The sequence below is a fragment of the Salvelinus alpinus genome, chromosome 5, assembly GCF_045679555.1.
Source record: "Salvelinus alpinus chromosome 5, SLU_Salpinus.1, whole genome shotgun sequence".
In the NCBI taxonomy this organism is placed as follows: domain Eukaryota; kingdom Metazoa; phylum Chordata; class Actinopteri; order Salmoniformes; family Salmonidae; genus Salvelinus; species Salvelinus alpinus.
The window spans coordinates 31,575,359-31,647,041 of record NC_092090.1 but is presented as its reverse complement, the minus strand read 5'-3'; the positions used below and the strand labels follow the sequence as shown (position 1 = coordinate 31,647,041).

At 42.5% G+C, this 71,683-nt stretch overlaps 2 protein-coding genes across 3 annotated transcripts; one reads left to right on the top strand and one right to left on the bottom strand.

Annotated features, from left to right (window-relative positions):
• The first annotated feature begins 23,601 nt into the window (after positions 1–23,601).
• LOC139575928 (toll-interacting protein-like) lies at positions 23,602–33,878 on the top strand. Of its 2 annotated transcripts, XM_071401400.1 has the most exons (7): positions 23,630–23,824; positions 29,733–29,784; positions 29,884–30,033; positions 30,160–30,342; positions 30,526–30,678; positions 30,797–30,884; positions 31,739–33,878. In XM_071401400.1, exons 2-7 carry the CDS (start codon positions 29,773–29,775, stop codon positions 31,957–31,959), a joined length of 807 nt encoding a protein of 268 aa, XP_071257501.1. In that variant the 5' UTR covers positions 23,630–23,824; positions 29,733–29,772; the 3' UTR covers positions 31,960–33,878. The 2 variants fall into 2 exon arrangements, with proteins under 2 accessions (XP_071257500.1, XP_071257501.1); XM_071401399.1 differs by lacking the exon at positions 29,733–29,784 and having other exon boundaries at positions 23,602–23,824.
• A 1,514-nt stretch (positions 33,879–35,392) lies between these two features.
• Positions 35,393–67,866, bottom strand: LOC139575284 (mucin-5B-like). The gene is made up of 52 exons (XM_071400242.1): positions 67,776–67,866; positions 66,284–66,346; positions 65,930–66,191; positions 65,677–65,791; positions 65,083–65,173; positions 64,883–64,989; positions 64,539–64,752; positions 64,312–64,437; positions 63,960–64,077; positions 63,659–63,797; positions 63,353–63,463; positions 62,981–63,050; positions 62,720–62,857; positions 62,456–62,620; positions 62,255–62,349; positions 62,030–62,156; positions 61,576–61,828; positions 60,955–61,007; positions 60,591–60,697; positions 60,240–60,391; positions 59,985–60,123; positions 59,789–59,899; positions 59,469–59,648; positions 59,110–59,349; positions 58,829–58,985; positions 58,519–58,647; positions 58,167–58,314; positions 57,767–57,810; positions 57,449–57,672; positions 55,018–56,110; positions 51,700–53,451; positions 49,330–51,081; positions 47,717–49,005; positions 41,119–46,498; positions 40,797–41,002; positions 40,494–40,665; positions 40,126–40,373; positions 39,739–39,922; positions 39,385–39,586; positions 38,998–39,170; positions 38,799–38,868; positions 38,576–38,697; positions 38,349–38,380; positions 37,847–38,015; positions 37,578–37,682; positions 37,392–37,432; positions 37,061–37,183; positions 36,822–36,920; positions 36,614–36,742; positions 36,364–36,403; positions 36,040–36,163; positions 35,393–35,872 (listed from the first exon to the last, which is right to left on the bottom strand). The coding sequence occupies exons 1-52, from the start codon at positions 67,846–67,848 to the stop codon at positions 35,659–35,661; spliced, it is 17,670 nt and encodes a 5,889-aa protein (XP_071256343.1). The 5' UTR covers positions 67,849–67,866; the 3' UTR covers positions 35,393–35,658.
• Between the last annotated feature and the right edge of the window lie 3,817 nt (positions 67,867–71,683).

The following is a 71,683-nucleotide window of genomic DNA, read 5'->3' as shown; positions in this document are numbered from 1 at the left end:
GTGCTAGATTAATTTAACTCAGTTAATTGACTCTATGTAGAAAGTGAATTCCTCTGTCGTCTGGTAGGTAAGTACAGTCATTTTAGAGAAAAAAATATATATACTTCAAGATTTCTAATTCAGAAGCAGCCATCACAGTGGGGCTCTGGAAGCCTGGGAAGTCATCTGAAGTTTAAGGTGCTCCGGACACTACTGTACTGTGAAGAGGAAGTGCGGCCGCCCAGCCAGCTTTGAACTTTCCATGACTTTGACACCAGTCAGGGATTAATGCCACCCCACTGAGTTGAGTAACTGCCCCATTACAAGAGAGGGGAAAGGGGATAGTGGGAGGCAGAGACAGAGTACACCTGAATAGTGTTTGTGCTGTTGTGTTGGAGAATGAAAAAGCCCTTGAGCGGAACAGGAATGAAGAGAAAGAGGGAGTGAAAAGGAAATCACAGAGTAGTACCTTTACCTGTGAAAGAGTGTTTCTTCCACACACAGAGTACGAAGGGGTGTTGTGTCTCGGTGTGTATGCGTTGATTTACGGTGTTGTGGGAAAGATCCATTAGCAGCGAAACAACACAGCTCGCAACAAGGAAGTTATTTATGTATTCAATAAGAGTCTCTGGCTTTCACTCCCTCCTTCCCCTCCGTATCACTTCCTTACGAAAAGCAGCGCGTGGAAAGTAGACTGCCACGCAAGGTGTCCCAGGTAGGTGAGAGTTCATTGTCCAACCGTACTGTAGTCGGGTGGTGCACTGTACTGTGCCACTGGACCTCATACACTAACTGCTATTCTAGGCAAACTACCTGACAGTGTGCTGGAGTATGTGAGTCAGAAAACTGGAGGAGGGTGATGGTGCAAAGCGGCAGATTTTAATTGACAAGTGAAAACTTGCAGAACAATGAGCTGTTTTATCTTCAAGCGGCATATCAACACAGTGATGAAGTGTGTTTTGATCTAGTAAGACAGCTTTGAGCCTTTTCAAAGTGCTCACTTCCAATTTAATGGCATATGGTTCTAAATATGAACCATTTATTAGGAGGAGGAGGGGAAGTGGGAAGTGTGGAGCGGGCCTAAGGAAACTTTTTAATGAGAACATGTAGGAAACAAACTGAAAGTTTCCTTGAGACAATCATGAAGTAAATTATTGACACCACCATTGTTTTCTGTGGAGTGTAAAGGCAGGGTATCTTTTTCCATTCATAAGGTGGTGGGGGACCAAATGCTCAAGAAAACTTCTAAACAGGGACTGACAGAACAGTGCAATCTATCAGTGGGGGAAAATAAGGAGTGAAAAGAAAGAGGAGGAGAGGAAAGTATGAGAAGAGAAGGAGGGAGAGAGGAAAGAGAAGTCATGGAAGCTGGGGATCGAGAGTGTCACGTTCTGACCTTAGTTCCTTTGTTTTTTACTTTTGTTTTAGTATGGTCAGGGCGTGAGTTGGGTGGGTTGTCTATGTTAGTTTTTCTATGATTTTCTATTTCTGTGTTTGGCCTGATATGGTTCTCAATCAGAGGCAGATGACAATCGTTGTCCCTGATTGGGAACCACATTCAGGTAGCCTGTTTTCTGTTGGGTTTTGTGGGTGGTTGTTTTCAGTCTTTGTGTGTCTGCACCAGACAGAACTGTTTTCGGTTTTCCTTTTTGTTTCACTTTGTTAGTTTGTATTTTGTTGTATTCATTCCTATTAAAAGTCATTATGGATACGTACCACGCTGCGCATTGGTCTTCCGATCCTTCCTACTACTCCTCATCAGAGGAGGAAGAAGAAAGCCGTTACAGAGAGAGGCAGGCCAGATCCTGCTGACTGTTCCACTTTCTAACAGCTGGTTGGGGAACCTCACAGTGGCCATTTAAACAGCACAGACACAATGAGCAATAAATCCAGAGAACGAGAGAGAAAGGGAGTGAGAGAATGAGTGGGAGAGAGTGAAAGAGAGTGGGGGAAAGAGATGGAGAATAAGAGAGAGAGTGGGGGAAAGAGAGGGATAGAGAGTGAAGGAGAACAAGAAGATAGAACGCCAATCAGAGCGGGAGAGGGGAAAAAGCGGGGAGAACTTAAAACCCATTCATTTCCCAAAGCCAGGTCTGGAGGAAATTAATCCTGATAGGGGGGCTGATGAGCTTTGCCAGCTTTTCTCTCTGCTCTTGCCCTCTCTCTGTCTCTCCTTCTCTCTTCGCTACTCCAGCCAGTGGTTGATGCTCTACAGATCCAGCAGAGCAGAAGAGGCAAGACAGACTCAATAAGAGCCAGAGAGAGCAGAGGAAGGTCAGAGGGGAGGAACGATGGAGAGAGAGAGAGAGGAGAACACCAGATGCAGGAGCCAGGATGAGAGGGACTGATTGCTGCTGTGCTCTGACTTGACCATCCCCACAGATGGCTGATCCACTATGATAGAGGGCATTAGACAGACACAGTACACAGATCAGAGGTCTGGCTCAGGGAAGTATTACATTACATGAAGTTGTAGCAGTGGGTGTTCTGTGATATGTCTTAAGCCTCCAACATTGGAGCTGCCACAGACAGTATGGCCGATTGTCTAGTCTGTGTTTGGGGCCGTTGTATCAGGACGAAAACTGTTAGTCGACACACCTCATCACTCATCAGGTTTCTGAGGGACAGAACACACTTCCGTTTTGAAATGAGTTTATTTTAACAGAAATTTTGGTGATGGACTGTGTGTGTGTGTGTGTGTGCGTGCGTGCGTGCGCATGAGTATGTGATAGTGTTAGTGTGTGTCCCTACTGCAATAAGGGCTCTCAGTCCTTTTCTCAAATTACAGGGAACAGAAATGAATTTCCAGACAATCAGGAAGGCTTTTCTCTGATTGGGCGGAATGCTTCCTCAAGTGTTTGTCAGCCAATTTGGCCCATTACCCAGTAAAGTGAATAAGAACTCCTAGTCCATCAAAGACCTGTCCAGCTGCCAAGCAACAGCAGTGGGACAAAAAAAAAAATCTTAAAAATTATTTTGGTGCAAGAGAAATTTACCACCATAGCAATATTAGAGGTAAGAAGAGTGATGAGAAGTGATCTAGTGCAAATACATATACAGTATAAACTGTATCTACACTGAAAAAAAATATACTAACACATGTAAATTGTTGATCCCATGTTTTATGAGCTGAAATACAAAATCACAGAAATGTTCCATATGCACAAAAAGCTTATTTCCCTCAAACGTTGTGCACAAATTGTTTAATGAGCATTTCTCCTTTGGCAAGATAATTCATCCACCTGACATGTGTGGCATATCAAAAAACTGACTAAACAACATGATCATTGCACAGGTGCACCTTGTGCTGGGGACAATAAAAGGCCACTTTAAAATGTGCAGTTTTGTCACACAACACAATGTGACAAGTTTTGAGGGAATGTGCAATTGGCATGCTGACTGAAGGAATGTCCACCACAGCTGTTGCCAGAGATGTGAATGTTAATTTCTCTACCATAAGCCGCCTCCAACATCATTTTAGAGAATTTGGCATTACGTCCAACTGGCCTCACAACCGCACACCACGTGTAACCACATTAGCCCAGGATAGTTTGCGGCTGCTGAGAACTATTTCTGTCTGTATTAAAGCCTTTTTGTGGGGAAAAAATTATTCTGATTGGCTGGGCCTTACTGCCAAATGTGTGGGCCTATGCCTTCCAAGGCCTACCCATGGCTGCACCCCTGTCCAGTCATGTGAAATAAATAGATTAGGGCCTAATGATTTATTTAAATTGACTGATTTCCTTACCGTGCATTCGTAAAGTATTCAGACCACTTGACTTTTTCCACATTGTTACGTTACAGCCTTATTCTAAAATTTATAAAATTGTTTATTTCCCCTCATCAATCTACACACAATATACCATAATGACAAAGCAAAAATAGGTTTTTAGACATTTTTGCAAATTAATCACATTTACATACAGTACCAGTCAAACGTTTGGACACACATACTCATACCAAGGTATTTCTTTATTTTTACTATTTAGAACAATAGTGAAGACATCAAAACTATGAAATAACACATACGGAATCATGTAGTAACAAAAAAAGTGTGAAACAGATTCTTCAAAGTAGCCACCCTTTGCCTTGATGACAGCTTTGCACACTATTGGCATTCTCTCAACTAGCTTCATGAGGTGGTCACCTGGAATGCATTTCAATTAACAGGTGTGCCTTGTGAACCTATTATAGAGCAGACCCTTTTTTTCAATTTTCGCCTAAAATGACATACCCAAATCTCACTGGCTGTAGCTTAGAGCCTGAAGAAAGGATATGCATATTCCTGATACCATTTGAAAGGAAACACGTAGAAATCTGTGGAAATGTGAAATTACTCTAGGAAAACATAACACGATAGATCTGGTAAAAGATAATACAAACAAAAAAACATGTGTTCTCTATTTTTCTTTTTGTTCCATCATCTTTGAAATGCAAGAGAAAGGCCATCATATCATATTGCAGTTAGGTGCAATTCAGATTTGGGCCAATAGATGGCAGCAGTGTGTATGCAAAGTTTCAGATTGATCCAGTGAAGCATTGTGAAGCAATGAAGCAATACCGGAAAATTGAAGCAATACCGGAAATGATTTTGAATCAATTCTGCACAAATGTGCCGAATTGGTCAATTGATACATTTTAAAGTGCATAACTATAGAGAACATACAAAAATAAAATGGTAATACAACATTTAAGTTTACACACTCCCAGGAATGTCATACATGATGGATCATTAGCTTATACACTAACTTTCACATATCTAGATGGCTGGGCGGAGCCAGAAACAGCAGGGGTTCAAACTGTAGAACACAGTTCCTACATTTGAATATAAAAATGTATGTCATCAAATAAAACTATGCTACATTTTATCCCTGGGACCCTCAGGATGACAAATCAGAACAAGATTACTGAATGTAAGTACATTATTTACCTTCAGAGGTGAATGTATCAAACCAGTTGCCGTGATAAGTTTTTTGTTGTTGTGCACTCTCAAACAATAGCATGGTATTCTTTCACTGTAATAGCTACTGTAAATTGGACAGTGCAGTTAGACTAAGATGTTAAGCTTTCTGCCCAGCAGAAAGTTTGCTGTTACTTACAGCGTCATGCTAATCACATTAGCGCACGTTAGCTCAACCGTCCCGGTATAGGGACACCGATCCCGTATTAAAAGTTAATTTGTGGAATTTATTTCCTTCTTAATGCGTTTGAGCCAATCATTTGTGTAGTGGTAGGGGTGGTATACAGAAGGTAGCCCTATTTTGTAAAAGACCAATTCCATATTATGGCAAGAACAGCTCAAAAGAGCAAAGAGAAACAACAGTGCATCATTACTTTAAGACTTGAAGTTCAGTCAATATGGAAAATTTCAAGAACTTAGAAAGTTGCAGTCGCAAAAACCATCAAGTTACAGCCAAATAAATGCTTCACAGAGGTCAAGTAACAGACACATCTCAACATGAACTGTACAGAAGAGACTGTGTGAATCAGGCCTTCATGGTCGAATTTCTGCGAAGAAACCACTACTAAAGGACACCAATAATAAGAAGAGACTTGCTTGGGCCAAGAAACATGAGCAATGGACATTAGACCAGTGAAAATCTGTCCTTTGGTCTGCTGGGTCCAAATTTGAGATTTTTGGTTCCAACTGCCGTGTCTTTGTGAGACGCAGAGTATGATGATCTCTGCATGTGTGGTTCCCACTGTGAAGCATGGAGGAGGAGGTTGGATGGTGTGGGGGTGCTTTGCTGGTGACACTGTCGGTCATTTATTTAGAATTCAAGGCACACTTAACCAGACTGTTGGAAAAGTCTTCCAGATGAAGCTGGTTCAGAGAATGCCAAGAGTGTACAAAGCTGTCATCAAGGCAAAGGATGGCTACATTGAAGAATCTCAAATATAAAATATATTTTGATTTGTTTAACACTTTTTTGGTTACTACATGATTCCATATTTGTTATTTCATAGTTTTGATGTAGAAAATAGTAAAAATAAAGATACACCCTAAGTGTGTTCAAACTTTTGACTGGTACTGTTAGTATTCAAACCCTTTACTGAGTACTTTGTTGAAGCACCTTTGGTAGCAATTACAGCCTCGAGTCTTCTTGGGCATGACGCAACAAGCTTATTTGTGGAGTTTCTCCCATTCTTCCCTGCAGATCCTGTCAAGCTCTGTCAGGTTGGATGGGGAGCGTTGCTGCACAGATATTTTCAGCTCTCTCCAGAGATGTTCAATCGGGTTCAAGTCCGGGCTCTGGCTGGGACACGATGACATTCAGACACTTGTCCTGAAGACACTCCTGTGTTGTCTTGGCTGTGTGCTTAGGATTGTTGTCCTATTGGAAGGTGAAGCTTCGCCCCAGTCTAAGGTCCTGAATGCTCTAGAGCAGGTTTTCATCAAGGATCTCTCTGTACTTTGCTCCGTTCATCTTTCCCTCAATCCTGACGAGTCTCCCATGATGCTGCCTCCACCATGCTTTAGCGAAGGGATGGTGCCAGGTTTCCTGCCGACGTGATGCTTGGCATTCAGGCCAAATAGTTCAATCTTGGTTTCATCAGACAAGAGAATATTATTTCTCACGGTCTGAGAGTCCTTTAGGTGCCTTTTGGCAAAGTTCAAACGGGCTGTCATGTCCTTTTTACTGAGGAGGGGCTTCCGTCTAGCCATTCTACCATAAAGGCCTGGTTGGTGGAATGCTGCAGAGATTGTTGTCCTTCTAGAAGGTTCTCCAATCTCCACAGAAGAAATCTGGCGCTCTGTTAGAGTGTCTATCGGGTTCTTGGTCACCGCCCTTCTCCCCTGATTACTCAGTATGGCCGGGCGGCCAGCTCCAGGAAGAGTCATGGATGGAAGCCACTGTGTTCTTGGAGTCCTTCAATGCCCCAGATATGTGCCTCGACACAATCCTGTCTCGGAGCTCTACGGACAATTCCTTTGACATAATGGCTTGGTTTTTGCTTTAACATGCACTGTCAACTGTGGGACCGTATATAGATTTTAATCAAGTTGTAAAAACATCTCAAGGATGATCAATGGAAACAGGATGCACCTGATTTGAATACTTGTAAATAAGTATGTTTTTTATTTTTAATACATTTGCAAAAATGTAGATTGTTGAGGAAACACATTTATTTAATCCATTTTAGAATAAGGTTGTAATGTAACAACATCTGGAAAAAGTCAAGGGGTGTGAATACTTACCAAATGCACTGTATATGAACTGTAACTCAGTAAAATACTAGTTGCATGTTGTGTTTATATTTTCGTTCAGTATAGTATTAAAGAACTACTCTATAAAGTTGTTCATTTCATTGAATTGTTGCCATTCCATATACAGTATGTGCCTTGAATCACTTGAAAGGTCATCATGTTCCAGGTGGAAGGTCTCAGAAATGGTCTGATTGTATCCTCACCGCTCTACTGACAAACCTCAACTCACGTACTTTTCCTTGTTCTTATCAGGATGTACATTTGTTCAGTTCAAAACTATGGAACAGATGCCAAAGACAAGCTCAGACTCCAGGAGAAACACACACACACACACACTATCTACCCTACAGCTTTTAAACACATAGAACAATCAGAGACGTTGAAAGTTAAAGTCAAATAAAACGACACATAACCCATCCCTGACACACCACATTCATCTTGTGAAAGAAACATATGAGGCTACAGTAGGGCAGATGAGATGAATGGATAGATATTGATGGATAGACTGCATCTTGTTTTCACTTCAACGCACACACAAACAGCCATTAAAATTTGGCAAATGCGCCGACAGAACTCTCTTATTTCAAATCTATCTAAAATTATTTTGAGAGCCTAGCAGAGAAATAGGACATGTTCACTCCCAAGTACCCATGTAGAGGATGATAAATGTCTCTCCATCTTGCAATGTGGGATGAGGCTGAGTTATCCTCTTTCTTTAAGCCTCAATGCAATCTGTTACTGCTCAATGTACGACAGATACAAGAGCGCATCCTAAAATAACTCTGCAAGACAGATACCCACATACTGCTGGGTGGCAGCCTGGTGAAGCCTGGGCCTGGGTTCAAAAAGATTGGAACAGAGGAAGGAAGGAAGGAAGGAAGGAAGGAAGGAAGGAAGGAAGGAAGGAAGGAAGGAAGGAAGGAAGGAAGGAAGGAAGGAAGGAAGGAAGGAAGGAAGGAAGGGGAGAGGAGAGGAGAGGAGAGGAGAGGAGAGGAGAGGAGAGGAGAGGAGAGGAGAGGAGAGGAGAGGAGAGGAGAGGAGAGGAGAGGAGAGGAGAGGAGAGGAGAGAGAGAGAGAGGGAGGGGCAGAGAGAGTGAAGGGACAGAGAGAGAACAGTAAAATAAACTGAATGAGAAAATATGTCTTGGGAAGGGATGTTGAGAAGTATAAGGGAGGAAAAGAGAGTACATTAGATAGAGGAGAGAAGGTCATCTTTCTGGAGCCCTATCTTTCTGAGCGGTCTCAAACAACAGCCTCATTAAAACAGCAGTGAATCACAACTGTCCCTGCGTTTTCACAACCATTCAACTTTTTTATTTGGTTAGAATTTGTGGATTCCATCTTGAGTCTCAATTTCTCTGCCATATTTCACTTATTTATGGGCTTGCTGGTCTAAATCACTCATCTCTCTCTTCACTTCACTTTGCCTTTAGAATACACTGACAATCTTCAGCCCAATTTTCTAAAGATTTGATTCAGAAGGTAATATCCTCTTTTCTGAACTTAAAAATACATTAAAAAGGCAACCTTATTCTTTCTTTCTCTCCCGCTATGATTTTCCCCAGACTGATTCTAGATGACCTGGAATAAGAGTAGTGAAGGCAGGGCAACACTTGGCTGTGTGTGTGTGTGTGTGTGTGTGTGTGTGTGTGTGTGTGTGTGTGTGTGTGTGTGTGTGTGTGTGTGTGTGTGTGTGTGTGTGTGTGTGTGTGTGTGTGTGTGTGTGTGTGTGTGTGTGTGTGTGTGTGTGTGTGTGTGTGTGTGTGTGTGTGTGTGTGTGTGTGTGTGCATCCCGCTCTTCTCTGTGTTCCTCTTCTGAATCATCTGCGGTGACCCTTTTCCACCCTTCTCCAAGTGTTGAAGAAATGTACTTTCCTATAGTTTACCCTGGTAGACATCATTATGAGGACAATGGCTTGTGAGCAAAGGAATGATTTCTAGGTCTAGTAATTCTGTTTTCAATGACTCTCGAAGGGGTAGAGAGAGAGAAGGTGAGGTTGAGATTGGGATGCAGTGAGTGGGCTTTCCTCCATTGACCTTCTCCCTATGGTTTGATTACACTCACTCCATCTTCCATTCATCCATCCATCCATCCATTGCCTTTTACCCCTGTTGCTCTCTCTCTTCCCTCTCTCCATCTCCTCCCCCTGGATTTACCCAGACTGATGAGAGACACCTTGGAGGGGCCATCAGACCTCTTCAGCTGAGCACAGACAGTCAATTACCCCCTGGGTGAACGCTAGGGCAGCTAATGTGTGTGTGTGTGTGTGTGTGTTGGGCATGTCTGTGAAAGGTGAGGGGTGGCTCTGCAGATGTCAACATAATCATTCCCTCACAGTATAAAGGCATAGACACATGGCCTTGTGTCATTTCAATATAACAGATATACTACAACCTAATCACACACGCTTCCTGCCCAGTATTGATTTGTTTACCTGTTCTGTACTGAACACACACTTGAAGAGAATCCCTGCTGCACTGCATGTACACACTTGTAATAAAGCAGAATACACACACACACACACACACACTTTTGCTACACTGGTTCTACTCAACTCCCAGTGGAAAAGGCACGTATCACTTGAACAGATAAAAGTATGCAAACCTCTGGATTTCTAGTGACTCATAGCTCCACCTACTGGTTATAAAGTGGAAGTGTAGTTTCACATGTAGCTCAGAGTTCACCTTTAGTGGAATACCAATACCAGCACCAGTACCCACAGCGAGAAATCTAATTTTCATGCAGATTGGCGCTTTTAATATGCTTAACTATGATTAATTGAAGTGATTACACCAGCATAAGAAACTCTGTACGTTTCTATATCCATCCCTCTCTTGTGCCGGGTTACGACAAAGTCAACATCCACCCACAAACTGGCCATCAATTACAGAGGCAGGGTCCATTAACGGAATAAAGAATATTAAGTGGAGGAGGCGGTCTTATGGCACAGTGCACCACTTTCTCATTCATACTCTCTCTTACCATCTCTCTCTTTCTCTCCATGTGAGTGATAATAAGGCTAGTCTAGATGATCTCCAGGTTGCTCTTAACTGTTGATAGAAAGTGTATCCACAGAGAGACTATAACGTAGATGGAGAATATACACACAGAGTATTATGTGCTGTGCTATGACAATGAGGTAACGCGAAAGCTCAATTTAAATACAACCAACAACTATCAGTCAGTTCCAACAGCCTCAGAACCAACTCATTGGATTTCCCCCACCCCATGACCCAACTAGCAATTTAGACTAACCCGGTCTCCCCTAATCTGATGTGTTGCATTGTTACCCACAACATTTTACGGGGAGGAGAAATCAAATGAGGATATCGCCTGCATTTCATCAAATTCAACAGTGCACTTTCTCTCCATGTGGGCACCAACAAGTATGCTTTGGGAACACCCTGCGTTCTGTGGTGATTGGCAAGTGTCAAAGGAGGTCGAACCAATGAGACCATCAGATTATCCGGAAGAATTTCAGCCTCCAAACCACTCCCGACATGCTCCGAATTTGAATTCACTTATAAGAAACGGCAGGCTACTTAATTCTTCCGAGTTAGCTAGATCTAAATTCCCCTTAACTGTTTTTAGGGAGCATTACTGTTGCTATTTCTGTACCTGTTAAGTTTAGACCAATTTAACACTATAACAGACAATGCTATGTTGTTGAATTCACTCTGAGTGATGTGCAGTGGATAGTGCAACCAAAGCCTACACAAAACAAGTGCACAGCATTGTTTTGAAGATACAAAACGTTGTACTCAATGGGGTTGCATACATATGCACATTGACCTCAGAGAGATCATAGATCAGTAGAAAAGCCATTTGATCACTGTTTGGCTCTGTTCGGATTGCAGCATTGAGATCGCTGAATTTTGACACTGCAAAAATGTAATGTAGTACTAATGTTTAAAAAAATCAACTGTACTACTGCTGACACTGTCACACATCAAACAACAACTACTGTTCTCAGCTTGTTCTCAGGTTGTGACAGATGCTGTCGGTACAGGTACCATGGACAGTTCAATACTGCCATGACAATGACCACCACAGGAGAAAGGCAAAGAGAGACAACGAAAGGGAGAGTGACAATTATAGGCTTTCTGGGGGAAACGGGTAACATAGTGTACCAATTTAGAGAGAAACGAAGGCTATAAAGATGACAATATCCAAATATTGTTTGATTTGCTTGCCATCTACAGTGGTGATGACAGTAGTCCGACTGACAACTTTACCAGGACGAGGTCTTGCCGATGTCAAGTTCTTTCCAAAAGCCTAATCTCTGATGACGCAAGCTAAATGACACATTGGATCGGCTACCCTCAAACATCAATTGATGTTTACTTATCATAAAAAGCATGCAGTTACTTGCTGTACAATGCTGATCATAGAGCTAAATGTGGAATAATTGGAAATGTGTAGTTCTGACTATGCTCTTCAAGAGGTGATGATATTAAAACCAAATAGTTAAAACATTTATTTAACAATCCCTTGAAATCGGCATGTATTTGTCAATGGTTTTAGCGGAGCTGGTGGTCTCCTTGCCCCCCAGCTGCCAAATCTAAATTGTGTTGTGACGTTTTATTGATAACGACCTGTTGTAATTGTAAATCACCATATTGACATTGTTACATCTGGAAGGAGAGTTTTGGAATACCTGAATTAATGAGAAAATGACCTCTGTGTGCATGAATTAGCTATTATTAGCTGGTGTCAAACCATATATGAAAACATTAAACATATTTTGAAAGCTGAGAAACAGCTCTTTCAAATGATATGAGATACATTTGAAGTCTGAAGTTTACATACACCTCAGCCAAATACATTTAAACTCAGTTTTCACAATTCCTGACGTTTAATACTAGTAAAAATTCCCTGTCTTAGGTTAGTTAAGATCACCACTTTATATTAAGAATGTGAAATGTCAGAATAATAGTAGAGAGAATGATTTATTTCAGCTTTAATTTCTTTCATCACATTCCAAGTGGGTCAGAAGTTTACATACACTCAATTAGTATTTGGTAGCATTGCCTTTAAATTGTTTAACTTGGGTCAAACGTTTCGGGTAGCCTTCCACAAGCTTCCCACAATAAGTTGGGTGAATTTCGGCCCATTCCTCCATACAGAACTGGTGTAACCAAGTCAGGTTTGTAGGCCTCCTTGCTCACACACGCTTTTTCAGTTCTGCCCACAAATTTTCAATGGGATTGAGGTCAGGGCTTTGTGATGGCCACTCCAATACCTTGACTTTGTTGTCTTTAAGCCATTTTGCCACAGCATTGGAAGTATGCTTGGGATCATTGTCCATTTGGAAGACCCATTTGCGACCAAGCTTTAACTTCCTGACTGATGTCTTGAGATGTTGCTTCAATATATCCACATAATTCTCCTCCCTCATGATGCCATCTATTTTGTGAAGTGTACCAGTCCCTCCTGCAGCAAAGCACCCCCTTTTTCCTCCAAACATAACGATGGTCATTATGGCCAAACAGTTCTAATTTTGTTTCATCAGACCAGAGGACATTTCTCCAAAGAAGTACAATCTTTGTCCCCATGTGCAGTTGCAAACCACTGTTTTTTTATGGTGGTTTTGGAGCAGTGGCTTCTTCCTTGCTTAGCGGCTTTTCAGGATATGTCGATATAGGACTCATTTTACTGTGGATATAGATACTTTTGTACCTGTTTCCTCCAGCATCTTCACAAGGTCCTTTGCTGTTGTTCTGGGATTGATTTGCACTTTTCGCACCAAAGTACGTTCATCTCTAGGAGACTGAACGGGTCTCCTTCCTGAGCGGTATGACGGCTGCGTGCTCCCATGGTGTTTATACTTGCGTACTATTGTTTGTACAGATGAACGTGGTACCTTCAGGCATTTGGAAATTGCTCCAAAGGATGAACTAGACTTGTGGAGGTCTACAATTTATTTTCTGAGGTCTTGGCTGATTTCTTTTGATTTTCCCATGATGTCAAGCAAAGAGGCACTGAGTTTGAAGGTAGGCCTTGAAATACATCCACAGGTACATCTCCAATTGACTCAAATTATGTCAATTAGCCTATCTGAAGCTTCTAAAGCCATGACATCATTTTCTGGAATTTTCCAAGCCATTTAAAAGGCACAGTCAACTTAGTGTATGTAAACTTCTGACCCAATGGAATTGTGATACAGTGAATTATAAGTGAAATAATCTGTCTGTAAACAATTGTTGGAAAAATTATTTTGTGTCATGCACAAAGTAGACTTGCCAAAACCATAGTTTGTCAACAAGAAACTTGTGGAGTGGTTGAAAAACTAGTTTTAATGACTCCAACCTAAGTGTATGTAAACTTCCGACTTCAACTGTACATACGTAGCACCACATCAATCAAATGGTAATCAGTCAAGAAAAATCACGTGTGAAAAGGACAGATTTCCACTGGTCTAATTATCATTGCTCATGTTTCTTGGCTCAAGCAAGTCTCTTCTTATTATTGGTGTACTTTAGTAGTTGTTTCTTTGCAGCAATTCAACCATGAAGGCCTGATTCACACAATCTCCTCTGAACAGTTATGTTGAGATGTATCTGTTACTTGAACTCTGTGAAGCAATTAATGGGATGCAATTTCTGAGGCTGATAACTCTAATGAACTTATCCTCTGCAGCAGAGGAAACTCTGGGTCTTCTTTTCCTGTGGCGATCATCATAGCGCTTGATGGTTTTTGCAACTGCACTTGAAGAAACTTTCAAAGTTCTTTACGTTTTCCGAATTGACTGACCTTCATGTCTTAAAGTAATGGACTGTCGTTTCTCTTTGCTTATTTGAGCTGTTCTTGCCATAATATGGATTTGGTCTTTTACAAAATAGGGTTATCTTCTGTATACCACCCCTACCACTACACAAATGATTGGCTCAAACGAACCCACAAATGCTGATGCTCCAGATACTCAACTAGTCTAAAGAAGGCCAGTTTTATTGCTTCTTTAAATCAGAACAACAATTTTCAGCTGTGCTAATATAATTGCAAAAGGGTTTTCTAATTATAAATTAGCTTTTTAAAATGATAAACTTGGATTAGCTAACACAACGTGCCATTGGAACACAGGAGTGATGGTTGCTGATAATGGGCCTCTGTACGCCTATGTAGATATTCCATTAAAAATCAGCCGTTTCCATATACAATAGTCATTTACAACATTAACAATGTCTACACTGTATTTCTGATCAATTTGATGTTATTTTAATGGACCAAAAAATTTGCTTTTCTTTCAAAAACAAGGACATTGCTAAGTGAACTTTTGAACGGTAGTGTATATATAAAATAATACATAACAATAATACATCATTGACAGTTACCTTCTAGTCAAAAAGCTTGGCTGAGAGGCAGCAGAATCACATGGTGGCTTCTCAACTTCCTGAGAAAACACAATTGCATATCTGAAATAATATGTTAATGTATGCCTGTAAGTAAAAAAAGTCACAAAACCAGGATGATTTACCAAGCTGACTACCAGCCTGAGCTTTCAATTCATTATCGAGCTAAAAACGACAGGCACAAGTAAGAGTATGAAAGAGTCGCATGATTAAAATGAAAACAATCAATCCAGTGAGATTTAAGTGACAAGTTGATTTTGCACCCCTCAAACACAGGAAATACACAGCTGAAAAAGATAGATCCTCAGGAGGGTGGGGCATGTGTGTTGCTTTAGTAAAATATTTATCATAGTACAAAACGTGTACATGTATGCACAGCAGTGTTTTAGAATATTGGACCGTTGCCTTTCATACTTTTCAAATTCTCAGTGTAGCTCAAGCAATTTCTCCAACTGTCAACACATTCTAAAGAATAGAGGACACGTACCAGAGACATGTTGGTTGGGAACATCTCCTGCGGATGATTGTCTCAGAGCCAAGTAGCTATGTCACAATGGGATGCTGGACTATTGCGTCTCAGCATCCGTGGACTATGACTTGCGCTTAAAGAGTAAATCATAGTCCACGGACACTGAGACGTGATAGTCCAGCGTCCCATTGTGACATAGTAACTCGTCTCTGAGAACACCATCCACAGGGGACACACAGCTGGAACACCAACCTCCCCACAATCTGCAGGGGACACATAATTCCCAACCAATATGTCTCCAGTACTCGTCCTTTATTCATTTGAATGTGTTAACTGTTGGAGAAATTGTTTGAGCTGCTCTGAGAATTTGAAAAAAATGAAAGCCAACAGTCCAATATTGTAGATCACTGCTGTGCGTACAGATACATGTTTTGGAATATGATACACCCTTAAATCATAATCCACAGATGCTAGGACGTGGAAGTCCAGAGTCCCATTGAGACATACAGTGCATTCAGAAAGTATTCAAACCCCTTGACTTATGTGAGAGTTCAATGACCAGCCGGAGGAAGGCGATACGATAGCAGCCTCCTCAGGGGATAGGTACTCAGTGTAAAGCCAATTAGTACACAGCTGGGCCCACTAATTGCTTTGTGTCTTTCTCTATATAGGTGTGCCAGGAGAGGAGCTGGGGGAGAATTGTGAGTAGAGACGGGGACCTGTTAGGATGTCGGTTTTTCCTACCTCAGAGAAACTTCTGTGTCTGAGGCACCTTGTCTCTCTGTTAACCAAGGCAGGCTATAGGCAGAGAGAAGCGTTCCTCCTGTAATTATTATGTGTAGACGATAGTCTAAAGACAGGAGTAGACGTTTTGTTTTCCCTTTTTGGCCACAGCCTTTTGGTCAACGGCTTAGTTTATGTTTATTTATTTTGTTATGCTGGTGTTTCAGCGTTGGACGTTCCCTGAACTGGAGTCATTTTTGTCGAGCGAAAGAAGACCTGTTTAGTAAACGATAAAAAAAATTAAAGGAACCACAACCACTGCTTTTGGTCTGTTCATGTTATGCCTCACACCTGTGTTGCTTCGGACAAGCTATGTGCCTCGGACAAGCTGATCTGTTCACACTTAGTTCACATTTTGTTGTGTTACAGCCTGATTAAATAAACAAACTTCTAACCCATCTCCACACAATCCCCTATAATGAAAAAATGTAAACATGTTTTTAGAAAATGTAGCAAATTTATTGAAAATGAAATACAGAAATATCTAATTTACATAAGTATTCACACCCCTGAGTCAATACGTTAGAATCACCCTTGGCAGTGAATACAACTGTGAGTCTTTCTGGGTAAGTCTCTAAGAGCGTTGCACACATGGATTGTACAATATTTGCATTATTCTTTAAGAAATTCTTAATTCCTGTCAAGTTGGTTGTTGATCATTGCTAGACAGTCATTTTCAAGTCTTGCCATAGATTTTCAAGCAGATTTAAGTCAAAACTGTAACTAGGCAACTCAAGTGCATATTTGGCCTTGTGCTTTAGGTTATTGTCCTGCTGAAAGGTGAATTTGTCTTCCAGTGTCTGTTGGAAAGTAGACTTGAAGCAGGTTTTCCTCTAGGATTTTGCCTGTGTTTAGCTCTATTCTGTTTCTTTTTATCCTGAAACACTCCTTAGTCCTTGCCGACAACAAGCATACAGTACGCATAACATGATGCAGCCACCACCATGCTTGAAAATATGAAGAGTGGTACTCAGTGATGTGTTGCATTGGGTTTGCCCCAAACATAAGGCTTTGTATTCAGGACAAAATGTTAATTGCTTTGCCACGTTTTTGTAGTTTTACTTTAGTGTCTTTTGCAAACAATATGCATGTTTGGAATATATGTATTCTGTACAGGCTTCCTTTTTTTCACTCTGTCATTTAAATTAGTATTGTGGAATAACTACAATGTTGTTGATCCATCCTATCACAGCCATTAAACTCTGAAACTGTTTTAAAGTCACCATTGGCCTCATGGTGAAATCCCTGAGCGGTTCCTTACTCTCTGGCAACTGAGTTAAGAAGGACACCTGTATCTTTGTAGTGACTGGGTGTATTGATACACCATCCAATGTGGAATTCTTAACTTCACCATGTTTATTCCTACCAAAAGTTTATTCACTCACACAAGTGCACGCGTCTTTTTTCCTCATCCCGTCCTTGGACTGCCCACCTTCATCAGTGTAATGATGAGGCCTGTCGACTTCTCAGGACAGCTGTACCATAATTACTTTAACTAGGCCTTATTAAGAGATAATGTACCTTCAGAGGAACATCAGATCTCATTAAGTCTGCCAAATTAGGCCTGAACAACCTACCTCTGAGAAAGAACACGCTGAGAAACATGCCTTACACCTGTGTGAGATGAACATATCCCAAATTCAACCCTAGCCCAGAGTCCCTAGTCCAAACCCCCTAGCCCTGACCCTCTCACCTTGAACCCCTATCCCTGACCCCCTAGCTCAGTGTCCCTAGCCCTGACCCTCTTGCCTTGAACCCCTATCCCTGACCCCCTAGCTCAGTGTCCCTAGCCCTGACCCTCTCGCCTTGAACCCCTATCCCTGACCCCCTAGCTCAGTGTCCCTAGCCCTGACCCTCTTGCCTTGAACCCCTATCCCTGACCCCCTAGCTCAGTGTCCCTAGCCCTGACCCTCTTGTCTTGAACCCCTATCCCTGACCCCCTAGCTCAGCGTCCCTAGCCCTGACCCTCTAGACCAGTCTCTAGTCACTTGTATAAACCTGATAGGAGTGTATAGGTATAAGTGTAACCGGTGCTGTACTGCACCGCTGTAACTCTGCATTGTGTGTGGTTGATTGAGACTATAGAAGTGGACTTTGGAGATCAGGTTGTTTTAATTAAGCACAATTCACTCACTGTTTCCTGCATCAGCATCCAAAATAAAATAAAACATTTGTAGAGCACATACAGTGGGGCAAAAAAGTATTTAGTCAGCCACCAATTGTGCAAGTTCTCCCACTTAAAAAGATGAGGCCTGCAATTTTCATCATAGGTACACTTCAACTATGACAGACAAAATGAGAAAAAAAAATCCAGAAAATCACATTGTAGGATTTTTTATGAATTTATTTGCAAATTATGGTGGAAAATAAGTATTTGGTCACCTACAAACAAGCAAGATTTCTGGCTCTCACAGACCTGTAACTTCTTCTTTAAGAGGCTCCTCTGTCCTCCACTCGTTACCTGTATTAATGGCACCTGTTTGAACTTGTTATCAGTATAAAAGACACCTGTCCACAACCTCAAACAGTCACACTCCAAACTCCACTATGGCCAAGACCAAAGAGCTGTCAAAGGACACCAGAAACAAAATTGTAGACCTGCACCAGGCTGGGAAGACTGAATCTGCAATAGGTAAGCAGCTTGGTTTGAAGAAATCAACTGTGGGAGCAATTATTAGGAAATGGAAGACATACAAGACCACTGATAATCTTCCTCGATCTGGGGCTCCACGCAAGATCTCACCCCGTGGGGTCAAAATGATCACAAGAACGGTGAGCAAAAATCCCAGAACCACACGGGGGGACCTAGTGAATGACCTGCAGAGAGCTGGGACCAAAGTAACAAAGCCTACCATCAGTAACACACTACGCCGCCAGGGACTCAAATCCTGCAGTGCCAGACGTGTCCCCCTGCTTAAGCCAGTACATGTCCAGGCCCGTCTGAAGTTTGCTAGAGAGCATTTGGATGATCCAGAAGAAGATTGGGAGAATGTCATATGGTCAGATGAAACCAAAATATAACTTTTTGGTAAAAACTCAACTCGTCGTGTTTTGAGGACAAAGAATGCTGAGTTGCATCCAAAGAACACCATACCTACTGTGAAGCATGGGGGTGGAAACATCATGCTTTGGGGCTGTTTTTCTGCAAAGGGACCAGGACGACTGATCCGTGTAAAGGAAAGAATGAATGGGGCCATGTATCGTGAGATTTTGAGTGAAAACCTCCTTCCATCAGCAAAGGCATTGAAGATGAAACGTGGCTGGGTCTTTCAGCATGACAATGATCCCAAACACACCGCCCGGGCAACGAAGGAGTGGCTTCGTAAGAAGCATTTCAAGGTCCTGGAGTGGCCTAGCCAGTCTCCAGATCTCAACCCCATAGAAAATCTTTGGAGGGAGTTGAAAGTCCGTGTTGCCCAGCAACAGCCCCAAAACATCACTGCTCTAGAGGAGAACTGCATGGAGGAATGGGCCAAAATACCAGCAACAGTGTGTGAAAACCTTGTGAAGACTTACAGAAAACGTTTGACCTCTATCATTGCCAACAAATGGTATATAAAAGTATTGAGAAACTTTTGTTGTTGACCAAATACTTATTTTCCACCATAATTTGCAAATAAATTCATAAAAAATCCTACAATGTGATTTTCTGGATTTTTTCCCTCATTTTGTCTGTCATAGTTGAAGTGTACCTATGATGAAAATTACAGGCCTCTCTCATCTTTTTAAGTGGGAGAACTTGCACAATTGGTGGCTGACTAAATACTTTTTTGCCCCACTGTATGTTCTGCGAATCGTCGCCTCTTTCTCTCATAGTGCATCAAAATGATTTGAGCACGAGCACGCAGGGCAAAACGTAAGTACACACTCCCCTACTCCCAGGATGCAGGCATGCATAATAACAAATCAACATGCCATATTGATATATGAACCTGGTGAAATTCACACAGTACTTTAACAACTGTTACATTCACCCCTCCTGAATATCACCAACCGTGTAAAACTCAACAAAATAACCTACCAAGCTCAAGGCATAATTCTGAATTCAGCTCACAGCTACCCATAGGGTTCAGGGCAAGTGAAAGTTGGTCAGGCCTTCAACTGCCCCTAGATGCATAGTGCCTCTTACACTATACCTACCTTCTTAGCCTTAAAAAAAAAAGTCATTCTGTACTAAATTATATCTCTATACTATGTTAAACTTGCACCTTCTGGTGGATTGACTCAATTAGTCTCTTGACTGGTTTAACTACCTTCCCCGCCCCTTGTGCGACCTGCCACTGGGCTAGGGGCCATGGTGACTAACAGTGGCTCTGGCCTTAGATCATTGATCAGAGGAGGGTTTGAAGGAATCAGCTCCAGGATCTCAGAGGTACTTCCCAGGTCATTTTCCTCAAGCAAGCAAGGTTCTTCTGGTTCTGACTTTCCATCCGATGTCCAGAGCTCGGAGTAATTGCTTGAATCCTCCACCACCCAAGATGCACTTTCCTCCCCACAGTCCTCCATGTCTTCCCTGTCCAGTGCCAGAGTGGGTGACCTCTCCTGCATCTACATTGATTGAAGGTCCTGCAGCATCACTGTCATTGAAGTGCACTGAATCATCAATTTCAAATGGCAGGAAATTCACCTGCAGCAGTACATTCCTGTGAACCACTTTCTCTCTGCCTTAACGGTCTTGCATTATGTATGTGGGAGTTTGTGGATTGACTGAAATCACTGTGAAAATCTCGGGGTTCCACTTGTCAGCCAACTTGCGGTGGACCCTTTCACCCTTGTTGGCGATGAGGACATGATCCCCCATGGACAAACTGATGCCTTTAACCCGCTTGTCATACTCAGAGAGACCTTGTCGTCTCTGTTGCTTGTCAGTGTGCCTTTGGGCAACACTCATAGCTTCCTTCAGCCCAGTGATGAGTCTCAACATACTTGTTGCAATCCACAACACTGGAGTCGTCCAAAACATTGCAGAACATCACATCCACTGGTAGCCGAGGGACCCTACCAAACATGAGAAAGAATGGAGCATAGCCCATAGTCTTGTGAACAGTGGCATTGTAAGCAAATGTCAATGACTGGATTTGTTCAGGCCAGAGTGAGGTGTACTCTCATTTGTGTCTGGAAGTAGCTAGCAAGTTAGCCAGCCAACATTAGCCAGTTCGCTTGGGTGCTTGATTGCTGTTTTGAGGTCAAAACAGTCAGATCAACCCGCGAAACACTCTGAATTTACAAACGCCCACTCTGAGCGCACTCTGGCACTCCAGATTGAATTTACGAACACACCCATTGTGTCTTATTAATGTTTCGGCTGTAGTCAAATCAAATCAAATCAAATCAAATTTTATTAGTCACATACACATGGTTAGCAGATGTTAATGCGAGTGTAGCGAAATGCTTGTGCTTCTAGTTCCGACAATGCAGTAATAACCAACAAGTAATCTAACCTAACAATTCCACAACTACTACCTTATACACACACAAGTGTAAAGGGATAAAGAATATGTACATAAAGATATATGAATGAGTGGTGGTACAGAACGGCATAGGCAAGATGCAGTAGATGGTATAGAGTACGGTATATACATATGAGATGAGTACTGTAGGGTATGTAAACATAAAGTGGCATAGTTTAAAGTGGCTAGTGGTACATGTATTACATAAAGATGGCAAGATGCAGTAGATGATATAGAGTACAGTATATACATATGAGATGGGTAATGTAGGGTATGTAAACATTATATTAAGTGGCATTGTTTAAAGTGGCTAGTGGTACATTTTTACATAATTTCCATCAATTCCCATTTTTAAAGTGGCTGGAGTTGAGTCAGTATGTTGGCAGCGGCCGCTAAATGTTAGTGGTGGCTGTTTAACAGTCTGATGGCCTTGAGATAGAAGCTGTTTTTCAGTCTCTCGGTCCCTGCTTTGATGCACCTGTACTGACCTCGCCTTCTGGATGATAGCGGGGTGAACAGGCAGTGGCTTGGGTGGTTGTTGTCCTTGATGATCTTTATGGCCTTCCTGTGACATCGGGTGGTGTAGGTGTCCTGGAGGGCAGGTCGTTTGCCCCCGGTGATGCGTTCTGCAGACCTCACTACCCTCTGGAGAGCCTTACGGTTGTGGGCGGAGCAGTTGCCGTACCAGGCGGTGATACAGCCCGACAGGATGCTCTCGATTGTGCATCTGTAGAAGTTTGTGAGTGCTTTTGGTGACAAGCCGAATTTCTTCAGCCTCCTGAGGTTGAAGAGGCGCTGCTGCGCCTTCTTCACGACGCTGTCTGTGTGGGTGGACCAATTCAGTTTGTCCGTGATGTGTACACCGAGGAACTTAAAACTTTCCACCTTCTCCACTACTGACCCGTCGATGTGGATAGGGGGGTGCTCCCTCTGCTGTTTCCTGAAGTCCACAATCATCTCCTTTGTTTTGTTGACGTTGAGTGTGAGGTTATTTTCCTGACACCACACTCCGAGGGCCCTCACCTCCTCCCTGTAGGCCGTCTCGTCGTTGTTGGTAATCAAGCCTACCACTGTAGTGTCATCCGCAAACTTGATGATTGAGTTGGAGGCGTGCATGGCCACGCAGTCGTGGGTGAACAGGGAGTACAGGAGAGGGCTCAGAACGCACCCTTGTGGGGCCCCAGTGTTGAGGATCAGCGGGGTGGAGATGTTGTTACCTACCCTCACCACCTGGGGGCGGCCCGTCAGGAAGTCCAGGACCCAGTTGCACAGGGCGGGGTCGAGACCCAGGGTCCTATATATCACGGTGTCAAGGCATATGAACTAACATGTTATAGAGCAAACAACACAGTTATTACAAGACATGTAATATGGCTTTTTTAGGGGGGCTTGGCTTCCCCAGTGATTTTACCCATGCACCGCTACTGAGTCTGAACAGCCAAAAAGCACATGGAATCAGATATATCAAACCACATCAAGGTGGTTTGAAGTCAGATACAAATCTGGTTCCTGGCCATGTACCTTGTGTCTGAACAGTTAAATCTTATTTATTTTCCCTTAATTGGTTTTTAGACTGTTATTTGGCATATCTTGTTGCTTGCTAGCTGCTTTGTTGACAGTTTGCCAAGAACATGTGGTAGCTAACTAGCTTGTTAATTGTTTCCAAACAAATTAGTGAATGTGCTAGAAAGCTAAACGGCTAGCTAGCTAGTTGACTACTGTGGCCAAAAATGGTTTGTTTTGAATGTTGGATCATCTTATCATTCGAAGCTTTAAAAGTGTTCTTACACTATGATTTTGACCATTCAAAGCAACTGTGAAACGTACATGGCATGCATTGTTGTCACCTTAGCTTGCTACATAACTTCTGAGTGATAGGAAGAAGAGCACCACCACCAATCAGCCTACACCAATCGTTAATATGACAACTAGCTTGGCCATGTCAACTAATGACTGCTGTCTGAAATTCGATTTGGTCACTTGTAACTTGCTGGTTGGACAGTCAGTATTCCAAAATGGATTTGAAAAACGAAACTGACTTGAGCTTAAGGCCTGCAGTGTGAACAAGATTTGATACTCACAACTCACTTCAATCGAATAGGAGGAAAATAATGGATTATAATAATAATATAATAATAATGGAGTGAATAGCCTATGCCTTCCTGTCCTCATCTGCTTTAACCCCAATGCACATGTTGGGAAATAAATAAAACAGATTAAAGCTAATTCTGGCTGTCCTGTTGTTTTGTGAAAATTAAGGAGAAAAGTTATTGGCTATTATGGATAATTGAGTTGCACTATATTTTTCTCTCGCCCAAATCAGACTGAAATTGCGACTGCACGCTTACTGATGTCGTGAAACGCACCAATCAGAAGCAGAACGAAGTCAAGTCAGCTGATTAGTCAGGATTCTTGGCGTGACACGATTGGATAGCTGGCGAGCTTGAGTTGTTTACTTTTTTTGCTAGTCATATTTCCTCTCTTCTTTCTAACTGTACACGGTCACAGTAGGCTTTCGTTATTTGTGAAACTGACACACTTCAAAACGGAATGAGTACTACCATTAGCACCCAACGAGGACAGGTAAATATAACAACTAACGTCAGAATACAAGCTATAGTAGCTAGCTAGCGTTAAATTAGCTAACGAACACGGATAAACACCATTTTAGCTAACGTTAGCTTCAATAATCACTATCTGTAGCTAGCTGCAACGTTTTAATGCAAACAACACCGTAGCGTTAGTTAATTTAACAAAGTTACCTAGTTACAGTAGCTAATTAACTTCCAGGTAGATACATTAGCTTCAACAAGCTAGCTTACGGGGTGGGTCGTTTTTACGTCAGCCAGCTAATTTAGAAGCCTAAAGTTTGGCAAGTCTCTGGATATAGCCATATAGCTAACGGTAGCTAGCTTGCGCTCCTTAGCTAGAGCTTGCCAGGAGCAATAACCACAATGGCGTGGTTAACACTAGGCTAACTAGCTACGAAAATTAGCAAGCTACTGGTTAAATCTAAAGTCAACTAGCCAGTTATCTAGCTACCTAACGTTACTTCTTCTTCGATAGGGTTTAACGGCGGTTGGTATCCAATGTCAATGGTGCATTACCGCCACCAGCTGGACGGGGTATTGAATAAGAACTAAAAAGATCTTCTTCGATAGGTTTTAACGGCGGTTGGTATCCAATGTCAATGGTGCATTACCGCCACCAGTTGGACGGGGTATTGAATAAGAACTAAAAAGAAAACAAAAAAATAATCATAATTTCACAGTCCACATCAATCACAGTCCACTTAAAATACATCCCTACACAGCCTCAGGGGCCTGTGATGGGGCTACATTCACCGACAGCATTTCTTGCACTGCCTCGGCTGTGAAATCACGAAGACGCAAAACACGTTCAACGGCATTCACAATGATTCCAATTTTCTTAGACTTCTTCTCCGCTTGTGCTGTGCAGTTTATGACCATTGCAATAAATAATACAAAGTCCACCTTTTTAACATGTAGCATCTCACTGTCCCTCAGTTGATGAGAAACCTTCACTGGTTGTGGTAGCTCTACCATTGCTTCTTCCCTGCCACTTGTTCCTTCCAATTTTCTCACAGCCTCCAGATAGGAGACAGCTGGACACTCTTTACCCTTTCCACCTCTTTCTCATTTACAGAACACTCCAAAAATGCAGGGGCGTGTTCACCTCCACAGGTGCATCATTTCCCTTCATCTGGCATACGATATTCTTCCCTTCTGCACACACTTGACACATGACAAAATCTTTTACATTCATGACACTGAAGGGGCTTGTACACAAAAGCTCTTACAGGGTATCTAGGGAGAGACTCTTCATCAAAGAACAGTAGGGAACTTATTTTCACCGTACACCATACAGGTTAATCGACGTGCACCAACCACTCCATCGATGTCTTCAGTTATATCCTCAGCCTTTATTTCTTGCGACCACACCAGAAATAACCCCCTTGATAGGCGTTCTGCTACGAAAATCCATGTAGGAAACATTCCACTCTGATATCTTTTTGAGTCTTAACACGCGCTTCTTCTGCTCCGCAGACATACAAAAAATTTAAATAAGACCACTTCTTATGACTCACTGACTCCACACTTTTTTCCAACACATTCCAGATTTTCATGGAGACGTTAAATGGATTTCCCAAGTAGTATTGATCCAAAACTGATCCAAAACCATGACTCAGACCAAAAACAAGTCTAGTGGTTTCTTGTTTTCCACATAGCTTTACTTCTTTTGTTTCGCTTTTTCTTCGCAGCTGTCACCCACTCATTCTCACTTTCTGTACTATTAGCTTCACTCGACTCACTAACAGTTTCAAACAAAACCTCAGCTTTCGCCATCTTCCGTCTAGCTAACTACTGTATTCACAGGAGCCTTACATGCTGACCAGACCGCACGCATGTTGATTTTGTCCCCACTCCCCAGACGCGATCAAGACACGCAGATTGAAATATCAAAACAAACTCTGAACCAACTATATTAATTTGGGGACAGGTCAAAAAGCATTAAAGATTTATGGCAATTTAGCTAGCTAGCTTTCTGTTGCTAGCTAATTTGTCCTGGGATATAAACATTGGGTTGTTATTTTACCTGAAATTCACAAGGTCCTCTAATCCACAGATAACTAGAAAACAAACTTTTACCCTTTTATCTCTCCTCCTCCAGGCTGCTTCTTCTTCTGACTTTATATGGCGGTTGGCAACCAACTTTAAGGTGCATTGCCACTACCGACTGGAGTGTGGACCTCAGTTAATCTTTCAATCACCCATGTGGGTATATGCGCCTAAAAACCAATTAAGAGAGAGCACGTGGTATATGCTCCTAAAAACCAATGAGGAGATGGGAGAGGCGGGACTTGCAGCGCGTTAAGCTTCACAAATAGAACCAAGTTCTATTTTAGCGCCTGGCTACGCAGACGCTCGCGGGCAGTGTGTGTGCAATGATTGAATAACATGTGCAGTTGAAGTCGGAAGTTTACATACACCTTAGCCAAATACATTTAAACTCAGTTTTTCACAATTCCTGACATTTAATCCAAATGAAAATTCCCTGTCTTAGGCCACCACTTTATTTTAAGAATGTGAAATGTCAGAATAAGAGTAGAGAAGGATTTATTTCAGCTTTTATTTCTTTCATCACATTCCCAATGGGTCAGACGTTTATATACACTCAAACCGTATTTGGTAGCATTGCCTTTAAATTGTTTAACTTGGGTCAAACGTTCGGGTAGCCTTCCACAAGCTTCCCACAATAAGTTGGGTGAATTTTGGCCCATTCCTCCTGACAGAGCTGGTGTAACTGAGTCAGGTTTGTAGGCCTCCTTGCCCGCACACGCTTTTTCAGTTCTGCCCACAAATTTTCTATAGGATTGAGGTCAGGGCTTTGTGATGGCCACTCCAATACCTGACTTTGTTGTCCTTAAGCCTTTTTGCCACAACTTTGGAAGTATGCTTGGGGTCATTGTCCATTTGGAAGACCCATTTGCCATCTTTTGTGAAGTGCACCAGTCCCTCCTGCAGCAAAGCACCCCCACAACTTGATGCTGCTTTACGTTGGTGTCACGTCCATCAAAGGGAGGAGACCAAGGCGCAGCGTGATTGGAAACAAACTAACAAAACAACAAAACGAACGTGAAGCTATTAACAACTAGTGCTGACATGCAACTACACATAGACAACTACCCACAAATACAGGTGGGAAAATGCAACCTCAGTATGGTTCTCAATCAGAGACAACGATAGACAGCTGCGTCTGATTGAGAACCACACCCGGCCAAACACACAGAAATATAAATCATAGAAAAAGGAACATAGAATGCCCACCCAAATCACACCCTGACCAAACCAAAATAGAGATAAAAAGCTCTCTACGGTCAGGGCGTGACAGTTGGGATGTTGTTCTTCAGCTTGCAAGCCTCCCCCTTTTTCCTCCAAACATAACGATGGTCATTATGGCCAAACGTTTCTATTTTTGTTTCATCAGACCAGAGGACATTTCTCCAAAAGTCTGATCTTTGTCTCCATGTGCAGTTGCAAACCGTATTATGGCTTTTTATCGCGGTTTTGGAGCAGTGGCTTCTTCCTTGCTGAGCAGCCTTTCAGGTGATGTCGATATAGGACTCGTTTTAGTGTGGATATTGATACTTTTGTACCTGTTTCCTCCAGTATCTTCACAAGGTGAAGAGGTGCTGTTGTTCTGGGATTGATTTTCACTTTTAGCTCCAAAGTACATTAATCTCTAGGAGATAGAATCTGTCTCCTTACTGAGCGGTTTGACGGCTGCGTGGTTCCATGGTGTTTATGCTTGCGCACTATTGTTTGTACAGATGAGCGTGGTACATTCAGGAATTTGGAAATTACTCCCAAGGATGAGCCAGACTTGTGGTCTACAATTTTTTTTCTTAGGTCTTGGCTGATTTCTTTTGATTTTCACATGATGTCAAGCAAAGAGGCACTGAGTTTGAAGGTAGTACACCTCCAATTGACTCAAATGATGTCAATTAGCCTATCAGAAGCTTCTGAGGCCATGACATCATTTTCTGGAATTTTCCAAGCTGTTTAAAGGCACAGTCAATTTAATGTATGTAAACTTCTGACCCACTGGAATTGCGATACAGTGAATTGTAATTGAACAATCTGTCTGTAAACAATTGTTGGAAAAATTTCTTGTCATGCACAAAGTAGATGTCCTAACCGACTTGCCAAAACTATAGTTTGTTAACAAGACATTTGTGGAGTGATTGAAAAACTCGTTTTAATGACTCCAACCTAGGTGTATGTAAACTTCCGACTTCAACTGTATGTGTACATGTATTTTGCAACGCAAGTGACGTGAGCGGTGTGGTCAGCATGTGAGGCAAATGGCTGTAGCTAGTGTCTATATGGCCAGCTTAGCTAATGTTACTCGCCCAGATTTAAAATTGCTTGAGTTTATCAGGACACAGCTAAACACTGTCGTCTGTTAGCCAATTCGAGCTGAAGTCTAGGCAAGAGATATTAAGAAACATTTTACTGAACCACCTCTATAGGGCAGTGATGGAGAGGCATGGCCAAGCTAGATCTGATGATGTTGGACCGGTTTCCCAGACTGATTGAACCCTGGACTGAAAAGCCTTCTCAATATAAGGGACCAAGTCACCTGACACTTTTTGTCCAATAACTAAAGATAGGGTGGTCATATTGTTATGCCATTTTCAGGGTTTTCTAGAACACAGAGATGATTCAAATAAAATGACATGTATGAAATTAAAATGCCATATTATGAAAATTAGGCACTTAATACGCAAATGAGTCAGTATGGAAAACACAATTACAGTAATTAAAGCCCAATAATTAAAAGTAGGGATGGTCATATAATTAGCAAATCTTAATGTTTTATGCAAAACTGAGAGTTTGTAACAATTTTAAACAATTTATGAAATTAGAATCAATTTTTGTACAATTTATAAAAATGTGATACTTTAATATGCTAATTGATCTGTATTCAATAAACACAAAATACAGGAAGTTAAGACCATTCATTTAAACTAAGGTGGTCATTGTTAACATATATTGATGTTTTATGCAGAACTGGTAGTTTACACTGAGGAGTAAGGTGGCCATGCCCGTGTACACACACACACCAGGGGTGTTAAGAGTACATATAATTGGGATTAATTACATAATTATGAACAAAAAGCAGACTTACTATTTAGTATTTACCAATTAGCAACTGTTAGGCAGTATATATCACAGTTATGTTGTATTTAGTTGTCCAACTGAATAGGCCTAGAGTGCCAAATAATAATAACCCTGTGCCACCTGCATACACACTCTGCATATCCCACACACTCGAACAGCACCCCCACCAACACACACACACACACCCAGTGCCTAACACAGACACACATTTCTCTGAATCCTCACACAGCACCCACCAACAAACACACACACACCACATCACACATAGCCTAAAACAGACACGCTTCTCACTAAGTCTGAACTGTTACACAGAAGTCTACATTGTAATGTTATTTTTTGGTGTTGATTTCTCTGGTGAAGGGAGTATAAACTGCACCATTTCCAGCAAATAATTATCCTAGGCTCAGAAGAGACAGCCAGCTGCACAGAATGATAGATGGGACATTTTTTCAATTCACTTAGCTATGTTGTAAACCTGTTGCCACTGAATTCTTGTAGTTTTTACTTGAAAAAATAAAACCATTAATCACAAAAAGTGGCATAATACTGCCAATGCTGCACAGCGCTGCCTCTCGCCCCAGTTGCCTCAGGGAACAGTGTCAAGCACTCCCACACTCATCATGGAAATGTGAGTGGGGGAACAAGAATTTGGAGCAACCTCTGACAACCCCTACATAAGGGGGGTAACAACTGCCACATTAATGTTTTCAAATTATTAATGTATTTTGACGACCATATTATTGACATTTAGTGAAAATAGATTTGTTTACTTCTGTTCTTTGTAGAATTCTCACATAGCGTCCATTGTTTGTCGCGTCACCTAACATGCTGTCAATGGTGAGTCTGAGAAATCGCTGCATATTGTGACCCTTTTCTTCCTCTAGTGTGGTTTGCCTGTCCTCATCCACAATTCCTCCGCTCCTTTTGTCTTTTTAGGTATACATTGGGGAGTTGCCCCAAGACTTCCTGCGTATTACTCCCACCCAGCAGCAGCAACAAGTTCAGTTGGATGCCCAAGCAGCGCAGCAGTTGCAGTATGGGGGATCCCTGGGCACTGTAGGACGGCTTAGCATCACCGTAGTGCAGGTAGGGTGTTTTTAACTGCATCTGCTTGGTCTTTCCCTAGAATCAAGACTTATTGTGGAACACAAGGTTATTAATGCAGTGGGAATGTTTTCCTGTGAATCACTGTTATGTCCCTCTTCTCTCCAGGCCAAGCTAGCTAAAAACTATGGTATGACACGCATGGACCCTTACTGCAGGGTCCGACTAGGGTATGCTGTTTATGAAACACCCACAGCCCATAATGGTGCCAAGAATCCACGATGGAACAAAGTTATCCAGTGCACTGTCCCACCTGGAGTAGACTCCTTCTACCTGGAGATCTTTGATGAGGTGAGAAAGAAGGAATTAGGGGGCGGTGGGTGAGGAGAAGATCATAACTTGTTATTGGCTCGATAACTAGGCCTGTCTAGAGTTATTGATAGCAATCTACTTTGAGTATTTCTTCTTGATGATCATCCTTGATTTTATGGACAAGTTACTGATTTGAGGTGTTTGTGCTGGTCACTTTTCCAGCGGGCATTCTCCATGGATGACAGAATTGCATGGACACACGTCACCATCCCGGAAGGCCTGAGAGAGGGTAGTGTGGTTGATGAGTGGTACAGCCTCAGTGGGAGACAAGGCGATGACAAGGAGGGCATGATCAACCTGGTCATGTCTTATGCTGTGAGTTCATAAAACACATGCTCACATTGTACATTGTCATTGTAGTACAGTTTGAAAGTGATTGATGTTATCTAACAACTTGCCCCTTATCTCTTCCTCTTGGCTCTCATGCTTTCAGAACATGACAGCAGGTATGCATATGTCTCCACCCGTTGTCCTCATGCCCACAGTCTATCAGCAGGGGGTAGGATACGTACCCATTGCAGGTGAGTAGAACCATACTCTCCACTGTGATGTAATGTTAGGTTTAATTTTTGATACAATAATCCAAACGGACTCCAAGGAAACTCAAGCTAGATTAATTCACCACACTGGGTGTTGCAGCTGAAAAAGCACACATACCGGTCATAACACGACTACAGGCTACTGCAATCCACTAGATAATTACACTCCTCATACACAAAGAGCCTAAATCTAACACTACTTTTGATCTCTAAGAATATATAATAACGGTATATTCATATTCAGAGTATATAAAACAGTAAAGATACAAGACAGTGTTATAGAACAGTAATTATGATCTATCAGCTCAAACTCCGTCAGCCCTATTCCACCCTTATGGAATCATTTTTGCCCTCAGAGACAGGCCCCCTTTCCCTCTTCCCAAATACAATGCACATAGATCTTTCCACCTAACCCATAACATAATAATTACTACTGCTAGGCTAATTATACAATTATAAATAGATTAAAACGGGCTCAAGTCAGTCTTCAACTGTTGGCAATCTTGGACAGAGACACTGCAGCCATCTAAGGCCCAGTTCTATTTTGATTGCTAGTCTACTTTCCAAATGGACGTGGTCATAGCTTGCCTTATGTAAGTGAAACTAAAGGACAAAACAGACCACGCCTCTGACTGACCACAGGACATTGTTAATTTTCCTGACTATTCTACATATTGAATTGCCACTGCTCATCGGCACCCAGCAGGTGATCTACTTACTGTGCACGGCTGATGTTTATTAGTGTGTGTTGCCCTTAAGAACTGTTGACCTGTTTAAATTATACATTTAATAGGAGATTGTTGCTTACCCATTTCTCTCTGGTTTGCTCTTCTCAGGAGTGCCCACTGTATACAACCAGGGAATGGTGCCCATGGGTATGCCTCCAGCACCCACAGTCGCCCCACAAGAAGCTCCCTGTAGTGAGGAGGATCTTAAGGCACTGCAGGACATGTTCCCCAATCTGGACAGGGAAGTGATCCGCACTGTAATTGAGGCCCAGCAAGGTAACAAGGATGCCGCCATCAACTCTCTGCTGCAGATGACAGAAGAGCTGTAACAGTGGAGCCACAAATAGAGCCACTATGGCGGCCAGAACATTGCCCATTCACAGCAACAGCACCCTGCACAGTTTGTAAATATGCACTCAGGCCTGCGAGCTCTCAACTGTCACTCACACTAAATAAAATCCAGCAGTTTTCAACCATAAGCAGATGTCCATATCTGAGGTGTCACACATTTATACATCTGTATACATTACCATCTGTATTATGAAACAATGTATAGCTTTGATCCCAGTCCACATCTGGGATTGGGACAAATTGGTTTGCCTACTGATAAGTGCTGTGGTGGCTGGTTGGCTTCTCAATTTTACATTCCACTTTACTCAGAATTATGTACAATTAATGTTGATGCAGTGCGATGTAGGGGTAATGAAAGGAATTGATCCTCCAGAAGCTTTAGATCTTTGAGATAGCAGTTGTTGTGAGACATTGTTGAGAGCTCCCTAGCCAGTCTTCTCTGTATATGTGTATTGACCAGTACTGTCTTGAGCCTATCTGTGTTTGATTGATATATATATCAATCTGTATAAATATAGTTATATATATTGAAAAGATGATAAATTATGAAGACAAGAGATTTAGGTATGCAGCGGTTCAGAGCAGAAAGAGGACTTATCACAATATAAAAAACCGCGATGACTTAGAAGATGTGCAAATCCTCGCATAGCCACACAGCCAATGCCTATCAACCTCTCAAATGTTAAGGTTAATTTGCCACCATTCCACTCTACTCTGGATAATGCCATATGATTTTGTACTTCTCCAACCAAAAATGCTATATCACTGGTCAGTGGTTGTCTATGATGGAAGAATATATCATGGAAATCCAATATCAAATAATGACATGGTAATATAAAATTTCTGAAATCAGTGAAGATATAAACATATTGCTGATATCATCCTTTCCCTTCACCCTATCTGAATTCACCGGCTTTATTGCAAATTGTTATAGGCTGTGAAAATCCCTGCTGGACTAATAACTAAAATGGTGTGCACAACCAAGTAACATGATATTCAGAAAATTGGTATACGTTGGTATGATTATCATACAGATAAAATATCATGTCCTAACACTACCATATATAGGCCAACACATAAAGAGGAGACTTGTGAAGATCCATCGACATGAGGTATTGAATGTTGCCATCACCCCAAAGGCCTGATTTTAACATGGGGTTTTCATTTTCTATTTGTATTCGCTTAATCTTCAAAGATGTGCATATATTTTTCCAAGGAAAGATCCTCTGTTTTGGTGTGATTCATTAAAGAAAATATATAGTTAATTTCCTTCATGCTTAGGCCATACTCCATGGGTGTCATACAGTATGTAAAAATTATTCTTGTTTAAATTTAAAAGACTTCATTGCTGTTTAGTGATCCCAATTCTGGGCACTTATGTTTGATTGATTTCTCTATCCCCTCTTGATTTAACAAGTTCCTGTTTACCTTCCACTTTTGTGAAGACTTTCATTTTAAATGTTAGGTTTTCTTCTATGTTTTGCCCCTTACTTGTCCCATTCTCATAGACATATTTTGAACATGATTGTGTCATGTTTAGCCAGGCGTCTGTATAACTCCTAACACTTCCAATGTTTAGCCATGCTACTTATTTGTTGGTGGTAGTCCATAAGTAAATGTACCTTCCTAAACTAAAGAGAGCATAACATTTCTTTCACTTTTACAGTCCTTTTAGATCAATGTGCACAAGGATGTTCGAAGGCACTCTGGCGGAAGTTAGGAAGGTTGTTCTGATTCTGTTGCAATGGAATGGCAAGGCTACATGCTACAACAGTTTAATGGGTTATCTGGTTTGAATGTACAAAACTTTTTTGGCATCAAATTATGTTTGCAATTTGACATTTGCTCTTGTTTGTTTTACTCAAGACACATTATGGAAATAAATGTTTTATCTGCATTTGTTTGGTCTTGTAGTGTAGATCTCAACCTGGTTTGTTTGCCATGCCATTTTTGGACTTGATTGAAATATACCCATTGACTTTTGAAGAATATAACTTAAAAATTACTCATGAGCTGAGTTCAACTGTTGTAACCCATCATAACCCAAAATATAAACTTGTTTTACTTCTTTGTAAACAATGTAATTGTAAACAAACACATGATTAAGGCCAACATTCAATTCGGACTGTGGAAGATCTGTGTTACAGCGCAATTGACATATCAAGGTAATTTCCGATTGAGCCGACGTGCTGCGTTTACCGTTAATGTGGTCTCTGCTATCACTGGAACGTTGCCTTTAAAACGTGCATATATTGGACAAAATGCGATTGGATTGAATCTAGCCCTTAAACTATCATTTTGATCTCATGGATGGTCGGTCCTTACATCAATAGAGATAGAGACTGGGTGACACTGTCTGATCTGCAGATTGCCCCATTAAACCCCACCATGTTGTCAATGGCACAAGAACGTTATCACCCTATTCTAGCTACAAATTTTATTATACCTTTACTAACTTGTGATTGCTTGGCAAGTTTTGTTACGTCAATATATTTTCAAAAGCCACTAGTAGCTAGCTACAGGTAACTGCCAAAATAATAGAAAATCTTGAGTAAATGAGGGTTGTGATGGCTCTGTTATGGTGTGTGTTGCATTTTCCTGCCATGGTTTATGACCACTCAACCCATAGAGCAGTGGTATTCAAACTTTTTCAGCGAGGACCACCTATATTTTCAGCCAGATTTTTACATCAACAAATAACTTTTAATTCATTTCATTTTCATCTTTTTCATCTTTCATCTCTCTCATCTCTCAAAATGTTATCTTTCAAATTATCTTTCTCGAAAACGTTTGTATATTGTCCCATACAACAATCAGTACCCTATTTTTATTTTATTTTGGCGACCCCACTGCAGTTCCGTTGCAACCCCGACTTTGAATACCACTGCCCTAGAGGGCAAGATAAACACCAGTACTGTACATACACCACCATTCTGAGTGATCACCTTCAACTTATGGTGAATCATTTCTATCCTGATGGGAGTGGATGACAATGCCCCCATCCACAGGGCACGAGTAGTCCCTGAATGGTTTGATGCGCATAAAAACTATTTAAACCATATGGCTGTTTCAGTCACCAGACCTCAACCCAATTGAACACTTATGGGAGATTCTGAAGCAGCGCCTGAGACAGCATTTTCCACCACCATCAACAAAACACCAAATGATGGAATTTCTCTTTGAAGAATGGTGTCGCATCCCTCCAGTAGAGTTTCAGACACTTTGAGAATCTATGCCAAGGTGCATTGAAGCTCTACTGGCAGCTCCTGTTGGCCCAACGCCCTATTAGGACACTTTATGTTGTTACTGTTATTTTGCCAGTTACCTGTACATACTTCTAAGTAGCATAATGTTACTGTTATGGTGGTCACTGTGAATAGCTTGAAGGATTGTGAGAATTCCTCAAAGAGCAAAAGGAACATGCAGAAGCACATGATGCTGCTGTTGTTTATTAATTACTACAAATGAGAAAAGAGATTCTCCACTACATTTATCATAGAAAATACATTCATTTTACAATGAAGGTATAAGAACATAATGCTAAGCGCTGCCGATTGTAGAAATACACTGGCATGACAGATTTAATTAAAACGTAACAAGAAAACAAATTTGGACTAAAACATTCCTTGACATGAGGATAATTCCTATATCAGTGTGCATGTTGTCTCCCTAGACGTTTAGCGGCTTCTCCTGCGCTGTCTCGTCGTCCCCGGGGCGGCGGTCGTGCCTGCATCACAGTCTGTGACATGACATCCACACGACTCAACGTGGATGTAAGAGTGCTTGACCTTTGACCCATCAGGGCACATCAGCTCCACCTCTTTCTGGCTAGTGGTCGCCTCTTGGCAGCAGGAGCAGTAGTGCATCATGGTGTTCGCCTCTGCTGAGTACCTGCACATTCACAGAAACACAAGACAAGTTGAAAAGAGGGCAGGAGCATTAAATAAGTCAAATTGTCTCCTAGTTCATAAAGGGCACACTAGACAGTGAATAGATGATCACTAACTGGGGCCTGAATGACATTGACTAGTGCTGCATTCAGCATCTGTAGTACTTACATAGAAGAAGTTCCACAGTTTCCTGAGCAGGAATTGATCTCCACAGGCTCTGCGGTCGCACAGCCACTGATGACAATGCTAGTGGTGGTGTACTTCATCTCACAGACATTGCTGCGTTCTGTGCCTGGTCAGGAAAGATGCATCAAGAGTTAGGCTACTGTTTGGTATGACACAGATGAAGCAGAAACAGCCAACATATACATTTTTGGCCAGTATGTAGTCACACAATGTTTCCTGTTGGTCTTGTTTAGGTGACATAGCATGCTATTATTAACCAGTAGATAGGTGGTTATTAGGAATGCTTTGGCTGGACGTGTTACTTACAGGTCTTGCAACATCCATTTGCATCTGTCTTTTCTGTGCCCTGGGGTGAAAAATAGGAGAGATGATTTATAAGTGGCAGATTGTATACATTATGTGAGCTCCCTTCCATTCTAAATGTTACTGAAACATCTATCGCTATGACCCAAGAGCGCTAGGAATGATAGTAACATTCTGAGGGAGAATGGAAAACAGTGTAACTGCAGTGTTGATTGTCCCCACGATGGAGAGGTGAGATAGGACAGAAACTCACTGGGACACAGTTCTCTGGGCTGAATGCAGGGCACACAGTCTTCACCTCCACTGGTATATATTGGCCACCAGTTTCCTCACATGTGTACTTCACACATTTGTCACCAGGTGGTGACCACGTTTCATTCACCTATCGCAAAAGGAGAAGAGGATGTTTCAGATCATGCAGACAGATTATGCATCCTCATACACACGCTTGTCGTACTCACCTGAATAGTCTGTTTGGTCTTATCTGGCATAGTAGCCACACAGCTTGTCTGCACACACTTCCCACAACACTGACCAGGTATGGCCTGATACTGGAAGCCCTAAGACGAGGATGGAGAGCCATCATTGAATCATTGTTCACTTATTTTATAAGCATGCAGTAGCTTCCAGAGTAGGCTACTGCAAGTTTCTTATAAATATGTAAATTAATTGATCATCTTTGTAAGAGAGACATGACTACCTGTGAACATGTAGTGTCGCAGGAGATATTTGTGCACACAATGTTGTTGAGCTTGGTGCTAGGATCCATGATCGAGCTGCAGGTACAATTCTCACAAGTTCCTTTAGGAACTTCAGCACCAGGCTGGAGTGAAAGAGAGAGACAAAAGTTATCATCCACTATAACAGACTGTTTGAATGGAAGAGGGCCAGAGTGCAAAGGGAGCAGTTCTATAGTAGAATGTGACCAATTATGAGGGCAGCAAACACAATACAGCTTATCTTAAGCTATTTCTGGGTGTATCTTTCAGAAGCTTGTTTAATTTAATTTATTTGAAATGACTTATTCTTACCTGGTACTCAATGTTATTGTAGACACATACACTCTTAGGAACTGAACAGACACACATTGAGAAGGAATCAGTCAGTGATACCAGTGACTCATGTCAGAGTTAATACAAATGCAACCAGTGATACATGGGAATTACAAAGTCAATGAACTAACTAAACCGCTGATGAAGTAAACCAAGGGGACTTACCACAGGTATACTCTGGACAGCAGCTTGAGATGGACGTGCTTATAATTGCCTCCCACCCTGGCTGGCAGTCCATCATGACTTTGGGGCAAAGCAGTGCATCACACTCTGTTACAGAGGTAACCAATGAGAAGTGATTAAAAGACAAGCCGATAGAGGGTCAAATAACCCCTATGACCCTACAGAACACTTCAGATAATCTTGGTCTAGTACTGTATAAATAAGAGTTGGCTTTCTAATGATTTACTTGAAGGGTCTGCTCCATCACTCACCACATGTATATTTCTGGCAGCAGCCTTCTGTCTTGTTCACCAATCTGTATCCAGTCTCATTGCAGATGGGTATGGCTGGTGTGGGGCAAGTGATAGGCTGGCACTGGACAATCATGGAGTCCATGTCACATGTGCACTGCTGGCAACCACTCTCCCATGTATCACCAGGCTTAAGAAAAAAACAGGGTAATGTCAGGTCAATACAGACACAGAAAAGAGTAACTCAACTGTTTTTGTTCTGCAGTGAACTGGATTTAACCATGGCAGTTAATATGAACCATCATTAGGTGAGAAGAAATGGGTTGGAGGTAGTTATTCAGAGATTAAAAGTTTTCTTCTGGTCAGTTCATTGGAATGAATAAAGAGGCCAAGACCTATACTATGTCAATGAAAAGTATCCATCCAAGTAGGTAAGTTTCCCTGACTCACGTGAAATGCATCTCATGATATGTCTATGTGAGAATGAATATCTGGAGAATATTTAGATGGAGGAAATTCTTACCATTTTGGGGTTGCCATCAGGTCCGGTACAGCCTGAAAAATAAATAGAAGTTTTGTCTCACATGGTTGGTGTCAAATTCTTCACACATCAACACATTTTGTTAACCATTCCATTCCAAATAAAGCCTGCAAACCATTATTTATGATTAATTTAAGGTTTCAAAGTACACAAAAGTCTCATTTTTATATTAATAGGTACCTGCAAAATGACCCATAACCCATTCTTACCACAGGAGACCACACAAGTATCAGAGTAGGTGCTGAACAAGACGGTTTTAGATGGACAGAAGCAACCCTCCTTTGTCTTATTGGTCATTTGGGTTTGATTGTTCAAATACTTCACATTATATCTGCATACAAAAGAGGTTTGGGATTATGCAGGAGATCGTTTATTTAAAAGAAGGCTCATATGAATGAAATTTATATGACATCCAATCAGACTGAAGCTTACCTGGTATTACATGTTGGTTCAACTGCTGGACCACATGGCATGTACACCTTAGTGGCTGGGCATGTATGCTCTGCAGGACAGAAACAGGTCACAGTTATGCTAAACACCAGCAAAAACAATGTTTTACGTAGCTGCCTATGACAAAAGTAGCTTCCTATGAATTTGTGGCATGACTACTATGCTTGGATTCATAGCTCACCACATTCTCCATCGGTGGACTTCCTCCATTCAATGCAGATCCCTTTATTTGCACATTCAGATGCATACGCCTCCAGACTAGAGCAGCTAGAATTAGCATTGTTGCAGACATCTGATCTACAGGCCTGAATGAAGGCATCAGGAGAAACCGCTTTATGGCATTCCTCAAAGACCCTTTGAAATAAAATAACATAGAGAGTGATTTAAAGAGATGCATGGAGCGCAACCTTTAACTAGAAATGCCAATGGAACCGTACCTGTATTATGATAAAAAACAGGTGCAAATACAAGAAAATGAACATGACAGAAAATGTACATTACAATTACGAAGTGAATTCTTATTGTGTTCTTGTTCCCTTTTTCAAACTTAGTTTGATATGTTCCTTACTTGCTGTTCATGATTTCACAAATGACTGTCTTGCAGGGGGTAGGGGATGTGCTTGGGGTTGCCGTGTTGGTAGTGGGTGGTGCTGTTGGAGGAGTTGGACAGTCCTGGTTTGGAATCAGCCACTGGCTAGCTGCGACTGAGCAGCTCTGTATCTGACCATTAGGTGACTGGCAGTCATTCTTCTTGGAATTATCACAGGTACCTTGAAAAATATGGATATTAAGTAGGGTAAAACCTAGTTAGCAAGGACAAGTCATAGTTGTCGCAAGCAATTTCTATAGGGTGGTCTAGAGAGGAGCATCTACTGAAAGTTTGAAACTGTGAAATGTTTATTGACCCTCTAATAATACTCACCACACTGGCCCTCTGTGATGCCTTGGAAGAGGGAGTAAGGAAGGTTGATGCTAAATGATGACCCCTTGTAAGACACCTGAACCTTAAGATCAGTGATCTCCAGCACGACCTCCACACCAGTACTTGTTAGAGCAATGTCACCCATTCTGTAAGCTGGGTAGATCCGTTTACTGTTGACATATACCTGCATTTGTGTAGAAATTAATACACATTTAGATGGTTGAGTCATGTGTTATCTTGAAAGTAGTAACATGACAATGTTAACCCTAGAATTGGTTTTCATTTAAAGTTATGGGATTTAAATAAAGCATGATAACGCAGCAGCATCATTAAACAATTATGGATATTAATAAAAAGCAATCAGAATGATATTTTTTAAATAGTTACCACGTTTTCTGTTGTTTCACCAGATCTCTGCTGGGTTAGAATCACTTCATAGGATTTGTAGTGAATGATAAGGGACTGAGGACAGAATCCACTGTCAGCGTTTCCACAGTAGTGGTTATCAACAATAATGGTTAGGTTGTATTTGAAGTTGATTTCTTTCACTAAGGTGTAGGAGCAGTTCTCCTGGAAATTGTAATATACTCCATCAAATGTCATGTAGTGAGATCCACCCCATCCACTGCATACACCTGCAACATGTTAAAATATGAGTTGATAATAATCAAAGCTATTGACAGAGGACACTGAAAACTAATGAGCAATAATGTCTTATTTTCATTCAGATTGTTGGGTTGTATGTTGTCACTTACATTCACAGTCATATGTAAAGCAGCATCCAGTTGAATCATAGACCTTGACAGGTGGACGGCCATTCTCACACTGTAGTGGCTCCACTGGCTTGCATTTTACTGGTAGCTGGACAACAATGCTGTCCTGGCAAATTGCTGTGGTACAGCTATTCAGCTGCCAAGATTCTCCATTCTGCCATTGATTTGATAAGGGAAAGCAATTACTCAAACATGCACACACAGAGTTGAACATACAAGCATTATACCACAAAGACAAATATACCCATTCACCCATTTTATTATTAAAAACCATATTAAAAATACCTTTCTTGGTGGCTGAACGCTAGTGCAGTCTGGGGAGGATTGAGTTGTTGGTGGTGTGGTCATGGTCTCTTCGGACGTTGTGGGAGAAACAGTGGGTGGTGTAGAGGAAGGACATGGATTTGATTCCACTTCAACTTGGCACGTTGCTTTGCAGTAGGCCGTGAAGCACCACCCTGAAGCATCGGTCACATTATACACTAGGTTCCCTGATTGTTGAGAAAGGCAAGTGTTAGAACATTTCATTTTGCAAATGAAAGTTAATTGAAAGATTAGTGAAATGTAAGTTATTTTGATTGTCTGAATGACATTTATACCATGTTACCTGGTAGATACTGTGTCCCATTAACATTGCAAATGCACTGGCTGGTGGTGACTGCTTGTGATGTTGGTGTAATAATCACTTGTGGCGATGCTGAAGGAGTTCTTGTTGTTGCTAATGGGCCTGTGATGACAACTGGCTCTGTTGTTTCTGTACTTGTTGCTGAAGGCTGTGATGTTGAACTTGAAGTTACAATTATATAAGTTGTAGACGATGTAGTTGGGCCGGTGGTGACTTCTTTTGGTGGCTTTGTGGATGTAGATGGACTTGTCTCAGTTGTGGTTTCTTCAACTGTTGTAGTTCCACCTGTGGTAGGTGTAATTACCTCTGCAGTTGTTGTGGTTGAAGTTGTGGGATTGGAAGTAATGCCAACTGGCCCTGTTGTTTCTTCACCTGTTGATGTGGGCTGTGGTGTTGAGGTAGAGGTTTCAACACTTACGGTGGTGGAAGTGGTTGTTGGGCCAGTGGTGACTCCTTTAGGTGGCACTGTGGATGTAGATGGAATTGTCTCCGTTGTGGTTTCTTCAACTGTTGTAGTTCCACCTGTGGTAGGTGTAATTACCTCTGCTGTTGTTGTGGTTGAAGTCGTGGGAATGGAAGTAATGCCAACTGGCCCTGTTGTTTCTTCACCTGTTGATGTGGGCTGTGGTGTTGAGGTAGAGGTTTCAACACTTACGGTGGTGGAAGTGGTTGTTGGGCCAGTGGTGACTCCTTTAGGGGGCACTGTGGATGTAGATGGAATGGTCTCTGTTGTGGATCCTTCAACTGTTGTTGTTCCACCTGTGGTAGGTGTAATTACCTCTGCAGTTGTTGTGGTTGAAGTCGTTGGATTGGAAGTAATGCCAACTGGCCCTGTTGTTTCTTCACCTGTTGATGTGGGCTGTGGTGTTGAGGTAGAGGTTTCAACACTTACGGTGGTGGAAGTGGTTGTTGGGCCAGTGGTGACTTCTTTAGGTGGCACTGTGGATGTAGATGGAATGGTCTCCGTTGTGGTTTCTTCAACTGTTGTAGTTCCACCTGTGGTAGGTGTAATTACCTCTGCAGTTGTTGTGGTTGAAGTCGTGGGATTGGAAGTAATGCCAACTGGCCCTGTTGTTTCTTCACCTGTTGATGTGGGCTGTGGTGTTGAGCTAGAGGTTTCAACACTTACGGTGGTGGAACTGGTTGTTGGGCCAGTGGTGACTCCTTTAGGGGGCACTGTGGATGTAGATGGAATGGTCTCCGTTGTGGTTTCTTCAACTGTTGTAGTTAAACCTGTGGTAGGTGTAATTACCTCTGCTGTTGTTGTGGTTGAAGTCGTGGGAATGGAAGTAATGCCAACTGGCCCTGTTGTTTCTTCACCTGTTGATGTGGGCTGTGGTGTTGAGGTAGAGGTTTCAACACTTACGGTGGTGGAAGTGGTTGTTGGGCCAGTGGTGACTCCTTTAGGGGGCACTGTGGATGTAGATGGAATGGTCTCCGTTGTGGTTTCTTCAACTGTTGTAGTTCCACCTGTGGTAGGTGTAATTACCTCTGCAGTTGTTGTGGTTGAAGTCGTGGGATTGGAAGTAATGCCAACTGGCCCTGTTGTTTCTTCACCTGTTGATGTGGGCTGTGGTGTTGAGGTAGAGGTTTCAACACTTACGGTGGTGGAAGTGGTTGTTGGGCCAGTGGTGACTCCTTTAGGTGGCACTGTGGATGTAGATGGAATGGACTCCGTTGTGATTTCTTCAACTGTTGTAGTTCCACCTGTGGTAGGTGTAATTACCTCTGCAGTTGTTGTGGTTGAAGTCGTGGGAATGGAAGTAATGCCAACTGGCCCTGTTGTTTCTTCACCTGTTGATGTGGGCTGTGGTGTTGAGGTAGAGGTTTCAACACTTACGGTGGTGGAAGTGGTTGTTGGGCCAGTGGTGACTCCTTTAGGGGGCACTGTGGATGTAGATGGAATGGTCTCTGTTGTGGATCCTTCAACTGTTGTTGTTCCACCTGTGGTAGGTGTAATTACCTCTGCAGTTGTTGTGGTTGAAGTCGTTGGATTGGAAGTAATGCCAACTGGCCCTGTTGTTTCTTCACCTGTTGATGTGGGCTGTGGTGTTGAGGTAGAGGTTTCAACACTTACGGTGGTGGAAGTGGTTGTTGGGCCAGTGGTGACTTCTTTAGGTGGCACTGTGGATGTAGATGGAATGGTCTCCGTTGTGGTTTCTTCAACTGTTGTAGTTCCACCTGTGGTAGGTGTAATTACCTCTGCAGTTGTTGTGGTTGAAGTCGTGGGATTGGAAGTAATGCCAACTGGCCCTGTTGTTTCTTCACCTGTTGATGTGGGCTGTGGTGTTGAGCTAGAGGTTTCAACACTTACGGTGGTGGAACTGGTTGTTGGGCCAGTGGTGACTCCTTTAGGGGGCACTGTGGATGTAGATGGAATGGTCTCCGTTGTGGTTTCTTCAACTGTTGTAGTTAAACCTGTGGTAGGTGTAATTACCTCTGCTGTTGTTGTGGTTGAAGTCGTGGGAATGGAAGTAATGCCAACTGGCCCTGTTGTTTCTTCACCTGTTGATGTGGGCTGTGGTGTTGAGGTAGAGGTTTCAACACTTACGGTGGTGGAAGTGGTTGTTGGGCCAGTGGTGACTCCTTTAGGGGGCACTGTGGATGTAGATGGAATGGTCTCCGTTGTGGTTTCTTCAACTGTTGTAGTTCCACCTGTGGTAGGTGTAATTACCTCTGCAGTTGTTGTGGTTGAAGTCGTGGGATTGGAAGTAATGCCAACTGGCCCTGTTGTTTCTTCACCTGTTGATGTGGGCTGTGGTGTTGAGGTAGAGGTTTCAACACTTACGGTGGTGGAACTGGTTGTTGGGCCAGTGGTGACTCCTTTAGGGGGCACTGTGGATGTAGATGGAATGGTCTCTGTTGTGGATCCTTCAACTGTTGTTGTTCCACCTGTGGTAGGTGTAATTACCTCTGCAGTTGTTGTGGTTGAAGTTGTGGGATTGGATGTAATGCCAACTGGCCCTGTTGTTTCTTCACCTGTTGATGTGGGCTGTGGTGTTGAGGTAGAGGTTTCAACACTTACGGTGGTGGAAGTGGTTGTTGGGCCAGTGGTGACTTCTTTAGGTGGCACTGTGGATGTAGATGGAATGGTCTCTGTTGTGGTTTCTTCAACTGTTGTAGTTCCACCTGTGGTAGGTGTAATTACCTCTGCTGTTGTTGTGGTTGAAGTCGTGGGAATGGAAGTAATGCCAACTGGCCCTGTTGTTTCTTCACCTGTTGATGTGGGAGGTGGAGATGAGCTAGAGGTTTCAACACTTACGGTGGTGGAAGTGGTTGTTGGGCCAGTGGTGACTTCTTTAGGTGGCACTGTGGATGTAGATGGAATGGTCTCCGTTGTGGTTTCTTCAACTGTTGTAGTTCCACCTGTGGTAGGTGTAATTACCTCTGCTGTTGTTGTGGTTGAAGTCGTGGGATTGGAAGTAATGCCAACTGGCCCTGTTGTTTCTTCACCTGTTGATGTGGGCTGTGGTGTTGAGGTAGAGGTTTCAACACTTACGCTGGTGGAACTGGTTGTTGGGCCAGTGGTGACTCCTTTAGGGGGCACTGTGGATGTAGATGGAATGGTCTCCGTTGTGGTTTCTTCAACTGTTGTAGTTAAACCTGTGGTAGGTGTAATTACCTCTGCTGTTGTTGTGGTTGAAGTCGTGGGAATGGAAGTAATGCCAACTGGCCCTGTTGTTTCTTCACCTGTTGATGTGGGCTGTGGTGTTGAGGTAGAGGTTTCAACACTTACGGTGGTGGAAGTGGTTGTTGGGCCAGTGGTGACTTCTTTAGGGGGCACTGTGGATGTAGATGGAATGGTCTCCGTTGTGGTTTCTTCAACTGTTGTAGTTCCACCTGTGGTAGGTGTAATTACCTCTGCAGTTGTTGTGGTTGAAGTCGTGGGATTGGAAGTAATGCCAACTGGCCCTGTTGTTTCTTCACCTGTTGATGTGGGCTGTGGTGTTGAGGTAGAGGTTTCAACACTTACGGTGGTGGAAGTGGTTGTTGTGCCAGTGGTGACTCCTTTAGGGGGCACTGTGGATGTAGATGGAATGGTCTCTGTTGTGGATCCTTCAACTGTTGTAGTTCCACCTGTGGTAGGTGTAATTACCTCTGCAGTTGTTGTGGTTGAAGTCGTGGGATTGGAAGTAATGCCAACTGGCCCTGTTGTTTCTTCACCTGTTGATGTGGGCTGTGGTGTTGAGCTAGAGGTTTCAACACTTACGGTGGTGGAACTGGTTGTTGGGCCAGTGGTGACTCCTTTAGGGGGCACTGTGGATGTAGATGGAATGGTCTCCGTTGTGGTTTCTTCAACTGTTGTAGTTAAACCTGTGGTAGGTGTAATTACCTCTGCTGTTGTTGTGGTTGAAGTCGTGGGAATGGAAGTAATGCCAACTGGCCCTGTTGTTTCTTCACCTGTTGATGTGGGCTGTGGTGTTGAGGTAGAGGTTTCAACACTTACGGTGGTGGAAGTGGTTGTTGGGCCAGTGGTGACTCCTTTAGGGGGCACTGTGGATGTAGATGGAATGGTCTCCGTTGTGGTTTCTTCAACTGTTGTAGTTCCACCTGTGGTAGGTGTAATTACCTCTGCAGTTGTTGTGGTTGAAGTCGTGGGATTGGAAGTAATGCCAACTGGCCCTGTTGTTTCTTCACCTGTTGATGTGGGCTGTGGTGTTGAGGTAGAGGTTTCAACACTTACGGTGGTGGAACTGGTTGTTGTGCCAGTGGTGACTCCTTTAGGGGGCACTGTGGATGTAGATGGAATGGTCTCTGTTGTGGATCCTTCAACTGTTGTTGTTCCACCTGTGGTAGGTGTAATTACCTCTGCAGTTGTTGTGGTTGAAGTCGTTGGATTGGAAGTAATGCCAACTGGCCCTGTTGTTTCTTCACCTGTTGATGTGGGCTGTGGTGTTGAGGTAGAGGTTTCAACACTTACGGTGGTGGAAGTGGTTGTTGGGCCAGTGGTGACTTCTTTAGGTGGCACTGTGGATGTAGATGGAATGGTCTCCGTTGTGGTTTCTTCAACTGTTGTAGTTCCACCTGTGGTAGGTGTAATTACCTCTGCAGTTGTTGTGGTTGAAGTCGTGGGATTGGAAGTAATGCCAACTGGCCCTGTTGTTTCTTCACCTGTTGATGTGGGCTGTGGTGTTGAGCTAGAGGTTTCAACACTTACGGTGGTGGAACTGGTTGTTGGGCCAGTGGTGACTCCTTTAGGGGGCACTGTGGATGTAGATGGAATGGTCTCCGTTGTGGTTTCTTCAACTGTTGTAGTTAAACCTGTGGTAGGTGTAATTACCTCTGCTGTTGTTGTGGTTGAAGTCGTGGGAATGGAAGTAATGCCAACTGGCCCTGTTGTTTCTTCACCTGTTGATGTGGGCTGTGGTGTTGAGGTAGAGGTTTCAACACTTACGGTGGTGGAAGTGGTTGTTGGGCCAGTGGTGACTCCTTTAGGGGGCACTGTGGATGTAGATGGAATGGTCTCCGTTGTGGTTTCTTCAACTGTTGTAGTTCCACCTGTGGTAGGTGTAATTACCTCTGCAGTTGTTGTGGTTGAAGTCGTGGGATTGGAAGTAATGCCAACTGGCCCTGTTGTTTCTTCACCTGTTGATGTGGGCTGTGGTGTTGAGGTAGAGGTTTCAACACTTACGGTGGTGGAACTGGTTGTTGGGCCAGTGGTGACTCCTTTAGGGGGCACTGTGGATGTAGATGGAATGGTCTCTGTTGTGGATCCTTCAACTGTTGTTGTTCCACCTGTGGTAGGTGTAATTACCTCTGCAGTTGTTGTGGTTGAAGTTGTGGGATTGGATGTAATGCCAACTGGCCCTGTTGTTTCTTCACCTGTTGATGTGGGCTGTGGTGTTGAGGTAGAGGTTTCAACACTTACGGTGGTGGAAGTGGTTGTTGGGCCAGTGGTGACTTCTTTAGGTGGCACTGTGGATGTAGATGGAATGGTCTCTGTTGTGGTTTCTTCAACTGTTGTAGTTCCACCTGTGGTAGGTGTAATTACCTCTGCTGTTGTTGTGGTTGAAGTCGTGGGAATGGAAGTAATGCCAACTGGCCCTGTTGTTTCTTCACCTGTTGATGTGGGAGGTGGAGATGAGCTAGAGGTTTCAACACTTACGGTGGTGGAAGTGGTTGTTGGGCCAGTGGTGACTTCTTTAGGTGGCACTGTGGATGTAGATGGAATGGTCTCCGTTGTGGTTTCTTCAACTGTTGTAGTTCCACCTGTGGTAGGTGTAATTACCTCTGCTGTTGTTGTGGTTGAAGTCGTGGGATTGGAAGTAATGCCAACTGGCCCTGTTGTTTCTTCACCTGTTGATGTGGGCTGTGGTGTTGAGGTAGAGGTTTCAACACTTACGCTGGTGGAACTGGTTGTTGGGCCAGTGGTGACTCCTTTAGGGGGCACTGTGGATGTAGATGGAATGGTCTCCGTTGTGGTTTCTTCAACTGTTGTAGTTAAACCTGTGGTAGGTGTAATTACCTCTGCTGTTGTTGTGGTTGAAGTCGTGGGAATGGAAGTAATGCCAACTGGCCCTGTTGTTTCTTCACCTGTTGATGTGGGCTGTGGTGTTGAGGTAGAGGTTTCAACACTTACGGTGGTGGAAGTGGTTGTTGGGCCAGTGGTGACTCCTTTAGGGGGCACTGTGGATGTAGATGGAATGGTCTCCGTTGTGGTTTCTTCAACTGTTGTAGTTCCACCTGTGGTAGGTGTAATTACCTCTGCAGTTGTTGTGGTTGAAGTCGTGGGATTGGAAGTAATGCCAACTGGCCCTGTTGTTTCTTCAACTGTTGATGTGGGCTGTGGTGTTGAGGTAGAGGTTTCAACACTTACGGTGGTGGAAGTGGTTGTTGGGCCAGTGGTGACTCCTTTAGGTGGCACTGTGGATGTAGATGGAATGGACTCCGTTGTGATTTCTTCAACTGTTGTAGTTCCACCTGTGGTAGGTGTAATTACCTCTGCAGTTGTTGTGGTTGAAGTCGTGGGAATGGAAGTAATGCCAACTGGCCCTGTTGTTTCTTCACCTGTTGATGTGGGCTGTGGTGTTGAGGTAGAGGTTTCAACACTTACGGTGGTGGAAGTGGTTGTTGTGCCAGTGGTGACTCCTTTAGGGGGCACTGTGGATGTAGATGGAATGGTCTCTGTTGTGGATCCTTCAACTGTTGTAGTTCCACCTGTGGTAGGTGTAATTACCTCTGCAGTTGTTGTGGTTGAAGTCGTGGGATTGGAAGTAATGCCAACTGGCCCTGTTGTTTCTTCACCTGTTGATGTGGGCTGTGGTGTTGAGCTAGAGGTTTCAACACTTACGGTGGTGGAACTGGTTGTTGGGCCAGTGGTGACTCCTTTAGGGGGCACTGTGGATGTAGATGGAATGGTCTCCGTTGTGGTTTCTTCAACTGTTGTAGTTAAACCTGTGGTAGGTGTAATTACCTCTGCTGTTGTTGTGGTTGAAGTCGTGGGAATGGAAGTAATGCCAACTGGCCCTGTTGTTTCTTCACCTGTTGATGTGGGCTGTGGTGTTGAGGTAGAGGTTTCAACACTTACGGTGGTGGAAGTGGTTGTTGGGCCAGTGGTGACTCCTTTAGGGGGCACTGTGGATGTAGATGGAATGGTCTCCGTTGTGGTTTCTTCAACTGTTGTAGTTCCACCTGTGGTAGGTGTAATTACCTCTGCAGTTGTTGTGGTTGAAGTCGTGGGATTGGAAGTAATGCCAACTGGCCCTGTTGTTTCTTCACCTGTTGATGTGGGCTGTGGTGTTGAGGTAGAGGTTTCAACACTTACGGTGGTGGAACTGGTTGTTGGGCCAGTGGTGACTCCTTTAGGGGGCACTGTGGATGTAGATGGAATGGTCTCTGTTGTGGCTCCTTCAACTGTTGTTGTTCCACCTGTGGTAGGTGTAATTACCTCTGCAGTTGTTGTGGTTGAAGTCGTTGGATTGGAAGTAATGCCAACTGGCCCTGTTGTTTCTTCACCTGTTGATGTGGGCTGTGGTGTTGAGGTAGAGGTTTCAACACTTACGGTGGTGGAAGTGGTTGTTGGGCCAGTGGTGACTCCTTTAGGGGGCACTGTGGATGTAGATGGAATGGTCTCCGTTGTGGTTTCTTCAACTGTTGTAGTTAAACCTGTGGTAGGTGTAATTACCTCTGCTGTTGTTGTGGTTGAAGTCGTGGGAATGGAAGTAATGCCAACTGGCCCTGTTGTTTCTTCACCTGTTGATGTGGGCTGTGGTGTTGAGGTAGAGGTTTCAACACTTACGGTGGTGGAAGTGGTTGTTGGGCCAGTGGTGACTCCTTTAGGGGGCACTGTGGATGTAGATGGAATGGTCTCCGTTGTGGTTTCTTCAACTGTTGTAGTTCCACCTGTGGTAGGTGTAATTACCTCTGCAGTTGTTGTGGTTGAAGTCGTGGGATTGGAAGTAATGCCAACTGGCCCTGTTGTTTCTTCACCTGTTGATGTGGGCTGTGGTGTTGAGGTAGAGGTTTCAACACTTACGGTGGTGGAACTGGTTGTTGGGCCAGTGGTGACTCCTTTAGGGGGCACTGTGGATGTAGATGGAATGGTCTCTGTTGTGGATCCTTCAACTGTTGTTGTTCCACCTGTGGTAGGTGTAATTACCTCTGCAGTTGTTGTGGTTGAAGTCGTTGGATTGGAAGTAATGCCAACTGGCCCTGTTGTTTCTCCACCTGTTGATGTGGGCTGTGGTGTTGAGGTAGAGGTTTCAACACTTACGGTGGTGGAAGTGGTTGTTGGGCCAGTGGTGACTTCTTTAGGTGGCACTGTGGATGTAGATGGAATGGTCTCCGTTGTGGTTTCTTCAACTGTTGTAGTTCCACCTGTGGTAGGTGTAATTACCTCTGCAGTTGTTGTGGTTGAAGTCGTGGGATTGGAAGTAATGCCAACTGGCCCTGTTGTTTCTTCACCTGTTGATGTGGGCTGTGGTGTTGAGGTAGAGGTTTCAACACTTACGGTGGTGGAAGTGGTTGTTGGGCCATTGGTGACTCCTTTAGGTGGCACTGTGGATGTAGATGGAATGGTCTCCGTTGTGGTTTCTTCAACTGTTGTAGTTCCACCTGTGGTAGGTGTAATTACCTCTGCAGTTGTTGTGGTTGAAGTCGTGGGATTGGAAGTAATGCCAACTGGCCCTGTTGTTTCTTCACCTGTTGATGTGGGCTGTGGAGTTGAGCTAGAGGTTTCAACACTTACGGTGGTGGAAGTGGTTGTTGGGCCAGTGGTGACTTCTTTAGGTGGCACTGTGGATGTAGATGGAATGGTCTCCGTTGTGGTTTCTTCAACTGTTGTAGTTCCACCTGTGGTAGGTGTAATTACCTCTGCAGTTGTTGTGGTTGAAGTCGTGGGATTGGAAGTAATGCCAACTGGCCCTGTTGTTTCTTCACCTGTTGATGTGGGCTGTGGTGTTGAGGTAGAGGTTTCAACACTTACGGTGGTGGAACTGGTTGTTGGGCCAGTGGTGACTCCTTTAGGGGGCACTATGGATGTAGATGGAATGGTCTCCGTTGTGGTTTCTTCAACTGTTGTAGTTCCACCTGTGGTAGGTGTAATTACCTCTGCAGTTGTTGTGGTTGAAGTCGTGGGATTGGAAGTAATGCCAACTGGCCCTGTTGTTTCTTCACCTGTTGATGTGGGCTGTGGTGTTGAGGTAGAGGTTTCAACACTTACGGTGGTGGAAGTGGTTGTTGGGCCAGTGGTGACTCCTTTAGGGGGCACTGTGGATGTAGATGGAATGGTCTCTGTTGTGGATCCTTCAACTGTTGTTGTTCCACCTGTGGTAGGTGTAATTACCTCTGCAGTTGTTGTGGTTGAAGTCGTTGGATTGGAAGTCATGCCAACTGGCCCTGTTGTTTCTTCACCTGTTGATGTGGGCTGTGGTGTTGAGGTAGAGGTTTCAACACTTACGGTGGTGGAAGTGGTTGTTGGGCCAGTGGTGACTTCTTTAGGTGGCACTGTGGATGTAGATGGAATGGTCTCCGTTGTGGTTTCTTCAACTGTTGTAGTTCCACCTGTGGTAGGTGTAATTACCTCTGCAGTTGTTGTGGTTGAAGTCGTGGGATTGGAAGTAATGCCAACTGGCCCTGTTGTTTCTTCACCTGTTGATGTGGGCTGTGGTGTTGAGCTAGAAGTTTCAACACTTACGGTGGTGGAACTGGTTGTTGGGCCAGTGGTGACTCCTTTAGGGGGCACTGTGGATGTAGATGGAATGGTCTCTGTTGTGGATCCTTCAACTGTTGTTGTTCCACCTGTGGTAGGTGTAATTACCTCTGCAGTTGTTGTGGTTGAAGTCGTTGGATTGGAAGTAATGCCAACTGGCCCTGTTGTTTCTTCACCTGTTGATGTGGGCTGTGGTGTTGAGGTAGAGGTTTCAACACTTACGGTGGTGGAAGTGGTTGTTGGGCCAGTGGTGACTTCTTTAGGTGGCACTGTGGATGTAGATGGAATGGTCTCCGTTGTGGTTTCTTCAACTGTTGTAGTTCCACCTGTGGTAGGTGTAATTACCTCTGCAGTTGTTGTGGTTGAAGTCGTGGGATTGGAAGTAATGCCAACTGGCCCTGTTGTTTCTTCACCTGTTGATGTGGGCTGTGGTGTTGAGGTAGAGGTTTCAACACTTACGGTGGTGGAAGTGGTTGTTGGGCCATTGGTGACTCCTTTAGGTGGCACTGTGGATGTAGATGGAATGGTCTCCGTTGTGGTTTCTTCAACTGTTGTAGTTCCACCTGTGGTAGGTGTAATTACCTCTGCAGTTGTTGTGGTTGAAGTCGTGGGATTGGAAGTAATGCCAACTGGCCCTGTTGTTTCTTCACCTGTTGATGTGGGCTGTGGAGTTGAGCTAGAGGTTTCAACACTTACGGTGGTGGAAGTGGTTGTTGGGCCAGTGGTGACTTCTTTAGGTGGCACTGTGGATGTAGATGGAATGGTCTCCGTTGTGGTTTCTTCAACTGTTGTAGTTCCACCTGTGGTAGGTGTAATTACCTCTGCAGTTGTTGTGGTTGAAGTCGTGGGATTGGAAGTAATGCCAACTGGCCCTGTTGTTTCTTCACCTGTTGATGTGGGCTGTGGTGTTGAGGTAGAGGTTTCAACACTTACGGTGGTGGAACTGGTTGTTGGGCCAGTGGTGACTCCTTTAGGGGGCACTATGGATGTAGATGGAATGGTCTCCGTTGTGGTTTCTTCAACTGTTGTAGTTCCACCTGTGGTAGGTGTAATTACCTCTGCAGTTGTTGTGGTTGAAGTCGTGGGATTGGAAGTAATGCCAACTGGCCCTGTTGTTTCTTCACCTGTTGATGTGGGCTGTGGTGTTGAGGTAGAGGTTTCAACACTTACGGTGGTGGAAGTGGTTGTTGGGCCAGTGGTGACTCCTTTAGGGGGCACTGTGGATGTAGATGGAATGGTCTCTGTTGTGGATCCTTCAACTGTTGTTGTTCCACCTGTGGTAGGTGTAATTACCTCTGCAGTTGTTGTGGTTGAAGTCGTTGGATTGGAAGTCATGCCAACTGGCCCTGTTGTTTCTTCACCTGTTGATGTGGGCTGTGGTGTTGAGGTAGAGGTTTCAACACTTACGGTGGTGGAAGTGGTTGTTGGGCCAGTGGTGACTTCTTTAGGTGGCACTGTGGATGTAGATGGAATGGTCTCCGTTGTGGTTTCTTCAACTGTTGTAGTTCCACCTGTGGTAGGTGTAATTACCTCTGCAGTTGTTGTGGTTGAAGTCGTGGGATTGGAAGTAATGCCAACTGGCCCTGTTGTTTCTTCACCTGTTGATGTGGGCTGTGGTGTTGAGCTAGAAGTTTCAACACTTACGGTGGTGGAACTGGTTGTTGGGCCAGTGGTGACTCCTTTAGGGGGCACTGTGGATGTAGATGGAATGGTCTCTGTTGTGGATCCTTCAACTGTTGTTGTTCCACCTGTGGTAGGTGTAATTACCTCTGCAGTTGTTGTGGTTGAAGTTGTGGGATTGGATGTAATGCCAACTGGCCCTGTTGTTTCTTCACCTGTTGATGTGGGCTGTGGTGTTGAGGTAGAGGTTTCAACACTTACGGTGGTGGAAGTGGTTGTTGGGCCAGTGGTGACTTCTTTAGGTGGCACTGTGGATGTAGATGGAATGATCTCCGTTGTGGTTTCTTCAACTGTTGTAGTTCCACCTGTGGTAGGTGTAATTACCTCTGCAGTTGTTGTGGTTGAAGTCGTGGGAATGGAAGTAATGCCAACTGGCCCTGTTGTTTCTTCAACTGTTGATGTGGGCTGTGGTGTTGAGGTAGAGGTTTCAACACTTACGGTGGTGGAAGTGGTTGTTGGGCCATTGGTGACTCCTTTAGGTGGCACTGTGGATGTAGATGGAATGGTCTCCGTTGTGGTTTCTTCAACTGTTGTAGTTCCACCTGTGGTAGGTGTAATTACCTCTGCAGTTGTTGTGGTTGAAGTCGTGGGATTGGAAGTAATGCCAACTGGCCCTGTTGTTTCTTCACCTGTTGATGTGGGCTGTGGAGTTGAGCTAGAGGTTTCAACACTTACGGTGGTGGAAGTGGTTGTTGGGCCAGTGGTGACTTCTTTAGGTGGCACTGTGGATGTAGATGGAATGGTCTCCGTTGTGGTTTCTTCAACTGTTGTAGTTAAACCTGTGGTAGGTGTAATTACCTCTGCAGTTGTTGTGGTTGAAGTCGTGGGAATGGAAGTAATGCCAACTGGCCCTGTTGTTTCTTCACCTGTTGATGTGGGCTGTGGTGTTGAGGTAGAGGCTTCAACACTTACGGTGGTGGAAGTGGTTGTTGGGCCATTGGTGACTCCTTTAGGTGGCACTGTGGATGTAGATGGAATGGTCTCCGTTGTGGTTTCTTCAACTGTTGTAGTTCCACCTGTGGTAGGTGTAATTACCTCTGCAGTTGTTGTGGTTGAAGTCGTGGGATTGGAAGTAATGCCAACTGGCCCTGTTGTTTCTTCACCTGTTGATGTGGGCTGTGGTGTTGAGCTAGAGGTTTCAACACTTACGGTGGTGGAAGTGGTTGTTGGGCCAGTGGTGACTTCTTTAGGTGGCACTGTGGATGTAGATGGAATGGTCTCCGTTGTGGTTTCTTCAACTGTTGTAGTTAAACCTGTGGTAGGTGTAATTACCTCTGCTGTTGTTGTGGTTGAAGTCGTGGGAATGGAAGTAATGCCAACTGGCCCTGTTGTTTCTTCACCTGTTGATGTGGGCTGTGGTGTTGTGGTAGAGGTTTCAACACTTACGGTGGTGGAAGTGGTTGTTGGGCCAGTGGTGACTTCTTTAGGTGGCACTGTGGATGTAGATGGAATGGTCTCCGTTGTGGTTTCTTCAACTGTTGTAGTTCCACCTGTGGTAGGTGTAATTACCTCTGCTGTTGTTGTGGTTGAAGTCGTGGGATTGGAAGTAATGCCAACTGGCCCTGTTGTTTCTTCACCTGTTGATGTGGGCTGTGGTGTTGAGGTAGAGGTTTCAACACTTACGCTGGTGGAAGTGGTTGTTGGGCCAGTGGTGACTTCTTTAGGTGGCACTGTGGATGTAGATGGAATGGTCTCCGTTGTGGTTTCTTCAACTGTTGTAGTTAAACCTGTGGTAGGTGTAATTACCTCTGCTGTTGTTGTGGTTGAAGTCGTGGGAATGGAAGTAATGCCAACTGGCCCTGTTGTTTCTTCACCTGTTGATGTGGGCTGTGGTGTTGAGGTAGAGGTTTCAACACTTACGGTGGTGGAAGTGGTTGTTGGGCCAGTGGTGACTCCTTTAGGGGGCACTGTGGATGTAGATGGAATGGTCTCTGTTGTGGATCCTTCAACTGTTGTAGTTCCACCTGTGGTAGGTGTAATTACCTCTGCAGTTGTTGTGGTTGAAGTCGTGGGAATGGAAGTAATGCCAACTGGCCCTGTTGTTTCTTCACCTGTTGATGTGGGCTGTGGTGTTGAGGTAGAGGTTTCAACACTTACGGTGGTGGAAGTGGTTGTTGGGCCAGTGGTGACTCCTTTAGGTGGCACTGTGGATGTAGATGGAATGGTCTCCGTTGTGGATCCTTCAACTGTTGTAGTTCCACCTGTGGTAGGTGTAATTACCTCTGCAGTTGTCGTGGTTGAAGTCGTGGGAATGGAAGTAATGCCAACTGGCCCTGTTGTTTCTTCACCTGTTGATGTGGCCTGTGGTGTTGAGGTAGAGGTTTCAACACTTACGGTGGTGGAAGTGGTTGTTGGGCCAGTGGTGACTCCTTTAGGTGGCACTGTGGATGTAGATGGAATGGTCTCCGTTGTGGTTTCTTCAACTGTTGTAGTTCCACCTGTGGTAGGTGTAATTACCTCTGCAGTTGTTGTGGTTGAAGTCGTGGGAATGGAAGTAATGCCAACTGGCCCTGTTGTTTCTTCACCTGTTGATGTGGGCTGTGGTGTTGAGGTAGAGGTTTCAACACTTACGGTGGTGGAAGTGGTTGTTGGGCCAGTGGTGACTCCTTTAGGTGGCACTGTGGATGTAGATGGAATGGTTTCCGTTGTGGATCCTTCAACTGTTGTAGTTCCACCTGTGGTAGGTGTAATTACCTCTGCAGTTGTCGTGGTTGAAGTCGTGGGATTGGAAGTAATGCCAACTGGCCCTGTTGTTTCTTCACCTGTTGATGTGGGCTGTGGTGTTGAGGTAGAGGTTTCAACACTTACGGTGGTAGAAGTGGTTGTTGGGCCAGTGGTGACTCCTTTAGGTGGCACTGTGGATGTAGATGGAATGGTCTCTGTTGTGGATCCTTCAACTGTTGTAGTTCCACCTGTGGTAGGTGTAATTTCCTCTGCATTTGTGGTGGGTGCCTTTGTTGTTGTGGTTGAAGTCATTGGATTGGAAGTAATGCCAACTGGCCCTGTTGTTTCTTCACCTGTTGATGTGGGCTGTGATGTTGAGGTAGAGGTTTCAACAATTACTGTGGTGGAAGTGGTTGTTGGACCAGCGGTGACAATTTTATGCGGCTGTGTTGAACTTTCAGTGGTAGTATATGTAGTTACCTCTGCAGTTGTTGTGGGTGCATTTGTAGTTGTGATTGAAGTTGAGGGCTGTGATGTTGAGGTAGAGGCTTCAACATTTTCAGTTGTAGATGATGATGCTGTGGTGTGTGTGAATATCCCGGATGTAGTTGGATTGGTAATTTGGGAGTGAGGCTCTGTTGTCAATATTCCACCTGTGATGACTGATTCTGTTGTTGTTAAGGGATTTGTTGTTGATGTTAAAGGCCACAATGTACCTGTTAGGTGAGGAAGTGTTTTTGTAATTGACTCAATCATAGTCACTGAAGGTGTTCTGGTGACATGTGATGTCGTTGTTGCGATACCAGTGGTGACTACTTTAGGTGGCTTTGTAGATGTGATCGTCTCATTTGTGGTTTCTTCCTTTGTTGACGTTTCGGCCGTGGTCGATGTAGCTACTTCTCCACTTGTTGAGGGTACCATAGTTGTTGTAGTTACAGTTGTCGGTTTTGGAATTGTGACTGTACTTGGTCCTGATGATGTAGTTGAAGGATTTAATGATGAACTTGTGGTGATTTTAGGGGTCATCTCCATTGTTGTGGAAGACCAAGTTGAAGTAGATGTTGGTTCTGTTTTTGAAAAAGATGTATCTTTAGTTAACTTGGCTAGAATGATAACATTTTAATTTACCAAATAGCTCGTATTTACAATACTTATCATTCATATTCAATTTGAACATATCGTCAACATGAATTAAGCTCATCACTACCACCTACAGTAGGGTCCACCCGAACCCGAATACCCCAGACTCCACCAGGGGCCCGAGCTGGTACGGGTCCAAAATTCGAACTTTTCCTTCTGGTCCGGGCCGAGTCATGTTTGATTGTCATTGGTCTTAATGCTGATTGACCTGAGTGGACCTGAATAGACCCGACCACAGCTCTGCATAGCTTGTACCATATTTATTTTACGCTAATATGGTGAATTTATTGACTTATAGAAGGCCTAGACAAAATATACAAAATATACAAATTAACCAGAGGAGCATCTTGGCTGATAAATATAATTATTTTGTCACTCGGGTCCAATCAGGTCTGGTCTAGACCTGGACCAGTTAGGGTATGGGTCGGGTCTAGGTCTGGTTGTCGTCGGGTCCATTCGTGTTTGGGTCTGATTGTCCTCAGGTCTGTTCGGGTCCAGGTCCACCTGGACCCGAACACCGTTTTGGACCCGAGAAGACCTCTACTACCATCTTACATACAAATTGCTATTAGGTTCCATCAAGATTTCCATTTACCAGTATGCTATTTAGCAAAAATTGGGCTGCCCTTTAATCATTCAAGAGTTTCTGTGCTTACCAGGTGTTGAGAAGTGGAAGACAGTTGTGGGCTTTAGCGTTGTCGTAGAGGCCCGTGTTGTTGTTGTGGTCAGAGGGGAAGTTGTGGTTGGTACTGGAGTTGTGGTCACTTGACAAGGGGAAATGTTCCTGGTAATGGTTCCGTTCACGGCGCAAACAGCAACTATGCAGTTACCAATCCCATCTGTTGTATTGTAGAGGGTTGCTCCATATGGCTGTTGTTTACCATTATACAAGCATGTACAATCTGCAATAAAAAAAAGTATTTTAAATTAGATTCAATCAATGTTGCTTTGGTCATTGCTAAATACTTTACTTTTATTTGATGATGTCATCCTTACCATTTACATTATAACTACAACTCACTCCAGTCATTGTGCAGGTGCTTTAAAAGAAGAACAATGATTTACATGTTTTAATTATTCACAGTTTCAAATGATATAGACATAAATGTTTTGTTCAAATTATTATCATAGAGGTATAACTAGTCAGGGCTTGGTAATAAAGTACTGTAAGTTGTGAAATGTATGGGGAGCAAGGCAAGTTTTCAGATTGCCATATAGCCATAATTGGCATCACTATGGAAAAACTAGCATGACCTTCCCATCTTAGACAAACCCCTTTACCACCCTCTTCCCTAAAATTTACACAATACAGAAAACCTAATACTTTCACAGTTAGAACATTCAAAATATGCTCTGAAATAGCACAGTTACTGTGAATTGAATGATTTTAACATACCATGTTTCACAGTTTTGTGCCGGAAGATTCTGTCCATTGGTGTACTGGTTTCCTTCATAGTCATAACAGCCACATTGTTCCCTCTCCACACACTTCATTGTCTCCTCATTGAAGTAAGGTTGTGCCACAGGACAGTTAGGATAGCAGCCTGTAATAAGCACAATAGCCAAGAGGTTACAAAAGGTCAAGTCTTGTTAAGGATAACAGTAGTCAGTGTAAATGTAGCCTGAGGCTGCTCAGACACACAGCATGTATATTTATAACCATTGTTGGGGTCAGTTTCAATTACAATTGATATTCAGAAGTCATATCCACGTGAGACAAAATATGTGTTAGATGATCATATCCCTACCTTCCAATGCTGGAATTAAAGTAGAACAGTCTCCGGAAGGGTTTCTGCAGGTCTTCATACACTGAGCTCCACATGCCTTGTAGTGCCACTCACATTCTCCAGTGGGGTTGTAGTAATCACAGAACAGTGCTGTTTGTGGTGGACAAAATATGATGGGCAAAAAATAGTTCATTAATTGAACTAGAATAATGATCCCTTTTCATGATCAACTGTCCAATATGATAATGTGTCAACCTGGTCCAGTAATGAATTGACAAGTTCTGTAATGTAGTTGAAAATCACATTTAATGTTGATTGTGAAGAAACTTACGGCAAATTCGAGGGGTTCTCCAGGCTACGCAGGCTCCAGCTTCATTGCAGGCCTTTGCATAAGCTGCCACAGCGGTACAGAAGCACTCACAGTCTCCACCACTGTCACAAGCACATGAGTCTCTCACACAAGCATCGTAGTAAGGAGAGGGGTCCACCTTGAAAGCACAGCAATGTGTTGTAAGATATACAGAAGTTGCATGGTGAAGTACATTTCTTAGTCCACAAAAGACAAATCCACATATCTTACTAGTAGTGTATCCAAGTTGAATATATCCATACCTGGTTCTGGCAGGCTGCGAAGACATCACTCTTAATGATGCTGCACTGTTTCTGGGCCCAAGACGCTCTGTACGGGTTGGAGGCACATGGGTGCACTACAGCGGATACACTTGGGCAGCTTGATGAAACTTTCCAGCTGTTTCCAAATTCCACCGGATCAACAACTGTCGCCTGGGCTCTAGTGGTGAAGTCATTGTTTGCGTTGCCATCATAGTTTCCACACAGACCACACACTTGCCCCTGAAGAAAAGAGATCATGAATGAAAATGATTGATTTGGCAGGGTTCTACAAAAGTCTTGGTAATATCAGTTTTGACTGAATACTGAATTCATTTCTTCATCAGAGTATTTTAATGTACCTGGTATTGTGGGCTAAGCTTGATAAAGAGACTGGTCTTCTTGTCCCACATGAGGATTAGACCACTTTTGACTTCAATAACCAGATAATTCCCCAGAAGGCTGATCTGTTTAGGAAACTGCTCTTGTGGAGTACTCCTGACAACTTGAGCGGTCCCATCTGCCAATATGAGCTCACTGGTCTGTAATAGAGAAATATGTATTCATACATAACTTGGTCTAAAATCGGATCTCAACTTGATGTTTGATTGATGATTTGTTGATTGTTCTTTACACGAGGGATGGAATGTACAGTATTGTGTGAAGTCAAGTTGCTCATTACCCCCAGGAAGAGCTTGATGGTCTTGGAGCAGGTGGTGCCTTTAGTTCCACAAGGAACGTTCTCAGTGAGAACTCTGAAGCTGCCACTGCCATTAGTATTGCCACAGTAGTCCTGTGCGAAAGGAAAATATTCTTAATATGTTTAAAATTCACACTTTCAATGCTGATACAATTCTACCAAATAAAGAGACACAAACCTGAATGAGAGTGTATTCACAGTTTCCATTAAAGTTGAACCTTTTCTCATCAAAGGTGATATAGTGACCCTCTCCGTAAATTGCACAAACTCCATCACAAAGATGTGTGGTACACTGCCATTGACTGTCCTTGCAAGTACTGTGAACAACACACACATAATGTCATAAAAATTGCCTGACATTTTTTTCATTATTTGTAAGTCTGTGTTCTTTATGTTTTCTCCCCCTGAGTTGTAAAACACAAAACAGGCATACCATGTATTGCAGTCAACCTTAAGGGTCTCTCCAGCTTGGTAAGTAGCTCCATTGTGAGAACAAGGACAAAGTTCCTCCTTGATGCAGTCTCCGTTCCCATCAGACACCAGTCCAGTGGGGCACATACACCCTGATGTGCACTCTGTGCTGATCTAAAGGGATTGAACAAAGTGCACACATAAGTCATGGCAAATTAAAGAGATATGGACGATGTTTTTGTACACCGGGGGAGGAGGGGGGTGGGTATTTGACATAATTGAGATTCTCAAAAGTTTTTGTTCAGTCAACACAAAACTCAGTATAATAGTGACAATATGTGACAATCCCATTTAGAGTGAATGGGGGACTCACACAGGTCATGTCCAGAGTTTTGCAGCTCTTCTGACACTCTGAACCTGAAACTCCTGGAGGTGCATTTGAGCAGTTGAAGAAAACCATTGGCAGTGTGCATACTGGGGATATATGAGAATACAAGTAAAAAAAACTATTTTCAATTCTCAAACAAGCAGAATATAATTGTCATATATCCAGAAATATCCACATTCATCATAATTAATCACATTGTCTTACATGAATTGCTTGAATCCTCTTGGTTCATTTCAAATGTACCTGTTTTGTGAAGGATGCATGTAAAGGGTTAAATCATATTAAGCCATATTTTTTATAAATGAATTGATCAATTAAATTAATAAATTGAAAGCAAAGATCATAAACTTACTAAATTGTCTTGCTCCCCCAGTGCAACTCAGTGTCCCTTGTCTGCAAGTACTGTAATATAGTTACAGTATTAATAGTTATAGATAGTAAGATAATCAAATTAACAGCAAATATCATTATGACATGATTTAATACACAGTTTTGAATATATCCATGAAGTTTCATTTGTACTTGTATTTATTTTGGTCTCTTAGCTTTATATGTATCAAATCAAATCAAATGTATTTATATAGCCCTTCTTACATCAGCTGATATATCGAAGTGCTGTACAGAAACACAGCCTATAACCCCAAACAGCAAGCAATACAGGTGTAGAAGCACTGTGGCTAGGAAAAACTCCCTAGAAAGGACAAAACCTAGTAAGAAACCTAGAGAGGAACCAGGCTATGAGGGGTGGCCAGTCCTCTTCTGGCTGTGCCGGGTGGAGATTATAACAGAACATGGCCAAGATGTTCAAATGTTCATAAATAATAATAATAATCACAGTAGTTGTCGAGGGTGCAACAACTCAGCACCTCAGGAATAAATGTCAGTTGGCCTTTCATAGCCAATCATTGAGAGTATCTCTACCGCTCCTGCTGTCTCCTGCTGTCTTTATATGTATGAGGGAGGTTCCTACCAGGTGGCACCGTCTCTGCTGATAGTCTCTCCTGCAGGGACCACCGAGCCCTTGTCATAGCAGGGACAGTTGGTGGGGGCAACACACTTGGCAGCCTCGTCCATGTAGGTGCCCTCTGCACAGCCACAGCCGTCCACCAGAACAAACTTCACCTGGCAAGATTGGTCTGTCATGCTCAGTGAGCGGCAGCTGCGTCCACAGCTGGTCATGTTGTAGGTATAAACTGTTTGACTGGGACAGGTGGCGAATTTATCTGAGAAAAGTCATTAGATATGAGTAGTATTAGCAAGATATTGATTTCCTTATATCTTTGTATTTGTGCAGTTTTCAGGTTATTTGTATTTAGTAACTACTGTTGTTGTTTCAGTAAAATCATTCTATTCTAATCAATTTTCAGCACTCATTATAATGACACATTGCGAGAGGTCTCCATGGTGCCGTGCTGTCTACTCACTGCAGATAGTGTCTCTCCAGCCACTGAGCTGGATACCCTTGGCAGCACACGCGTGGACATAAGAGGAGACGGCAGCACACATGCAGTCCTCACTCTTCTCACAGTTACAGCTGTCATACATGCAGTTCTGTTGGAAAAAGAGTCAAAGTGTGTCAAGACTATAAACTCATCACATAACAGTTTAATGGTTTTACTTTATGATTGTATCCTTCTTAACTAACTTACGGTTTTGTAGGTGTCTGGTCTTATTTCAGAATGGCAAGGGGAGAACACTCCTTTAGGATCCGATAACATGGAACACCAGTGCTGGGCATATTTCTCTGTGAAAAAGACAATCATAATATCAACATAAGCATATACTATCTTATATAACTTTGTTATAATCATTCAAATAGTGATTAATCCGTAGGCTTAATAAATATGTACCATTTTCGATGCTCAAACTGCAGGGGTTTTCAAAGCTAGTCTTGACATCAGGACAGCTGGCCATGGTTTTCCATGTGTTGGCAAAAGCTACAGCTGTGCCCTCCACCAATCCACTGATGACTCTGAACTCATCTGCCTGAACGTCATTGTAGTTTCCGCAAAGGCCTGTGGAATATAATTGAAGCCATATGATGTTATTAGATGTTTATGAATAGAGATACCGAAGAAAAAGGTATGAAACTGATGGATGAATCTGAAGCATACCACAGGTTGTTCCTTTGTAGGATGAGATGGCAGTTATGTAGATCTGCATAACTGGTGAAAGCTGGATCTGAAGTTGAACTCCAAGAGTTGTCTGTATAACAATGTAGAATGAGGAGGGCTTGAAGACGGTCACTTCAGCTGCAATCCATGAAATAAATAGATGGACATCATTAAGGCTTCATCTAGTGAATATAAATGATATGGAGTTCATACACTGATCCACACTACAATTTAATTTGGCATTCCAATGGATTGTCTCACCTGTATTGAGTGGGAGCTGAGAAAGAATCTGATTTACAAAAACACTTCCACATGACTGGACTCGGATCACCTGTGAATTAGATAAGATAATGGATTCAAAAAAAATCTAATTGGTTCATATATGTTTATTGAACAATCCCCTCGAGACACAAACATTACCATGCATGAGCATTTTAAAAGATTGCAAACAGCCTGGCAATATTTGCCAAATCAGGGCAATTTTAAGAAGTTTATTGTGTGTGTAGTCAAAAAGTTTTAGGGACATTTATTTGCAAGCCAGTATAATTATCTTCAAGAAGTGATTTGGTTTGGAAAAAGGTTGACAGGTCATTCTGTTATTTTCTCTGAAACATATTTGGAGAGTTGTCTTACAGTGGATCTGCTGGAGAGGGCTAGGGTAACAGCCCTCATACAGGTCTGAGTGTCAGTCAACCCACATTTCACAATGTCTCCCAGCACGGTGAATTCAGTTCCATTGCATTGCTGAAAGAAAACGAGCATGAGTTTGAAGGCAAAAACATGTAACGAGAGTGACTCGTTTGGACCCATTTCTATGTCAACATATGGCTTCAGGAAAAGCTATTTTACCTCACCTTTTCACCTTAGTTTGCACTGTAAACGTATCAAGAGTTTCTACTTGCATCTATTGCTTTGCTATACTGCACCACATGAACTGACCTTGGTCAGAATGTAAGAGCAGTCCCCATGGAAGGTGTAGGCTTTCCCATCATAGGTGTTGATGTGGGATCCTCCCTCCACAGAGCAGGTCCCAGGACAGTCTTTGTCTGTACAGGCCCACTGACCACCAGCACATTTGCTAAAGGGAACATTTACAGGCTCATATCACAACTGCATTCATACAGTATTTTATAAATATTTATGATATAGTTTCTATAATCACAATGTAGATTTTTGCATGATTCATGGAAATGAGGCATGGGATATGTGATGTTTAAATCAGATGATGTACTTGGCCTACCATTCTTTACAGTTGCTGGTGTAAGATTCTCCAGATTTGTATACTTGTCCATTGTGGACACAAAGGCATTCGCTCAATGGAATACAGCCACTGTTGCTGACATCATCAAAAACAGTACCTATTTGGTGAGAGATCAGGCAGAATTCAGTAGATTTAAATTATTCTAATGTTCTTTACACAGAGAACTTCACTGACTCGAGAAAGTAACTGAGAGAAACATCCAATATTTACTTATTTCATTATCAAAGACTTCTGCACACGTTGACATAAAAGGCATAATGGGTAAAAGGTGTGGTGTTTTCATGATGTGCTTAAGGTTAACTTGTACAACAGAGTTGAACCTATGTGGTACCTAGAGGACAGAAGCAGCCGTCTGTACAGTGGTCTTCACACAACTGTCTGGCCTCTGGGTTGGAGCAGGTGTCAACACAGGGGCTTCCACACTCCTGGTACTCCATGTTGTAGGGGCATGTCTTATCTGAGAAAATAAACATTGTGATTAACTGTTTCCTTAAAATAGATTGTGAACATGATCGTTTAGTGTTTGCTGGTCATGTTGAAGAGTATATGCATGCTTACAGCAGAACTGTTCAGTCCTCCATTGCTGGGGCTTCCCCCCTGCGTGAACACACTGACGGGAGTACTCTGAGATGGTGTTGCACAGGCAGAAGGAGTTGGTGCTGTTATCACAGTGGCACAGGTCTGCAAGGCAGGTCTTGATGAAGGAGTCCATGTCCAAATAATTAGCGCAGCTACTGAAAGCTGCACTGGAGAGTAGCTGCTGACAAAATTCCTACAAATAGAGACAAACCACAAAAGGTTACCATATAGAAAACATTTGTTGGATCACATGGATTAATTGCTATTTCTAACTTCTATTAACATTGTTTCGTATTCTTCTTCTGTGGTTTGAATTGGAATACCTCATCTCCACAACTCTCCACAGAAGTTAGCATAGGCTCCTCACAGACTTCCAGCGGGCCATCCAGTTTCCAGAGGTTTCCATAGTCAGAGCTAGAGAGTTCCCCACCTGCAACAGCACAAACATTGACAATTAGATTTTCCACCTACAGTATGTAATGTAGTTACATTTCAGTTTTGGCATTTTCAGAAATTATTTTACCATTGATGATGAACTCGTTGTATGTTTGGACTTCATTGAAGTCACCACACAGTCCGCAGGTCTGGTTTCTGTACTTCTCGTTCATTTCAATCTGCAGAATGACCAGATACAATTTGTTTTGTTCACAAAATCTCATCCTGTTCAGCACCATTCACATGTTCAGTCTTGGCTATCCTCCATGTTAATACTCTTTATTTGTATTAAATTCTTTGTATTAAAGTCTTCTTATGAAAGTCTTTGTATTGGGGAGTGACAGAAAATGTAATTCAAATCTACAAATATTTGCAAACACTTCATCAAATAAACATTGGAACATTAGCCTGTGTGTGTATAGCGTATACATCTTCCCATATCCTGTTTAATTCATCCTCGTTCTTCAGGTAATTCTGCCTTTCAATGTTAATATTTTAGGAGGGGAGTAGACAGTGCTTCAGCCAACAAGGTGCAGCAAAAAACAGGTGTCTCCCCCATCACGATCAACTGCTGATCATTGCCATTGAAGGCAAAGATGCTATGCTTTTAATCTACAGACAAATGTAACATTATTAACTAATCAACCATTGAAGAGTAAAATTTGAGAAGCAGGTATTTTACCATTAGGGAGTCATCCTTGTTCCAAACAGCAACCAGCCCCAGTTTGGCTACGACCTTCACATTGGATGTAGTCTTCACGATGCTGACTCCAGACAAGCTGAACGGCAGGGTCACCCTTCAGGAGGAAGAAGATGTTTAAAGGTCATCCTATACATTATGATTGTAATGTTTATTAAATTCCAGAATGTAGCACAAAATCCTCAAGAGAGGTGCTTGCAGAATGGCGAATCAGTCAAATGACAGGGAAACTCACGTCTGCCCATTGACCACAACAACTCCCTTGGATAGCTCCACCACTACACCATCCAGCTTCATGGTGATCTTGCTAATGGTGGGCTGGTTGTCCACCACCTGCCGCCTCATCTGGATGTTGAAAGCCTCATAGCTGCTCTTACACAGTGAGGTCACAACATGGTTGCAGGTGGAGGGGAGCTGGAAAAAGTCCCCGTCGAAGGTCTTGAAATGGTAGTTACCCCATGTGCTGCAGACCTGGTCATTGTGTGAGGCATTCACTCCTGAGGGACAAGAAAAACAAATGTCAGTTCCTTCTTAGCTTATTGATGGATACCCAGTCATTTATTCATTGTGCATTCTGTCAGTCATTTACCTGAAAGTGTGGGTATCGTTGTGATCATTGTCGGGATGATTGTTACACTTGTTGTGGGGCTCACTGAAATAAAAGCAATTCATGAGTATTTTACAATATTATATGAACATTCCAGATAGAATTCAATAATTGCAGATTTAGATTGTTGCATTGCACTTTTAGAAGTGTATTTGATTTGCACAGCAGTATGTCCAGACGAAGGGACATTTGAGGCATGATGTGACCCATTCAATATTTATGGCGAACCTAAGGCTCCATTAAATCCGTATCGCCAAAGTTAAGCCCTATCATGCAATGGCATTTTAATGGGAATGTTCCTGCGTTCGCAGAGTTTGCGTTCATGGTAAACACTGCATATGTCAGCGCAATCGGAAATTACCTTCAAATTTCAAGTACGACAATAGGGATTGAATCGAGCCCCTAGTTTACCAAAAGCTGCATGGTTAATGTGGCACTTAATTTCACTTGACAATTGATTCAAACAGCTGCAAGGGGATAACAATTGTAAAATCAATGTTTCAGGGTCTTCTGTGCCTGAACTACTTTGATGTTCTATGAATTGCGTAGGTGGGGTCAAAACATTTGGAATAGTCAGCCCTGGCTGACAGGTCATCCGACACATGCAACAGGCCTGAAGATTCCTCAATCAAGTGTCATCTGCTGTCTAAACTAAACACAGTGAATTCCGATGACAGTTCAGTTCCTAGTTTACATATTTAGGCATCAAATGTTTCCTGTCAGTATTATTTGAGTAATATCAGACATACTTACCACAACTGATATTTTAACGATATACATTTGAGTTTTTGTCTGTATTCTGTTCTTGTTTTCATTCCCAATCAACATTTTTATTGAACACACCCATTGTGGGGAGTGCTTTATGTATTTATATCACTATAAACTATGCTACAACCACTCATGATAACAATCACAAATTATAACGATTTCTGCAAAGTTTCTGATTTTTCACCACAAATGTGTAACATTTTCAAATTTAGACAGAAACAATCTCATAAACAAATGTGTATAAGGAACAGAAATAGGGTGAACATTTAAATTAATAATGTAATCATATGATCATATGACTGCTACTGTATGCCTACTGTCAAATTGTTTAAAATGCATGTATAATTCATGTAATCACTTTTCTGTGTGTTGGTACATTTCTGAATAGCTAATGCATTTTTTTTTTTTTACATAATGAGATTTTACATAAAATATATAGTGTATGTTATCAAATCTGAAAGTGACCTAATCATACTACACTTGTGGTTACAGCTTTTAAAACCTATCGACCTGCTGAGTGTCAATAATCGTAATCATTTGGCGTTGTCCTGAATATTTACTATTTGTAATTAACAATCAGTCTGATTTATGAAATAATATGTAGATTTTACAGATTTGTCAGACTTTTAAAAATGTAGAATAATTATATTATAGTAATAATAAGAATAGTTTCTGATTCAGGCAAATTAATAAATATTCTACCAACCTGTTTGTGTTGATTTGATCAGTAGTGCCAGGCATATCAGCCTCCATATCGGTGTATCCTTGGTTGTCCCCATGGTGATCCTGTGGGTAGTGAACAGGTCCTACACAGGTGATATGAGAGAGGTGCTTAGGATGGATCTGGTTTTTATAACCACCTGTATTTGAGGAGGGACCTTAAAGGTTAACACAAAGGTGGGGCCAAAGGTTAAACATGGCTCAATGACGACTTTAAGACTTCAATGTTCTGTCTATGAGGTTTTTCAGTACATTAACAGTAAATTAAGCATGAGCATTTTTATACAGATTTAGCTATTTTCATTAAGTATTCGATTATTGGGATTAGTTGTGTACCCCTATTGTTATTATAAACTCAGGGGGTTCATAATGTCCTTTATTATAGACCTACACATCTATATTGCACAAGAGAAGTTACTTAATAGTCTTATGTGATTCCATTTTTACAAGGAGAGGTGTCTTCCTTCCTCATTCAGTATCTATCTCAGGCAGCATCTCCACTCCAGTGGTTTAAGCTTTTGGTATTTGGTATTGTATTAGGATCCCCATTATCCAAAATGCAGCATATACTACTCCTGGTGTCCACAACACAATACATGTTTTTTTCTTTATGTAATGTAAATTTGAATGTGTAATTACAGATACATTCATAATAAATAAGTAGTGAGGTTTGATAGAACAAAAAAGTGTATCTCCACAGCCATCAAAAACTCAGCCAATGTATAGCGGATTAATAATACATTAATCCACTCTATTGGCTCAGTATCTTGAGCACACATTGTCCAAATGCAAACATTTGTCTCGCTGCTGTTGCTCAAAGGAGCGATCAGGCTAATTGTATTCATAGTTAGTATTCATGGACTAGTGTGACTCACCGAGCTGATCCAGGAACTGCATCCTGATTAAAAATATATATATATTAAATTGAAAATAATTCAAAAATTATTTTAACACACTAATGTGCATTTTTGCACAACTATTGTAAGTATTATTTCACAACTATTATAACGTTAATCACTTCAGCTTTCTCATATGGCCACTAAGTCTATCAACAGTATCAAGCTATTATTGTTGGGGTGTTTTTAAACTCAACAGGAATAACTAGTTTGTATATAGCACATACAGCCCATGCTGTTGCAAAATGAACTTAGCTTTAGTAACATATTAGCATTTTTTATGTTTCATAGCATATCTATGTTTTCCAAATTCATGTTTGAAAATGTTACTTTTTTTACTTTTTTGTCAAAAAAAAGTTCAATTGATGGTTGTCATTTTAAGGCTTATGGTTATTGGTAAGATTAGACATACCTTCAAACCCTCACTTTAAGCATACATTTTAAAAATGTCAATATGTTACGTGTCTCAACATAAATATGTGCCACATGTAAAATATCACACTAAACGACCAGAAAGTACACATTTGACTTAAAACCCATTACACAAGTTTGCTATACCTGCATGGCTTTCTACATTTCATTTTACATTGATACTAACTTATTCTACCACCGATGTATATGTAACTGCCAAAATAAAGGAATCACATGAGTAAATGAGGGATACAAATTGAAAAGCAGGTGCTTCCACACAGATGTGGTTCCTGAGTTAATTAAGCAATTAACATTCCATCATGTTTAGCATGGTCGTGTGTGTGTGTGTGTGTGTGTGTGTGTGTGTGTGTGTGTGTGTGTGTGTGTGTGTGTGTGTGTGTGTGTGTGTGTGTGTGTGTGTGTGTGTGTGTGTGTGTGTGTGTGTGTGTGTGTGTGTGTGTGTGTGTGTGTGTGTGTGTGTGTGTGGGTTTATGTTCTAACGCCCAGTTAAGATACTTTATGTTGGTGTTTCCTTCATTTTGGCAGTTCTGTCAAGCCAAATCCTGTTTGGTTTTAGTGATTTTCCTGCCATGAATGTAACACATTAAATATTGTACCGTCAGGTGATCAACATTTTTGGAAGAGTTGCCTTTTTTTATGAGGTCAATCATCTAACTTTTTTTTATCATCCATTGCTGACAGAGCCGACCTATGTGTGAAAGGATCATATCTGTATATGATCATGTCTACATTCATCTGCTATAGGGTAGAATCTGTTGCAGGTTTGCAGGTTTGCAGGTTAATCCTTTTTGTATCTGACCCATCTTTACATTGGACAATGGAATATTCATAGTGGTCAGTCTGGAATTCATACAGAGCTCAAACCTCACTACCGTACCTAGGGCACTCATCCAAAATGCTAATGACTGATTTATGACTGATAATTGACCCAGCCTTTAAATGTCTTTCACACCGCCTAGGCTATGGCATATGCCCTTGTGTCTACACCCCAGGTGGTTTCTTTCCTAACAAAGCCTTCACTGAATAGCCTATCCATCCTTCCCCACCAATCCCCACCTAGGTCTTGCCAGAGGCTGTGTGCGGCTCCACCTTACCCAAAGGTTTCAACAATGTTTGATGAGTTTAGCAGCTCTGGGTTGCGTATTTGGCTGCTCTATCGTCATAGCTATACTTGGTTTTTGTATAGAACCATTATTACACAAGCTCTGGGTAAATAGATTGAGGTTGAGAGTAAACTCAATTCAGCATACAGAAGTAATATTATACAGAGCAAGTTGATGAGCACTCTGAATAACTCAAACAAACTGTGATGATTTATGGGTGACAGCTTAATGTTAAGTGTAACTAAAGGTTAGATTGAGATAGGTTGATACAGGAACCTTTATGTAAAAGTAAGTGTAATATTAAAACATGTTGAATAAGGTGGGAGAAATGACTCAGGATTAACTATCCAGGGTGGAGCACACAGTTGAGCAACATATGTTTACTGTTTATTGGCTATATAGGCTAGTAAAGAGAAGTTCTCTACAACACTATGTTTGAGAAATGTTTACATAAAAAATATATATATATTGCTTAATTATTATATTATTTCATGGGTATTTTACTGTGCCTGGTCTAATTATGTTATACGTATGACCCACTTCCTGTGAGCTCAGAGTTCCTTTTTGATGACTTGGCAGCAAGTATACAGTGCCTGGAGCTGGGTAAAACTAATAAACAGTCCTAGTATTATGGCCTTTGGGCAATGGGGTCCCTATTAAGTTGACCCTACCTGTTCTACTGCATACTTTTAATCTCACAGAAATGTTGTTTGCCTACATAGGTGGGACTTTCAATGTTGATTCAGCGTCAATACAATTAGCATTGAAATGTGTATCTAATCCACTCCACCTCAAGGCATAATCTACTAAAAAAATCTGTCTATCCTGCCCATAGCACTTGGCACCACACTGACTTTTATTTAAATCAATTGTATGTTTTTGAAAATCATTCTCTTTCAGGTTAGGGTCTTCAAAAAAACTTTTAAACAGCCTCTTAAGCCTCAACTAACTAAAAGATGTCAGCAAAATGTCCTTTTGGACACCAACACTTGTTATGCCAGTTGTAGACAAGTCAGTACAACATGATCATGTTATAAAGCAGGTACAGTGCTCTTTTCTGCAATATTAGTTTTGATTTGAATCAAGTCTATTTCACATTTTGTCTGATTGTTGTGAGGCTACAACATCAGTAAGGTAAGTCATCTGTAACAGTGGACTGGTTATAATAGCAAAAGAGGTCTATAATTTCCTCCAACTAAGGTGGGAACCTTCCATTTCTGTTCACACAGTTTGACAAACACTATCAAAAATATTTGAAAGAAATCGTTTAAGTGCATAATACTTTATTACTTTATTATTCCTCTAAAATGAAAATGTGTCTTTAGTACTGTATAGGGAGGAGCACAGGGTCAGCCACAGTGCTGAGTCTAGACAGTCTAGAGGTTAGCTAAGTAAGTTTCTCAAGGACAACAGTAGGAAGTGGTGCCAGGGATCTGAACCCAGCAACCTTTAGATTTCTGATC

Bases quoted from the DNA above. Each gene is read 5' to 3' on its own strand.
- LOC139575928 (XM_071401399.1), top strand. From the start codon at position 23,792: ATGAGTACTACCATTAGCACCCAACGAGGACAG. The intron at 30,034-30,159 runs GTAGGGTGTTTT...TCTTCTCTCCAG, and splicing joins TTAGCATCACCGTAGTGCAG to GCCAAGCTAGCTAAAAACTA. The intron at 30,679-30,796 runs GTGAGTTCATAA...TCATGCTTTCAG, and splicing joins ACCTGGTCATGTCTTATGCT to AACATGACAGCAGGTATGCA.
- LOC139575284 (XM_071400242.1), bottom strand. From the start codon at position 67,848: ATGGGGACAACCAAGGATACACCGATATGGAGGCTGATATGCCTGGCA. The intron at 64,990-65,082 runs GTAAAATAATTT...GTGCTGTTGCAG, and splicing joins CAACGAGTTCATCATCAATG to GTGGGGAACTCTCTAGCTCT. The intron at 62,350-62,455 runs GTACATATTTAT...TCTTTTTCACAG, and splicing joins CAGTTTGAGCATCGAAAATG to AGAAATATGCCCAGCACTGG.